Source organism: Chelonus insularis, unplaced genomic scaffold, assembly GCF_013357705.1.
Source record: "Chelonus insularis isolate UGA/USDA-ARS -01 unplaced genomic scaffold, ASM1335770v1 contig_422_pilon, whole genome shotgun sequence".
NCBI classification, from domain to species: Eukaryota; Metazoa; Arthropoda; class Insecta; order Hymenoptera; family Braconidae; genus Chelonus; species Chelonus insularis.
Window position 1 is genome coordinate 65243 of NW_023276573.1, and position 68430 is coordinate 133672.

Sequence of the window (68430 nt, forward strand, 5' to 3'; positions counted from 1 at the left end):
AGAATGATTAACTCAAATGAATTTCATCGTGTATAACAAAAAATTCCTTCAATTTACATGAAAACATTGCACGTACAATTATGCGTGCATTACTGAAGTATTCATTAACTTTTTTAATTTTTCAAAAAAATTTAAAGAAAGAGTAATTATAACATGGAACATGTTACTGTGTTGTCTGTGATCACTTGTAAAGTTAAAGTTAAAATTGAAGTGATATCATTTTTTGATGACTCCAAAAGAGAAAATAAATCGTTTCCTCTATTATTTACAATTTAGTCCATCAATTCATAACTAAAAGTACTTGGAGTTATTCTTCAGACGTTGAGGGAAGTATTATTGAAGTGGTTTATAGAAACGTTTTGTTGCTAGCGGCGAATTTTAGGAAAAAGTTGATGGTTCTCGACGCCCAACATATAAGTAAAATATATAAATTGAGTTAAGATATCATGGCATTACAAAAAAACTATAAACTGGAGGAAACAATTACTGCGGTCAGTTAGATATCGCCTCTAGAAACTCTACCATTGTTGAAAGGAAAAGAAATGAAAACTTCTACCGACTCTTTTATTCTGAATTGAAGCTGTTGGCCACTTGCATTCCACTCGTTGAATTCCTATAATCATTCTCTATGATTTCTAAAATTACTTCAATCAATTATTTTCAAACGATCGACTATCTTTATTTTTTCACCGCAAAACACAAAATTTCTCAAGATCGCTATTAATCCAACATTTTTCTTTGAATACCAAAGCCGGCGGCGAAGTAATGTTCTTCTTCAGTTCTATGATTGATTTTCCAATAAAATGGAAAAAATTTCTCTCAAAACAGTCAGAAGAATCAAATTAGAGAGGTTTAGAATAATTTATTCCACACGAGAAGTGTATTTCAGGTGTGCTAAAAGTAAAAATAAAAGAATTACGGCAACTATGATTACTAGGGAGCGTTAGCGTGATTTAAAAGAGTCGGTGAGGAAGTAAGTAACAACAGCAGTAGCCGTACACATTTATATAATCACTAGTACTTATAGCTCTACTTCATAGATATGGCGAAATATCTTCTAAGATCATGACTGTAGTAAATGTTTCACAGTTTTAATTCTTTCAAGAGCTCATCATTTTTCAAGATATCTGTTATTATTGATCGGTTCCATTAAAATTTATCTCAGCAATTCATGTTCTACTCTGAGATAAAAACAAATCTGGAAATTTTATAAAATAATTAGCAAATGTTTGAAATAAAAGCTAAAAGAGAACTGGTAATGGAGCAACGTTGACATCAAATGATTGCTGGATGACCAAAGTAGATAATAAAGATGCTCCAAGACATTCAGATGATCCAAATCTAAAAGCTAAAAATAATATTTTATTAATATTGGTAGAAGGTTTTTTCGTTGTTATCAACTCACCAAAGTGTTTTCTATTTCCAAGATCTCCAACATCAACCAAGACTGCAGCGGTATAGGATTTTCAATATGAACGTTAAAGCGGCATGTATTGGAGATAATTCACCCATCGTCTTGCTTGATCATATTACGTATTCAATGGTCAGCGCCATTTTGCCTCTACCATTTTTGCCGATCAAATCTTAATTGTTGGCTGGCGGCTGTCTAAGTAGGCGTGGTCACCAACTCTACTCACGTTTAGCCACGCGATGTACGAACGCAATGAATTTTTCTTCTTTTACTACACTCTACCACCGTAGTTGAATCGACTGTCAGGTCTTAAACCTTCTTTTGCAGATCTCCGTAATGCTTGAATCACCCCTTACCTCTCATTGAACTACTAGTCCTTGTCACGAGTCTCACGCTGCAATTGTGCAAGAGTGTGTATGGTAATTGTAAATACCAGAGAGAAAGATAATTTGATGAGGTAAGGTCTCGGCTTATACATTCTTTACATAAAAAATTTTTATAAAAGAAAAATGCGGCATCTGGATGCATATGTGTTTTCCTTCCTTATATGCGAATTAATACATATGGCTACCACTTTTGATAACAGATGCTTTTAAAATCGAAACTTTACAACGTTATAAATTCAATTGAATTCAAAGAGTAAATGCATGCATGAAATATGATAGACATTTGGCAAATTTTAATAAACGAATTTTTATATCCTGAGAGTATTAAAATACAACAATTACTTTTTTGGAGTAAAACTGATGCATCTCTTTAATTTAAAAAATCCTAGCCAACTTCGGAGTAAAAATGACGCCAAAAGGATCCAATTTAATTTTCCTAACAAATAAAATTATCTGTCCCGAGGATAAGTTCTTCTCTGGTGCTAGGAAATTTTTTTTACTGCTCAGACTCACCTTTCAAATTTACTCCAAAACGTGGAATGCTTTAATTGTCAGGATTAAAACGTCAATTTAATCATTTTAGAAAGACTGTTGTCTTTTAGATGTCGTATTGAATGAAAATTGTAAATTGTTACACTATTCATTCAGTATTTAATACTAGTTCTTTCTCCAATTTTTATGACTATCTGAACTGTTCCTGGAAATGAAATAATTAAATTTATTAATATTTTGTAATATAACATAAAAATCATTTATCTTTAAATTATTTTTTAATAAACTTTTCTAATTATGTATGATTGTATTGAATGCATTGAAAAGTAAAAAATGATTTTGTAAAAAAAAAGAATGACATTTTTTTTCTTTCAGCGAACACGAACAAATAGATTTTATGAGAATTCTACGTAAACTTATAAGAGAAATTAACCTACTTCCACGAAGTGTTAAAGTCTCCCCCGATCCTTTAGAAAGCAGTCATCAAATGTAGTTGATTGCGACGACTTCACAGAAACCATAAACACGCACTATCCATGTTAGAAATCAAATGATTACAATCATTCACTTAGAAGTTGGTGCATAATTCTACTTAGCATTGGATCAGTCTCTCCCAGTTCAACTATAAGCACTATAAACATCCAAATGATATCTGAATCTTCATGTAATTATCAACTAAACTTTATCACACGTTCATATGAATAATACAAATCAATAATGCTAATCATAATCATTTTGTATCTGTTGAAGCATATTTGTATTCTTAATTTTATTCAACATGGTGAATTCTCCGAATCTACCCATTATTATCCAATTCCAATTTCACCATCATGTATGGGAATAAATTTTATAATTCGAGGGATAGTATTAAAATTGCTGAGGAATGAAATAAAAAAATTATAATCTCAAGACGCACCCTGCGTTTAAAGTAAATAATGTTCTCTTACAAATATAAAGAGCAAATATAATAAAAGTTGATAATTATTAATCATATCTATTTATCATATTGTGCTAGAATAAATTCATCATTGACTGGTGAAGAAAATTTTGAAGCAAAAATTCAAAGCAATAAATGGTGAATATTTCATAACGAAATCATAATGATTAAACATTATAAGTTATTTGGAGATATAGGGTAGAATGATGTGCCAACTTTTAACCACGTTTGCCAAATTATTTTAAAGTTAGCAATTGTGCAAAAGCATGGTCCGTGGATTCTGAGGTTGCCTATCGGCCCCCTAATGACGCGTGAGTCGTCTTTGTAGCGTGTGATTATTTCAATTATTTTATTACATACCGTACCAATCTTAGCGTACATAAAACATATAATCATGTGCCTATTCTACTGTGAAGAAAGTTCCTCTCATGTATTATACTCAATATTAACTCGCTCGTTTTAACGATATTGTAATTTGGTGACCGCAAACTCTCTGACGTCTTTTAGTGTATGTATTTTGTGCATGAGCATCTTGCCAGCATGAACCGCGCCTGAAAATAAAATGATTTGGTTATGTCAATAATATTAATTATTTTTATTGAAGAGAATATCATTCAAGAACTGTACACACTTTTTCTAATCCGATATTGAATTAATTGAATTATCACAACTGTTTATTACAACCTAGAGAAAAAAAAACATGATTATAATAATATAGCTTACATATTATGATGGATTTATAAAAAGTTGATATCATTGATAAACACCAATATCATAATATTAACTTTCGAATTAAATGTTACATGTAATTTTATATAAGCAATAAGTACTGCTCATTTTATATCAATGTTATAAATGTATATTATTCACAGTGATTGCTAGGTAATCAAAATAACTCATGTATTCAAGCTATGGCGAAAACTGGATTTATGGATATGAAAGAAATGGTAGCCCCTATCATCACATCTTGCCTTTTCGATTTATTATAAAAACCACTTACATTAAAAGAAACTCTCAGACTAAAATATCAAATAATAATATTTTTAATATTATTGATTTATAATTATTGTATCAACTGGAATTATTTGTTCCAGTATTTTTTAACAAATTGAAAGACTTTTAAACACTTTTTTCATTAACAGTCTTTTTTTCAGGATCTTTTTTTGTAATATCAAGACAATGTTTTTATTTTAATATTTATGCAACAATTAAATTAACCAACAAGAATATTTTGGTATTTTAATGTTTTTTCTGCATCAATGTCTGTTGGTAAGACAGCACTCTTCTCTCATGAGCGCATATGGTTTGAGAATATCCTTATTCGATCGTGCGGTGTATATTTTTAAGTTATTCGATGCCTCGTGTGTGATATTTCATCTCTTATATTTGTAAACATCAATATTGATTTAACATAGCCAGGTAATTTCCATTATATTATTAATAATCTTATTTCTTATTATTATTTACTTTTTATAATTACTCCAAAATTATATACGTACTTTACTAAAGTAAAACACATGATTCCGAGCATGAATAAAAATAAAAGGAATATTAAGATATATTTCTCAATATCATACACCATAAATGATAACAATAAAATATACTACTGAAGTAAATTATTGTATAATTGTTGAATATTGAAATAATAAAAATATTCTATCTATAAAATTTATAAGGTCTATATTAGGTTAGGTTGTGAGCAAACAGTTAGTTCGATGTAGTTACACAGTTGTCCACTACGTGGCATACCAGTAGATAATACGCACGAGTTTGAAACAAGTAATTTATACCGACATGTCAATAAAATAAAATTGTAGCACTTTTTCGTAATAAATATATTAAATCTACTAAACAACACAAATAAAAAATAGAAATAAATAATAAATAATAATAAATTGATAGTTATTAAGATAAAAAAAATACTGCTGGTAATATTAAACAGTACAATAACCATTGAAAGCATTAAGATGCATCAAGAGTAGTTTTAACGAATAAATATAATGTTGTATGATTATTTTAATTCGCAAATTTCCTTAGGATCGCGGAAAAACAAAGAACAGTGCGGTGAAATGTTGAAGCGTATAAATCGGGAGATAAAATTGAAGGAGAATGCGAGGTGAAGGGGGAAGGGTGAATCACAAGTGACGGTGGCGGATTGGCGGCCTAAGGCGTAGTTGCGGATTCTCGGCATGATGCCGGTGATTCGTGGTCTTAGTGCCCAGTAATCGGGCCCCTGGCCGCCATATTCCTCCCTCGTTTTCGTCCCTCTTCGACCTCTCTTCAGTGGCCAACTTCATCCTCTTGTTCATCGTGCGCCAGTGCCTGCGGCCGCAGTCTCTTTTCCTACACAGGTTTATCGTTTGATACAAGATGCGCGCTGTCCGGGTACCAAGAGCAATCTTGTGGTAAACACTGCAATCGCTCGATGCTGTCTGCATTAATATAATTAGTCACCGCGAGCACTCAAGCGTATTCAGTCGACTGAAGCTGCCGGAGGCATTTCACATATACTTAGAAAACACTGTCGGCTGAAGCTTAAGAATTATGGGTAGGAGGATTCGGGGCGTGCCGGAGACTGAAACCATTTTCATTTTCATCGGTGCAAACCAGGAGCGTGAATGCGAATATAGATACATGGTGTGTCTTTTAAGAAGGGCATAAAGATAAAAATACACTAAAAATGTTAAAACAAAACTGCCGCTTAAACCTATCATTCGAATACAAATTTACTTCATAATTGCCACTTCAAAACTTCCTTGATCATTTTTCGACTTCTGCTCAATAATACTCATTTGTTAACATAAATTATTCACCAGATATTTTTTTATTAAATAAACAGGTTGAGATTTACAAAAAGTAAGAAATTACTCTGAAAAATATTCAATATTTTTTTATAATAAAATAAAAATGTTTTCAATTTATTTTAAAAATCTGTCATTCCTGGAGAGATCGAAAATGTTTGTAATTACCTAAAAGTAAAGATCCACTCCAACTTCAGTACTTGACAATTAAAATAATGATAAAGTTTAACATGTCTGACTATAAAAATTTATACTACTTTTTTTCTCATCAAGTTATTTTAATTTATTTTCTTTGTTTTTATATTCTTCATCATTCTAGATATTTATCTAAAGAATCGAATGAGGAAATAGTCCGCGAGGCAATAAATTTAAATTTAAATCACCACGGAAACGATTTTATTAATTGCTAGTAATCAAAAAGTGATGTATCAGATCCTTTGATTTACTTAAACACAATAAAATAATATCATTCTGGTGATCAGTTAGATTCCCTTACTCGTTCTGCATTGCTACACTTATAATTATTTACTGTCGAATTCAGTATTTTCTCTTTCCTGACTTTGTCTGGATGAATAATATGTTACACATATGATTCGGGATATGCTACTTTTAGATTTGGTTTATTTATCTTAGTTTCATTCTTTCCGTTTTTCTATAAAATTCTATCGCCACCACCGACACGTTATTTTGTACTCTATAATATTCAACTCATCACCATAATTCACCTTCATTTCCACAGCATGCCTCCTAAGAAGGTTGAAGAACCTGAACGGAAGCCACTCATTGGCCGAGTGGGTACGAATCTGAAGATTGGTATCGTTGGAATACCCAACGTTGGTAAATCTACATTTTTCAACGTCCTGACAAAGAGTCAAGCTGCTGCTGAGAACTTCCCTTTCTGCACTATTGATCCAAATGAAAATAAGTATTCATATTTTTTCTATTTAATTTCACAAAAAAAAAAATCATTCTATTTCTATATCTATTGTTAACAATTCAAATATTATAACAAATAATCATAAACTTTTTATCTTATGTATAATTTTTGTTTAAGCACGTCGTGTACCAGTCCCAGACGTCAGGTTCGACTACTTGTGCGAATACTTCAAACCAGTGAGGTATGAGAGAAACAATCCATCATTATCAAACTTTGATCAATAAAAGTCAAATACATTGAAGGAATATTTTATATTATTATCAATATCAGTAACTATATATATATACATATATACACAACGAGCCCTCGAAGAGGAAACGATTCGGAATAACTGTCGACATTTCCATACGTCTTCGCCTTTATCGTACACAGCAAAAGGGAACTCAGAATGAGTGAGATGAGAGTCACGTTTCTAGAAACGTGATCTGCAATGCAGATTATTCCAAATTCTCCTCTAAAATATACTGACACACCAAACATCAACTTTGTAAATTGTGCAACCGACAATATAGTCTCCCTATTGATGATTGCTTTGCAGAACAGACTGCGACAAATCTCCCAAGACTGTTAATAGTTAGTACTTTGCTGTTTTTAACTATTATTCAATTATTAGAATATAATTTAAAAAAATATTTTTAATAGTTAAAATAAATGCTATTATTTTTACATTGATTCTTCATCAACTAAACTGATTCTTTTACTTAAAAAAAATTTTATTCAACTCTATACAATAGTTGATCAGCAAATAAAGATTTTCAACAACCTTGCATGTGAGTTTCTATTGATATAAGAAACTGTGAAGGGTAAGTGGAATCGGTAGAAGATCAAAGATTCAAACTGAAAACGTAGTAGTTGTTTTGCAGTTTATTTTCAACGCCAGACCGCGTTATTTTAGTTTACGGCACGTGTTGTAGAATCCAACGGGCCGTAATAAAAGCTAACTAATCGGTACTCCCTCCTATCACTTCCACTGACATCTCTTCAAAGGCTAATTGTTTAATGAGGTCGGCATTAGCATTTAAATGCATTGTCACAGTGGATTCTGTCTCTCATTTAACACCCCTAATCTAGTCCACACGTGAACTTTGTCCTTTGATCCACAATTCAACATAATGCATATGTATATTGATGTATATACATATATATGTATATATATTTTTTAAGTTCATAATTAAAAATTTCAATGAATAACATCAAAACTTAAACTAAAAAATACATTTGTTTAAAAACTCTTGGTCAATATAATCTAATTAAAGGTACTTCGAGAAATTCTTTGCCAATAAACAGCAAATATAATTTAATATCAATGTAAATTATGTATTATATTTATCACAAGTATAATAATACTTTTTTTTTTATTTCAGTAAAGTACCAGCTTTTTTGAATGTAGTTGATATTGCGGGACTCGTAAAAGGTGCTGCTGAAGGACAAGGTTTAGGAAATGCATTTCTTTCTCACATAAATGCTTGCGACGCAATCTATCATTTGACCAGTAAGTTCAAGTTTCACTATTTTTTCTCCTAATGTTTAATATTCTTTATTATTTCTGTACTATATTTTCAATAATTCATTATATACAAGAGTAACACAAAATAATTCCTGAACTATCATTTGATCACCTTGGTGTATAATTAAAAAACAATAGCAACTCCAGAGATGCCAATAGTAATCTATAAATGATTTCACAAGCAGCAAAATTAATCTCTTTATAACTTTCATACCATATGTAATTTTACTACGCAGTCAATTGTATGTCAAAGGTCGTGGCCGAGACTCACCCTTTATTTTGCAGCGTACAAATACGTAGCACTCATATCACAGAATATATGTTAGATGAAATAAGAGAGAGTATGTTTGCTTATTGAAGTAACGGACCATTAATATTTTCTTGTAGAATTACTGCTGGAAAAAATGACAGCGGGAAACGTGTCTAGTAATTGAATTAGAGAACCGATAACGGTTGCGTGTCACTTCATCGTTTGATAATTATGGTTATGAGTCTTTTATGCGTGTTATTTTGTACTATTCCGTTATCCTTATTTATTTGTCAATTTTATATAATTAGTCATTAACTCATGAAACCATAAACTTTTAAAAATACACAGATTCTCAAGTTAACATTTGAAAATTTTCTTAATTAACAAATTACTTTGAAGATCATTTTTACTTTAATTTAATTGAATTATATTGGTATAGCTGTAATTTATGATTTTTTTTTTTTTAATTTTTTTCTAAATGTTCTTATCAAGGAATTCAGTCACAAAAGTACTTTCTACAAATATTTTTTATTCAATAACTACACCAATTACCTGCACACAAGTTAACAAACTGGTATATTAACAATGACGATTGTTATCCTACTCTAAAAGGCCTATTATAAAGTCTATAGTTAGCTCAAAATTTTCTGCTACATTTAGAAATTGAAGTCACTTGCATTATTTATTTTCATGTTTAACAACTATTACACTTAGTTTCATAGTTGGCTACTTAGTAGAAAAATTCAACAACATTTGTAACGGTTAGTACACTCTATTTTAAGTTTAGAGAACAATGAAATTGGTATAATTTTATTCAATTAAGTTATAAGAAAAAATTGCTTAGATTATATCAAAACCGGTCCAGTAGTTGAACCCACGCTGATCATATAGACAGATGCAAGAGGAGAATTTATATTATAAAATCTATTCATGAGGAAACACTTTTTGATAAATAAATTCTTTTTTTGATTAAAGGAGCTTTTGAGGACGATGATGTAACTCACATTGAAGGAGATGTCAATCCAGTAAGAGATTTGGAGATTATTAGTGAAGAATTACGATTAAAAGATGTCGAAATGTTGAATGCACATCTTGAGAAATTAGAAAAATTAGTCGTTAGAGGTAATGACAAGAAGCTGAAACCTGAATATGTGAGTAAAAATAAATAAATCTTCCACAAATAAAAGAATTTTTTTTTTTTAACAAAAATTTCATTTCAAGTGGAATATTATTATAAATTTCATCAACAATTTCACCACTTGGAACTAAAAACCATATCTTCTGTTAACCACAACTAATTTAATTTTTAATTAATTTTCCAACTAAATCGCTTGATTATTATACCAAAGTGCAATAAGAGTTAGAAATTATAACGATTTAAACATTTGGCTTTCTAAAGCTTTAAAGACTTGATAAATACATTCAATATATTACAAATCGTGATAATATATTATTCCTTCAAAATTACCGTCAATGTATTTTGTACTTTTTTTATATAATCACAAACTCTTCAATAGATCTTAAATATCACAAGGTGTATAAAATTACCGTAAAGATTGAGCCTTCACATATATTTATGGTTCCTGGAACGAACCAATTGAAGGACTGAACCTCTTTATTAATCAACTAACAATAATGGTCCACCTTTTTTGTAATTTGCGTAAACTTTTGAGTAGACAAACATTTGCTGTTTGTAAGATAGTTAGCACTGCTTTATTTGCCCCACCTTAGTTTGGCACGCTCACTTAAATCAGTACTTTGAAGTCCATAATGACGTCTACTCAACCACACTGAATTGCATGCGGACAATAAGCTTCAATACATTTGAGCTTATTATTGTAATACCCTTAAATCAGAAATTGGTATAAATAACAATCAAAGTTTTCTTATTTATTTCATAAATTAGATTTATTTAACTAAACTAAATTTCTTATTGCTTTCAGGATACTCTCCTTAAGGTAAAAACAGTTTTAGTAGAAGAAAAGAATCAAATTAGATTTGCTGATTGGTCTGCAGCTGATGTATGTATATTTTATAAATAATTATTTATTACAATAACTTATTAATTATTGAAAATAATTAATTAGTCATGATATAAATTTTTTTTTTTTTTTTATGATTTCAGATTGATGTTCTCAACAAATATTTATTCCTCACAGCGAAGCCAGTAATTTACTTGGTAAATCTCTCTGAAAAGGACTATATTCGTAAAAAAAATAAATGGTAAATATCCTATTCTTTGTAGTCTAGTTGTAAATAACGTTGAAAATGCATCTCTTTGAAACTGATACGTCACGTATGATGTTTATTTAACGTTTTTATTACGTTGTCGTAAAAGCTTTTGAAGTTAAAACTATATACGTAGATATATATTGATAATATATTCACAAAACTAGTTTAAATCGAACGCATTTTACATAGAATACATAGTTATTGGTTTTCACTGAAATAGAAATGTCGTGCGTTGTCAAATGCATTCGTTCGCACCTTTATTATGATCCTTGCAAGTGTGTTGTATATGCCAATAGAGTAGTTTTACATTTTTTATTTAATTTTTTAAAATATAGTATCAATAATATTTTGTTCTATAGGTTGATAAAAATAAAAGAATGGGTTGACAAAAATGATCCTGGAGCTCAATTGATCCCGTTCAGTGGAATATTCGAAAATAAAGTAATCGATATGACTGAAGATGAACGAAAGAAGTACTTTGAGGAACATAAAGTTACAAGGTAAGAAAAAAAAAAAAGATATAATAAAATAATTGAAAGTATTTATATCGTCATAAAACCGCGAATACTTTCTTTCATGTCTCACAATTCCCACGAAATTTTCGTCTTAGACTAAGCACTATAACGGCTGTAAATAATGGAAGGGTTCTCTTGATGTCTAGACTTATCCTTTCCGTTGAGAATCTATAAAGCAGTCATCACTCGCCACAAAACATTATATTTTTACAAACTGTTATTCAAATTCTTGCCAAATTGCATAAAAACCTTTTTATTTCGTGATGGAGGGTATAATAATGTTTGAATACCCGAGTGAATCAGCCAGTAGGTCATCTATAGCTAGAGGGTGGTAGTGCATACGATGTATTTTATTAAATGGTCTTAAATCCTTTTATATTAGTAATTTGTTTCGCTCAATAATTACAGATTAAACTTAAACTGTATCAAATAAAAATCTATATTCTTTGTAGATCAAAGATAATGTTGAGAACATTTAAATTTTAATATTAGTTTAATGGTCTTTTCATCTTTCAATTATTTCCTGCTTTTGATCTATTAACAAAAAAAGTTTTAAGTAATTTTAAACTCTTGTTAAGGCAAAGAGTCTACTATTAACAAAGTTCAATAGCATTCAATAAATTTATATTGCAAATGTACTAGTTTTCAACAACTTTGTTCTGTAATTGGTCACTTATGTATGTAAAAAAGTGCATAAAATGGGCATATATTTAGCACACATTTTTTACTTGAAATATTATTTTTCGATATGATATTAGTGATTTTATTACGTGAAATTATAAAATAAGTTTATGACTTTTCCAACAAAAAAAAAATAAATATTTTAGACTTTACATAGCTTTACATTTAGTTTTCTTTTATTTCCTGTAAATATGTATTTTATTACCTTTTAAAATTCATTTTCAAAGTTGTTAAAAATTTTTAAAGAGTTCATTTGCAACTAATTAAAATACCCATAATTTTTATCTTAGAAACTATCAAGTATTTTATACAATGTAAAAATAATTTTTTATGTGAAAATGGTTACAATGCTTTTTAATTTGAGTTAAAATTAAAATTTGGATAATGTATTAAATCTGCTATATGTAAACTGATTCAAAGAAATAATTGGACAAATTAAAAACCTAAATTCCAATTGATGGATCCAATTATTTTTTTGTAGTCAATAATACGGAAATTACTTCCGATAGATTTCAACATTGATTGTTAACCTGAGAATCGAAATATAAATTCCAATGATGTCTACTGGTCATCTGAAATGATTCTATGACGAACCACCTAGCAATCAAGAGACTGGTATGATTTTATTTTGAGACCACAAGATCACTGGGCCCTCGAAGTAGGACCCTCAGTCAGAATGATAAAATTGCAGTATTAAGTCGTTCGTTTTATGTGTATTCTCTGAAGTCCCGAAGTCTCACCGTCCATGTCGGATGGCTCTTGACGTATACCCTGTCATTAGACGATATTTAGTCCAAGACAATCATTCTTCACGGTCACAAAACTCTTTTCAAGACAATTGCTCGATTTCATAATGAACCTAAGCCTTGAAAAATTTTTCGCCGTTATATTTTGCAATGACTTCTAAATTCTTATAAAAATCTTCAATGAGTACCATTAATTGTAAAAAAAATGATTCCAATATTAATTTTGTTACAGCGCATTGGAGAAAATCATAGTTCAAGGATACAAAGCACTGCAGTTGCAATACTTTTTTACTGCTGGACCTGATGAAGTAAAAGCTTGGTCTATTCAGGTAATTGATAGTAAAAAAAAAAAATTTCAAACCTACGATTTTTTTTACTAATATATATAAAAAATTAATAAAATTAATGAATGATAAAAATGATATATTTAATATTTATAAAGATTATAAATTAAATCAAGTTTATAATAACAGTTATTAAATAATAAGCAATCATTAATTGCAAGTAATTTATAACGATTGATGACAAAAATTAATTTACAGAAAGGAACAAAAGCTCCTCAAGCCGCAGGACGGATCCATACTGATTTTGAAAAAGGCTTTATCATGGCAGAAGTAATGAAGTTCGAAGACTTCAAAAATGAAGGCTCTGAAGCAGCAGTTAAGGTATTATAAATATTGTAGTAAATTATATTGAACATAATTTGATACCATTGATGGAATCTAATAAATATAAATGATGGTTTGTCGTTACAGGCAGCTGGAAAGTACAGACAACAAGGTCGACATTATGTAGTTGAGGATGGCGATATTATATTGTTCAAGTTTAATGCTGGTGCAGGATTGAAAGAGGGAAAGAAAAAGTGATAACACGCCCATTTGATTTTACTGCTTATGAGTCTGTATATCGACATAATTTAATTTTTGCAGTATAAAGTATAATGAGTGCATTACTTAAATGATTCCTAAAAATTCATTTTTAATATATAAAATATTGTCATCATCATCATGTTTTATAAAAATTACCATGCTTTCTCAGAGATTTGTTTAAATCTTTAATATCCACAAAAAATGCCATTATTTTCACAGAATTTTTTTTATTGAATAGATGTCAATAAAAATTTTTAAATGGTCATCAATATAAGAATTTATTATCTTTTAATTTGTTCTAAAACAATTGAAATTCACTTAAATTACGATTGAATAATTAAAGACAGATTTAATTAAAATCACATAAAAGTAAACTAATATTTTTAATTTTTTCAAAAATCATAAAATTTCAATTCTTAAATAACTAGCGTTATCTTACGGACATAACATTAAGTATTTAGGTATTCACACAATTATCATTCATCATCATACTATGGTCATAAAACTGTTCTGATAGCAATTTACCTTCATTGCTTTTCTGAAACATACATTATCAACTGTAAAATAAAAAGTCTACACGTAATGCATTACGCACATGTTCAGTCTGCTGACAACACACGTAGTAAGATTTTTAAATACTCCTATTATATGAAGTACATATGTATGACAAAGATTACAATTGTTATATTTCTTATTTCTAAAATATGAATTATCAAGTACGATGGATATTTATCGCAGCATTTCTTGTAAGTTACTACTGTTATATTAATATTTGTATCAGATAAAATAATTCTTATTTGCAATTATAATAAATTTATTGCAGGACTTATTCGCTGTTAGCCTAATATTACCATCTCTGTCAGCACATTTGAAAACTTTACAAGCATCATACTTGATGATCGGAATGATGACTTCTATCTATGCTGCGACACAATTATTAAGTGGACCAATAATTGTGAGCCTATTTACTATCTAAAAAGTAATTAAACTTGCAACAGTATCTCATTAATAATATTTTTATTCTTCAGGGAAGTTGGAGTGATAAGATTGGACGTCAAAAAATATTTATAATAAGCTATTTCATTGTTGGATGTTGTTATCCTATTATAGGAATATTGAAATCATTATATCTTATTTTATTCCTTCGTGCAATAATGGGTATTACAAAATGCTTCATTCAATTCAATTATTTAAATTAAACTACGTAATCAGATGAATTTTAATTGCATCTAAATTATTGTTATTTCAAAGGAATATTCAAACATGGTCAAGTTTTATTACGCACAATGATTACTGATCAAACACCAATTAAACAACAACCATTATTATTTGGTCGATTAAAATCAGTAGCAGGAATCAGTTTTACAATAGGTCCTGCAATTGGAGGTCATATAGCTGAACTTGATAGAGGATTCTTTTACATATCATGCTGTACAGGAGCTTTATTAGTGATTAATAGTGGTTAGTGAAATATTATTCATTCTCAAGTAGTATAAAATTCATTTAATAACTATTTTTGTTATTATTTTCAGTGATTGGATACATATATTTTAGAGATTTACCACGCATTAATTCAATCGATCAATCAGAAACAAAATCAGATTCTGTAGGAATCATTGATGCAATTAAAAATTTAATGAATATTAAATGGTTAATGTTTGGTGAAATTTTTCTTTTAAAATTTATGTTAGATATGTCAACAGGCATTTATCATTCGAATTACAATCTTAAAATTCAAGAAAAATTTGATTTATCTCCTAAACTCTCCGGATATACAATAGCATTCCAGAGTCTTGTTGGAGTATTGACAGGCATTTTTGTAGAAGATATAAATAACAAATTATATAAAAATGATGAAAATTATTGTAAACGTAATTTACATGGATTTTTATTTATGTCAATTGCATACCTGGGAATATATTTTGCAAGTCATTTAAGTGTTTTTTTGTTTTGGACTGTAATATTAAAAACAAGTCACATGTTCCTTCGAATTATATTAACTGATATGTTAATGAGAAAGTGCCCTACGAATCATACAGGATCGGTGACAGGTACAGCTAACAGTGTTTCTAATTTAGCAAGGCTTGTAACACCTTTGTTAGCTGGATTAGTTGAAGATATGTGGGAAAAGAATAGTACAAATTTTCTGGCAGCTGTAATTTCTACTATTGGAGTTGGTATTTCTTTTTCGATTAAATCCACAGATTTGAGAAAAAATCAATAGAAAAATTATGACATTTCTATAAGATAAATTATTAATAATATAAAAAATTTAACTTGGTGAGATAAATTTTTTTAATCATGAATTGTTTATTATAGAAGTATTAAAAATAAAGAAAAATTTACATTAAACAATAATATATATTTCTATGTGGAATACATATTCTAAAAACAAAAAACATAAATTTAATCACACATTTGAAAAAGATATACTCATTTGACGCTAGTATTTTCATTTTTTTGTAATCCAAGCTTTCTGGGAAGTTTTCCACTATTGAAATCATCAATGATTTTATTAAATTCTTCTCGAAATTGCTCATTATCATTTCCTAATCTTTCAGGAAACATTTGACAATATTTCTCAGAATTTCCTGGTAAATTGAACCAATAAAATAAACCTACTGGAAAAGCAAGGTACATTCCCATTCTTGCAACTTCTAATTGCCAATTTCCCATAGCGACGTTTACTGTGAATACAAATACGTTTAATTAATGAAAAATTTAATAATATATCAGTTTACTAATTAAAATAACGAAAAGAAAATTATTTTTGTATGTTGTAATATATTAAAATCCACAGTTGCATAAACTTACATCACTTTTATTGTGACAATTGTAACTAGTGGAACACAATAATTTATTACCAATTAGATAAAGTAAATAAGTTGTCTATATATTTAACAATAACATTAGAATATTTTAATACTATTATTGACTAATAGATTGTTTTTCAATACATCATTTTACTACAAAAAAAATATTTGTTGTGATTCTTACTCTTTTTATTTACCAACAGAAAACTTTATTCCATGATGATTAACTGATAAGAGGGCAGCATATGTAAAGGATTCTATACATAGTACAATACAAAATATGGTTGTGTTGGTAATTACATAAGAAAATAAAAAGAAATTGAGCACCACTTTCTGTACATATTTCTCTCACTAGAAAATGTGTAGTTTGAGCACCTTTTTATCATACACCATGTATTATAAAATTTATGTAACTTCATTTCAATGAGAAATATTTTTTAATAATAACTTTATAAATAAAAAGGTACACGATATTATTTTTCAATCACCAAGACATTAAGATTGATAATATATAATCATAAATACATATTTTTCTAGATGAAAAAATAGTGTACCTTCACGAATTAAAGAGCATTACTTGTGTTTCTTTGTCTTTTTTAATTAGTAATTAATCCGTTTTTGACATCTAGATACGAGTATGGGTTCTGGTCAAAGTGCTAGAAAGTTGACGATTAACAATGAAGAAGGAGTTATTCAAATTTCCAAGGATCTTGTGCAAAGACTGACTCAAAATAGTCAACAGGCAGCTAGTTCAAGAACTGATCCGTCACCTACTGGTGAAACTCAAGAAAAAGTATCAACTAAACCAATAGAACCTCATCAAAAACCATTACCACAGCCCGCAATATCACCTCAAGTTAGTTCTGCTGGTTTAGGACACCCTGGTTATTCAGTTCCAGAATATACCATTACTGCTTATAAATTACTACAACAACAAGAAAAAGAACTTCAAAATCAAGAACAATATTGGCAGCAACGTCTTGCTAAACTACAAATGGATAATGAGAGAATAAATAAAATCTTCCAGGATGAGTACAACAGAGCTGTTAATGATATTATGACTGCCCCTGGTACTTACACATTTCTTTATGATTAATAGTTTGATTTTAAATATTTATTTATTTTTTTTATTATTTTCATATTTAGGTCAAAAGAATATCAATATTGACACAGCAGTTCCACCATGTATTACAGAAAGGGAAAAAATTATTAAATGTTACCAAACGAATCCAAAAGAAATATTAAAGTGTGCAAATGTAGTCCAAGAGTTCAGCAATTGTGTGGATCAACATCGAACACAAATAATTTCTACTCAGTGCTAATACATGAGAGTAATGACTCATAATACTGTCAAAACTGGCTGTTTTCTGATAAAAATAATAACTAGTTTCCAATAATGTATAATGTGTTTAATAGAGAATATTTAACAAATGGAATAACAATTTTAAAAATTAAATTATTTGCAACGTTATTTTAAATTCATTGATACATTTGAAGAAAGAAGAAAAATAAAATTTTTGCTTGTCAAAACTCATAGTTAAAATTGTAATTTTGTTTATTAGTTATTGAATATAATTTATTAAAATTAAATCTGTGAGTTTTGTGTACCAATGAATATTAAAACAATTAAACTCTGTTCAAGTTCTAAGTTTTTATAGATAAGACTTCAAAAAATGAATCATTTATTTTATCTTTATTTATTCAATTACAAAATGCCATATTTTTTTATTTTTAAATCTGATGTGCCTTTTTAATAGAATAGAAAAATCATTAATTAGTTTTACAGTATAAATGATATTATTAATAAATCTTAGTTAAATCTAATAAATTTTCCCAAATGCTCTTTTTGAGAATCTCAAATAACTATTTTACATTATAAAAGATAATATATTTATAATTTTAGTTAAGTTATTTAAAATTGAATCATGTAACTCTTAATTCCTATAGAAATATTAAAAAGTACGGCTAAATAAATTAACAGCATTTAACAGATTATGAGATGAATCCAACATTATATCAACATAATAAATATAGAATATATTTGGAATAAAAAAATGAAATAATAAAATGGTAAAACAATGTGAGAAATAATGATCAACATTGAACTTAATCACTTTTTTTGTTGGTGTCAGCAACTTTCGTCAATTTCCCATGCTCTTCCATAAGCCTATCATATTCTCTAGCAAGAGAATCAGCTTGAGATTTCAAAGCTTCCTTATCTTTCTTTTCTTTCTTAAGTTCACTTTCAAGCTCTGAATTTGTTTTTGTTAAATCAACTATCTGAGTTTTTAACTCTGTGACAACTTTATCATGAGCTTCATTAGAATCATTTTGAGCTGTTTCTCCTTTTTGAGATAATAAACTTCTAGCAGTGGTAGTTGCTGATTGTGCTTGACGCATTGCTGCTTCACTTTGTGCTAAAAGAACTGCTTGAGTTGAGATAAGAATTATAAGACGTCTGATAACTAGACTGAGAAACAAAGCGAAGCCAGAAATGTAAAAGTTCCTTTGAGCACGAAATAGTCTCATATTACCTAAAATAATAATATTAGCAATTATATGTCTAATATACCAATTCTTTCAAAAGTGTAAATAAATATTACAAAATATTTTACCTTGCATCTCAGCATCTAAATGACCATGTTCATTATACTCTGCTCTTGAATACTTATTCATTTCTCTAATGGCATCTAATAAGAACAAAACTAAGATGGCTAATAAAATGAAGAAATAAAACGAAGCTTGGCTGCTTAAAGTTTGAAGGAATCGTGATTTGAAAAGTTTTTGCCATCTTGTAGGTGATGCCACTGGCAATACTAGCAAAAGTACAATAAATATTTCAAAATAAAGAAATGATGCAATCAATGTCCACTGTAAACTCATGATAATTTTGTTTTTCAACAGTATTATCAATGACAATCTGAAACAACAAAAAAATGGCAATTATTAAATTAACTATTATTATAGATCTTAAATTTGAAAGCGATAAATTTATGCATGACATATAAAATGCAATGATTATTATTACAAAATTACTGTTATTTATACTGCAGAACTTACAATAAGTAAGTTGTTGGTAATACCTTAGATAATATAACTTTAGAATAACTGATTTAATAATTGTCGAAGATTTCAATAATTAATTGAAATAACTGCGAATTAAACTGAATTTGTTAATAACTTTTACAACCGTTATAAATTTTTAACCAAAAAAAGCGTGATGATGTGGATGTGTATCATTCGAAGAACGTCTTAATATTACCGGTGCAAAGTGCGAATACGCTTAATTTATTAATAATCTGTATGCAATGACGTCACATATAAAAAGATCAGCTAAAATTTGTCTTATAATACAATTAACAATTTAATAAAGAAATTTTTTTAGTTTATTAAGGTGATCACAAATATTCTAAATAAAAAAAATCAATCATCTTTTTTGACTTAACGCCCTAAAATACACCATTTAATTATTTTCTTGAGCTTAAAATAGTTGCCTATTTGAAATAAGAAAAGTCAAAAAACTCACCTGTATACATATAATAGAAGCAACCAAACAGTAAATTTCGGATTATATATATTTACTCGAAGATTCTCGGAGAGAAATTGATAATACACGATAATACCCGAACCAAAGAATATATAAATACAATCTGAGTCGGTTAGGTTAGTCTAGAAAAACTATCGTAGCGCCATGCATAGTCGATTGATGTACTAAATACATTGTATGACGCTAAATTTTCAGATCTGGGCTTCTATTTGACGTAATATTCTTAGATTTTGTTTCAAGTGTAAAATTAATTATTATTTTCATAAACAAAAACAAAACTCTTAATATGATGGGAGCTAAATTCCCTCCCTGTTCAACGATAACAGGAAAAGTAACTTGTTGCGTACCAAACTGTGATAGTCGAACAGATAAAAATTTAGAATTAAGATTTCACAAGTTTCCACCAGAAAATAAGTATTTTGTAAAATTCAAAAATGATTTAGGTATTTTTGAAAAAACTGATGCGTTTGATGCATGGAAAAAAGTATTAAAAATGGAAAATGTAATTCCTAGTATGAAAGTTTGCTCACTTCATTTTCAAATGGACGATTATTTATTACCACGTAAGTGTATCACATACAAAAGATATATTAAATTTTTATTTTTGTAATAATATGTTTATACTATAGGCTTTCCTTATACTGAAACTAGAAGAAGAGTTTTGAAGAGAACAGCAGTACCATCTTGTAACTTACCAATAATTTCACAGTCGGAAGAAGCTGAATTACGAAAAAATAAAAAAGATTCAACAAAACAAGAAATAAAAGTTGACGAAGACGAAATTATTTATGAAGAATTCTTGGAGGATGAAGAATACTTGATTGATCATGGAGAAATAGGTGATATACGACCCGAATCATCTACTAAACATTTGATGCACGATGCTCAGGTTCAAGTAGATTTAGGTTTTACAAAAAATAATTTTTCTAATTTTATCACCTCTAACGATGAGCTTAAAATTTCCACTGGAATTGAATCTTTTGAAGTTTTACAAACTATTGTGCACATTGTTGAAATAAAATATGGTGATAAACTAAAGCCTCGTGATGTGGAGATGAGTATCTGCGATAGAATAATAATGACATATGTTAAATTGAAACAGAATTTATCTTATAGTTTTCTAGCTGTTTTATTTAAGTGCCAGTCAGAGAAAGACTGCCAACGAATCTTCTCGGAAATGATAAAAATATTGCGTAAATGTTTAAACGTAGTTATAAAATGGCCTTCTAAAGAATCAATTTCTAAAAATTTGCCTAAATGTTTTGAAAAGTATAGAGATGTTCGAGTTCTTCTTGACTGTATAGAAATTCATATTCAGCAGCCTGATAATGCATTTAATCAGATGATTACTCATTCTACTCCTGAAGAATCGAGAAACTGTAAATTTATGATCGGAGTAACACCAGCAGAAAATATTTGCTATATTAGTAGAGCTTATGAAGGATGTACAAGTGATGAGACCATATTTGCAAACAGTGATATAATGACTTTGTTGGAACGAGGTGATGCTATTATAGGCAAGAGCGATTTTAACATTGATAATATTTGTGAATTAAATGGTTGGAAGTGTTATCGACCAACGCTTTCAGAAAAAGCTCCAAAATTTAATGGTTCATCAACGTGTGATATTAATAAAGCAAGAGTTCATGTTGAACGATCAATTCAACGAATAAAAGACTTTAAAATCGTAGAAAAGGCAATATCAAGTTATCTTATTCCACTTATAAAAGATATGTTTATGGTTATTTGTGCAACAGTTAATTTAAATTCTCCATATATTAAAAAAGATGAATTTATGGAAACTACAGAAGTATAATTTATAATGCTAAGTGTAATTATTATTTAATTATTTTAATTAATGTATGTGGTGTTATAATAATTGAATAAATTTTCTATTTTTTAATAATTTAATAGCTTATTAATAACAATGACATGTAACATAAATTTCATAAATACTTTTCAAATGTTGATGCTATTAGTACTGGTGGATCCAGTCTGTTATAAAATATACAGCACAAACAATCGCCTGCCTCCGTTTGTACTTACATTAACTATTTTATATATATATTATAATTTAAAAATACATTTAAACTATTTTGATTAATATGATATTTAATTTTTCTGTATATTGATTTAATTTATTATTTAAAATTATTAGGTTTCATAAAAATCATGTGATCAAAAGCCAATCAAATTATCAATATGGTTGCTATTATAGATAGATGTCACCTCTTACTTCCGGAAAGCGGTCGCTTCCCCAACCGAACGCTAACCAGCGTTCATTTTCTTTGGTACCATGTTGAGGTTTAGATGGGCATATCAATGTTACGGTGCATTTCTTTTTAGTAAGTATATTTTCTTCTATAATTCCATTCAATAATTTTACTTGAAACAAATTAAAAATAATGTATTCATTTAATATAACTTATAATTATATGGTAAAAATTATTTCAACTTTATGTACTGCATTTTTATACATTTTCTCAACTAGCCACGTGTTGCTAAAATGATGATACCTTTTTCAGACTAGAGTTTCTGAATCTTCTAAAACTTCCATGATTGTTAATTTGCTCTGAAATAATTACTACACATAATAAATTTATGGAATAAAATTATCATTTTTGTTTAAAGAGATATAAATTTTACAGAAATGGACGATCCATGAGCATCGGATAAGTAGTTCATGAAAAAAGGACATCATGGGTTGAAATTCTATAACTGTAAGTTTATTTAAAAATTATAACTAATACGAAAAAATTTCATATCAAAAATAAATATGATGATACTTGAATATTTTTGAAAAGCTCTTAAGAAATAGAGTTTGATGTTGTCTAGCCAAAAGGATACTGAAATTAAATAAATTCTAAAATTATTATTATTTGAAAATAAAGGTATATATTAATAATAAATTATGTAAATTTAATTTTTTAGATAATAGAACGATGACTAATGCGACTATCCAGATGAATATTTGAGTTCACAAGTTCATATGAATACACGATGTAGCTTAAATATTAAGGTGAAGTATTGTTTTATTTACTAAATTTACTAAGGCACGTTCGTTAGATCCGTCTCGGTTTTCTTAAGAGACGCTTGAGTCATTGGCGTGCAATAATATGCAATACCTTCTTATCAGTTTCCATTCTTAACGTTTTCACTCCTTTTGAGAATATATTTATCAGAGTGCATATAAAGCGTTAAGAAAACTGACGAGTGGACATTACATTCATTATTATAATACTTAAATGATATCTTTTCTAATCTGAATACAATTAAATATTTCAGATGATCGAGTAGCAGCCATCTTCCTGTTCCTGGTCAAAATTCAGCGAGGAATTCATGACATAAATAGAAATTTTTTTTTTCCAACTGTAATGAAAGAATAAAAAATTTTTGTAAAAATGAATAAAATTCACATTTAATTTTAAATCTTTTTTCGTATTTATTGAAAAGACGTTTCATTCACATAAACAAATTTGTACCTAAACTTTCTTAATAATAAAATAACTCAAGATTAATTGAGGGTATTGATGAGAATAGAACTATTTTTCATAAATAATCTCGTATGTAATTAAGAATATTCATAATTTATTATGATTTATACATATTCGTTAATAAAATAAAATTTTGGAGTGAAGATTTCTCCATTTAAATTATCGCGCGTTTTTAGTATTAACAGAGTACTCAAACGCCACTTTCATTTTTGCTTGTAATTCAAGGGAACCATAACCTTTTAATCTACCTTTGTCGTGTGTATTTCTTTTTTCATCACTTTGAATATAATTTTATTAAACAATTTAAAATGCCAGACCATCTAGGAGACGATATGAGAAAAGTGAAGGAGGATGAGAAAGAAGAAAAAGTAATAAAATGTAAGTAGAACATGGTATATTTTTAATTCTTCATGTATCAATATTTTTATGACTTTATTTGACGTAACTTGATTTCTAGCTCTCGATGAAGGAGATATTCAATTATTGAAAACATACGTAAGTTTAAATGAATTATTAAGTAGTTAAAATATATTATCAATGGTTTATGCCTAAATTTTATTGTTACAACCTTCAGGGCCAAGGACAATATACTAAAAGTATCAAAGCAGTTGAAGAAGACATTCAAACAATAATAAAAAGAGTTAATGAATTAACTGGTATAAAAGAATCTGATACTGGATTAGCTCCTCCAGCACTCTGGGATTTAGCTGCTGATAAAATTACTCTTCAAAATGAACAGCCTTTACAAGTGGCTCGATGTACCAAAATCATCAATGCTGACTCTGATGATCCTAAATATATCATTAATGTCAAACAGTTTGCTAAGTTTGTGGTTGACCTAGCCGATTCTGTAGCTCCTACTGATATTGAAGAAGGAATGAGAGTTGGTGTAGATAGAAATAAATATCAAATTCATATTCCTTTACCACCTAAAATTGATTCAACTGTAACAATGATGCAAGTTGAAGAGAAACCAGATGTTACGTACAGTGATGTTGGTGGATGCAAAGATCAAATTGAGAAGCTCAGAGAAGTTGTTGAAACACCATTATTACATGTAATTATTTCTATTAAAATATTTACTTTTCATCATCAATTGCATTTTAACTATGAAATAATTGATGTACTCATATGTAAATTTTTTACAGCCTGAAAAATTTGTCTCTTTGGGAATTGAACCACCTAAAGGAGTATTATTATTTGGGCCTCCAGGAACTGGAAAAACGCTGTGTGCTCGTGCTGTTGCTAATAGAACTGATGCTTGCTTTATCCGTGTCATTGGCTCTGAATTAGTTCAAAAATATGTTGGAGAGGTAAGATAAAATAAATATATAAAGCTTTAATGAATAATCATTATAAAATTTGAATTAATATCCGAATTATTTTTAATCTAGGGAGCTAGAATGGTGAGAGAATTATTTGAGATGGCAAGAAGTAAAAAAGCATGTTTGATATTTTTCGATGAAATTGATGCGATTGGAGGTGCGAGATTTGATGACGGAGCTGGTGGTGATAATGAAGTGCAACGTACCATGTTGGAACTTATTAATCAACTTGATGGGTAAAAAATATTTCTATTTTTTGATAATCTTACTGACACTTACTATATTATTATAAAATGAATATATATTCTTATACAATTTTAGATTTGATCCTCGAGGAAATATTAAAGTATTAATGGCTACGAATAGACCAGACACATTGGATCCAGCTTTGATGCGTCCTGGACGTCTCGACAGAAAAGTTGAATTTGGTTTACCGGATTTAGAAGGAAGAACTCACATATTTAAAATCCACGCTCGCTCTATGAGTGTTGAACGAGACATTAGATTTGAATTATTAGCTCGCTTATGTCCAAACAGTACTGGAGCAGAAATACGTTCTGTTTGTACTGAAGCTGGCATGTACGCAATTCGTGCGAGACGTAAGGTTGCTACTGAAAAAGACTTCCTTGATGCTGTAACTAAAGTCATCAAATCTTATGCTAAATTCTCTGCTACCCCCAAGTATATGACCTACAATTGAAGCTTTCTTATCAGAATATATTCATACACAAAAATAACATCATTCATTTATGCAATATGAGTAATATCCTTTTTCTATATTTGAATTAAACACTGATTATAAATTACTTTAGAATAATAACTGAATCAATAAACTAATTTAAAAAAAAAGAAGAATCATTTTATCAAATAGTTTCACTCAGTTGGGTTACAGTAATTTTGTTACCTGTCCCAAATTACCTGCTTGACCGTGAAAGAACCTTTTCAGTAGTTGTACGCTTCAACTCCCTTCCATTACCATACACTTTGATGAGTAGGGGAAAAATAACTGCATAATCAAGAATAAAATGTACAACAGAGACTTCCAACAAGTTTATAAATCAATAAATACTAAACAGTTAAGTTTACTCGTTCTCGCTCTCATTAAAACATTGTTGTCCTTATTTGTTTTTTTATCGTTCAACATGCGGTTGTTCAGTCGTTCTTGCCAAAGTGAAGAACGTTTAGTAGGAAAAACCGTTGTGATAACTGGTGCAAATACCGGAATTGGAAAAGAGACTGCAAGAGATCTTTATAGACGAGGTAATAAATTAGTAAAATAAATAATTATTTTCATAAAATTTAAAACTAATAGATTACTTTTATATATTTTATTTTTTTATGATGATCTATAATCAATATCTTATTATTCAGCAAAGTATCTAATAGCACATTCGTATAAAAAAAGTGTAAATGTATTGAGTACGTGATAGAAATTTCATTCAAAGATATCGTAAGGAACTATACAATGTCATGATAAAACTTTAAAAATAAAATAATAAACTTGATGTTAGTCATCAATGCTCTTACATTAAATATATTCAAATTTTAAATCTATGTCATCGCTCTTTTTGAAGCATCTATTTCTATTATTGTATTCAAGGTTTACAATTAAGGAAAATTAAATGAGTTAATTAGTTCAATTCCTTTGATTCATAGATTATGATTGCTCCATTTCCCGCTGTAATAAATTACTCAATTTATGCTTTGTTCTTATTATTGAAATTAATTTTTAACTACGTCAATATAAGTATTGCAATATTAAAAGCTTCGTATTTCAATAAAAAGTATCACAGTACCACACTTACACAAATAACATTAACTAAGTAGTAATGATTTGTCACATACACATTATCAACAATGTAATGTTGGAAAAATACTTCTACGTTATTTAAAAAAAAAAAAATTGAGTGTTTTTTTCACACCTTACGTAAAGAATAATAAGTTTTTATAAGCTTTAAGTAATTTAATATTATACATAGTTGATACATTAAAGTCAACTAATAATTAAAATTAAATTGTGAATAAAAAAAAACTACTAGTAGATTTAAATCGATTTTTTTGATGTCAAGTGATAAATAAATATTATCAAATAGATTTTATGTACATAATAAAAAAGAAAAATAATTTATTTTATGATAAATTTATCATTTTTTTTGTGTCTATTAATTGGAAGAAAACAAATATCAAAAGTCAGTATGAAAAAAGGAATACAATGTACAAGTTCTTGCCACTTTTTATCATTAACTACAAGTAAATAATATAAATGCAAGGTAATTTTATTTATTAACTAAGTTATTTTTTTTTTAACACTAATTATGAATGATCAAGTATATATTCACGTTCATTTTTAGCTTTAATAAAAAATAAGTCAATGAAAAGTTCTATTATCATTCAAGGTCATGTTAAGTCAGTTATATCTACTCATTTTCTCGTGAAATTCCTGGGATTGTCATAATACTTTTTTAGTATATAATAATCATAATAAAGGTTAAAAATTCTTGAATAATTTACATAACTAAATAAGTATCAATGCTCAAAACTCTCCTTGATGAAGTATTTTATTGCAGACTGCATTTAATTTTTTTATTTCATAATTACGAAAGGATTCACTATTTTTTCTTGGTTTAATAATAAGTGAATGTTTGTGCTAGGAGCCAGAGTGATTCTTGCATGCAGAAATGTTGCCAAAGCTGAAGAAGCAGTAGAAGAGATCAAAACTACTCCGCCTACGAAGTATCTTAAAAATTATTTATTTATTTTATTTAAAAAAAAAAAAAAAAATTATATTGTAATTTTACCTGTTTTATTAAAAATGGAATTAAATAATAATTCAAGTATTGAAATTGTGCAGCATTAGCATATTCAAATATGTATTATTTTTTTTCCAGACCTAACAGAGCACAGTTTAATGGAGACCCTGGTGAATTGGCTGTTTGCCATCTGGATCTATGTAACCTTGCTAGCGTCAGAAAATGTGCACAGATCCTTAATGATACTGAAGCCAATATTCATATTCTTATCAACAATGCCGGCGTCATGATGTGTCCATACGCTAAAACAGATGATGGATATGAAACTCAATTTCAATCTAATCATCTTGGTCATTTCTTGTTTACTCTTCTATTGCTTCCAAAAATCATTAAATCAACACCTGCAAGAATAATCAATGTCTCTTCTTTAGCGCATGTTTGTAAATATTCCAATAACAGTATTCAACTTATTATTTATTAAATAACACCTTATTATTTAATATTTATAAATTATTTATGTAATGGCATTTCAGTTGGTGATATTAATTTTGATGATATTAATTCGGAACGATCGTATTCTGCAAGAACAGCTTATGCACAAAGTAAACTTGCTAATGTATTATTCACGAAAGAATTAGCACGTCGATTGGAAGGTAGACAACATCTTCATCTAAGTGACGTTGCTTCATAACTTGAAAATGCTCAAAGTATTTGTTATATTTATTTTAGAAGTTAAAATCGAAGGAATTACTACATACTCTCTACACCCTGGAGTAATAGCCACTGATTTAGGTCGACATTTCAGCAAAACTATGTTTCCTGGAGCTCGATTTGGCTTTGAAAATCTTCTGGCTCCATTTATAAAAACTCCAGAACTTGGAGCACAAACTACAATTCATTGTGCTACGGATAAAAAAGCAGGAACTGAGACAGGATTATATTACAAGTATTTTAAACGTTAATTAATTATATCGCCTATCCTATGTATATATTAATTTAATTGTCTTCAATTTAGGGAATGTGGTATAACTTCATCTTCATCTGCATCAAACAACATTGAAAAAGCTCGTCGGCTTTGGGACGTAAGTGTTAAACTGATTGGCGCAGAGCCTAAGAATGACCTGAATGAGCTTCTGGCTTCACTTGTTCCTACAAAATAATTAATATTTCTATTTATTCCTAAGTTAATATATAATATGTACACGATTAAAGTTTAATAATCACAATGTCATAGTTGTTGATGCTATAAAACATTCTATATTCATTATACCATACTAATACATTAACATTTTATAATAAATCTTCAAATAGATGCAATGAAATAAGCTTAAATTAATTGAGTGATGTAAATTTTATATTTATCGGTGAATCCGGTTTATTGATTAACAGTGAAACATTGTCAATTTCTTTGCCTTTCCAAATAAAATTGTATTTTCTGCAAATCTGTTATAAATAGAGAAAATAATTTTATTTAAACTGCCTTGTGTTATTAATTGATACTTTTTTCTATGATACTCACCCTCAGTAACAACATTTGAATGTTTTGTTCTGCTAGTCTTCTTGCAATGCAAGATCTTGGTCCATGTCCAAAAGGTAAAACCAAGTAAGGATGTGTTCCTTGACTGGGCTTCTCTATATTACCTCTCAGCCATCTCTCTGGTATAAATGCATTTGGATTAAAAAAATATTCTGTTAGGCGACATATCACTTGGTTTTGTGTCACTACGACTGTCTAAAAAAATATTTTAACATTATCTGCTCAACAGGAGAATTAATATTAAATGCAATGAAACGTAACGTCATCTTACTCCAGCAGGTATATGATATCCATTTAACACAAGGTCATCCTTCAAAATTCTTCCGACTCCCACCGATATTGGATTCAATCTAAAAGTTTCTTTAATCACAGCTTTCACATAAGTAGCATGTCGTAGTGTTGCTGATGTAATTGGATCATTCTGATCTGGTAGAAGTGTGGCTGCTTCCGTCTGTAGTTTTTTTTGAGACTCAATATTTCTTGCTAGATGATACAATGCGTAAGCAATACTGTATGTTGTCTAAAAATAAAATTTAACCAGTCAACAAAGGATTTAGTACATTGTATATAATTATGGAAATTTACTATTAGAATTTTAAATCATGTACCGTGTCTATTCCTGCCAATAGCATATCACAAGCCATTCCAACAACGTCTTTCGTATCTACATCTCCGTTTTGGAGGTAAAGTTCTAATAAAGATGCATTATCTTTGTTAGATCGTTCTTTCATTTGTTTTACTTTAAGATTCACCATTTCCACAGCAAATCTGAAACATACGTGATTATTTAAAGCTTCGAATTTAAAGCAAAATATCAAATAATATTTAATTGATTACTTTTCCATATACTGTTGACTAGAAGATAGTTTTTTATACATTGGAGTTTCAAAAAATCTCCACAGTTGTGGTCCGTTGTCTAATTTAAGTATAACACTATTGCTCGTCAATGCCGCATCAATCAATCTTGAACTCCTTGAATTTTCTTGCATTTCTTCGGGTGAAAAGCTATCTATTGTAGCATCAAAAGCAACCAAACAAGTAACTAATGGTGAAATAAATTTTTAAATATTATTAATTAAGACAATACAGAAAATTTTTTTATTAAATAAATCATAGTTACTTTCAAGAAATAAACGAGATAATAATGGCAATAAATCTTCATGCTCTTTTTCTCCACAGACTTTAATAAATTGTTTGATCACACTATCAATCTTCTCAATGTAGTTTGTAATATTCTGCGGTTTACTGAGCGCTTTTTGGAATTCTTTCCGTAGTTTGTACCATTGTGGTCCATTTCTACAAGGTATTTAAATACAAATCGGATCATATAAGTAATCGAAAGGATCATTTGTTATTAAAACGCTATAATAGGTAAAAGATTACGTTGGTAAAAGTCCACCAGTGTTATAAACATGACTTCGATCTTTCCTATATTTTAGCAGTGCTAAATGGCTTCTTCTTTCTGGATATTTGCCGATTTCAGCTTTAAATATCTCTGCTATATCTTCGGGACGGAAAACCCAGACAGTGTTCACCCCAGGAACTATCTCTTCTCTAACTAATGGCCCATATTGAGATAGCTTCTTGGCGCCAGTTTTGTGTAATTTATTAAAATCGTATTCACCTAAAACATTGATAAAAAATGTGCTAAAAATTTTTGAGTAATTTTTTGCAAAATATTTTTTTTAGAAAATTAATTTTATAATAATATTATTTATAATAATAAATGCACAAATTTTTATTTACCTATGAAAGGCAAATATTTGTAGAGAGTGCCAATCAATGGTAAAGATTTTGGTCCCGGGATCTCTTTGAACGGTCGAGGTTTTGATGTAAAACCGGTTGTTGAATATCTACAGGTCGTTGTTCTGATCACATACATGTGGTAAGAGAACATTTTTCGTAACAAAATTAAAACTTGTAATTTTTTATAATCACTTATATTGCACAAATAGTCATTGAATTATCGAATATTAACTAATCAATGTTATTTAGATACACATACTATGATGACCACATTAAAACTGTGACTCCTATTTTGGTGAAGCCTATGGTTAAAAAGTTTAGGTATAGTACACAAGTAAAAATCCAACGTTGGTCAAGAAATGAACGCCAGGTATACAGTTCAGATTCTTGTTTTGATATTCTATTGTCTCTTTAAGTCTAGCTGACATGGAAATCATCGAATTCTCAAGTACCAGCATGAATATGAGATTTATTTCACCATTTTTATTTATCAATGTAGTGTTATAACTCTTTTTTTAAACATATTCAATTATTGAATCATTGTTTTTTTTTCATTTGTCTTCAATTTTTACTAATAAATTACTTGTTTTGTAAATATCAAGATGCGCAGATATTATGCAAGAATTATTTCAATAAACAGTTGGCACAGAGGCTACTTGATGGCTTTATGTTCTCCCACTTTTAAATTCTGCATTGCACATGCATGAAAGAATATCCGTAAGCATTGCAATGATACTTCCTGTGATAGCAAAACAATCTTTTCCTTTTTTTCAGGTAATAAAATTTTTTATTTAATTTGTTAAGACAGATGATGTTTCTGCTGTATAATTAATTCATTATGTACACCTGAATTCAGTCTAATTAACATTAATTAAGAGAACAGGATTTACTATTTTTAAAGTCATACGAAAGAAAGTCTAAAATCAATTTATCAAACGAACTTCATTTATTTTCATTTATGGTAATTTTATACTTAACTTCCAGTGATAATTACATCGCTTATCCAAACAGTAGCATACTAATCGCCAAAAATCACTTTATATTCATTGTTTAGTGACTAATTGTTACTAGTTCATTTTTAAAGAGAAATTAGTCGTACATCATTTGGATATTTAAACAAACAAATGAATAAATGACGACCAAACAACTTTCTAAACTATGTGAGTTATTTTCCTAGAAAAAATCTCACCAATAACCTTTTTTATCTGTCTCTTCAAGAATAAATTTTCTAAAATAATCATCCTTTGAAACTAAAAATTATTGTTTATAAAACAATAGTTTTGATCATTGATTACATTTAAATCAATTTTCCATTAAATTATTTACATCCAAAGCAAGAAGAAGAACCTGTAGCATCATGACATAACCAAAATGAAGGTTAAACACAGTTCTCGAACTCTATTGTATTTGACACAAGCATTAAAGTGGGTCACTAATAAAACTTTGTGAAGTTGCGGTCTGCTGCAAAGAAAGTTGCTCATCACTGATTTAAACCACAGAAATAAGGACGATTAACTTACTTATTTATTTTTGCCCCACTCCTGTATCTTCTTTGTCAGTCCCTCCCTCTTTCTCTCTCTCTCTCCTAACACTACTATACAATACTTTATAAATAAAGGAGTAGAGCTGCTGCAGTGTGTTGGCTATCTCACTACCTACCTCCTACTCAGAAATTTTAATAACGGTACTCTAAAACTTCCAATGTATCCACAGAAGAAATGTTCAAGCCTAGAATACTAACGGCTCTGTAAATCATACTTTTGAAAGTTATGTGTATTGCGATAACGCTACAAAAAATATTATCGTTTTAAATACTTTTTTTGTATTCATATCATGTGGCTATTTAGTCGTTCTTGTCAGAGTAAAGCACGTCTTGCTGGTAAGACTGTTGTTATTACCGGTGCTAACACTGGAATCGGAAAGGAAACTGCGAAGGATCTTTACAGACGAGGTAATATTGGTGGGAAAACACTTTTTCTTCTTATCATTAATCAAAAGAATTGTCAGACCCTGTATATCAATATTAGAAAATATTTCCTACGAAATATTATGTGTACGGTCATTTATAATATTTCATTTCTTAATCATTTTTAAGATTATATCTGTCTTAACCAAAATTTGACAAGTCATTAAAAGGTTTCAACTTTTGATCTCTATTGTTAATTAATACTAGTCAACAGTAGGATTTGTACATCAATTGTAAACATTCTAATAGCTGTAGGTTACCTTTCAGCTATTATGTATTGTTATCAAGTAAAATTAACTATTTTTGTAGTCATAAATTATGTAACTACACTCTTCATATTTAAAATAATAAATAACAAAAATAAATAAAATAATTGATAAAAATTATTGATTAAATGATGATCGGTTTTTTATTTAAACTTGGAATCAATCTTTCAATAGTGATAAAATAAAATATTTATGGTAATAAAGTATTATGATAATAATATTATTTATTAACAAATGTTTTCATTAATGTATCAGGTGCACGAGTGGTTCTTGCATGCAGGGATGTTGAAAAAGCAAAGCAAGCTATTGAAGAATTACAAACTACTCTACCGTCTAAGTATATATCACTTTCCATGTTTTATCTTATTTTGTATTTCTCCTTCATTTATTGTAAAATATAAGTAAATAGATTAACGGCAACTGTTGTTGAAATAAAATATTTCAACTTTAAAAATAGTTTTTGAGAAAGATGCTATTGATTTTTTTTTTTCAGACCAGAAAGAGAACAATTTAGTGGAGAACCAGGTGAATTGAGTATTTGCCATTTAGATCTGTGTAGTTTTGCCAGTGTCAGAAAATGTGCACAAACTTTAAACAGCACTGAACCGAATATCCATATTCTTATCAATAATGCAGGAGTCATGATGTGTCCATTTGCTAAAACAGAAGATGGATATGAAATTCAGCTTCAAGCAAATCATCTTGGTCATTTTTTGCTTACTCTATTATTGCTACCGAAATTGATGAAATCAACTCCTGCAAGGATAATTAATGTTTCATCAATAGCTCATATGTGTACGTGTTTTGATTATTTTAAAATTGCTTTATTTATTTATTTGATGATAATTCAATTTTAGATGCTGACATTGACTTTGATGATATTAATTTGGAACAGTCATATTCTTCGATGAAGGCTTATAATCGAAGTAAACTGGCTAATATATTATTTACTAAAGAATTAGCTCGTCAGTTGGAAGGTAGGATTACACATAATAATGTTGACAAGATTAATTGATTAATACTGTTATGATTAATTACAGAAGCCAAAATTGACGGGATCACTACATACTCTCTTCATCCAGGACTGATTGCTACTGAATTAGGCCGACATTTAAATGAGACTGTTTTTCCTGGAGCTCGATTTATTGCAAGAATTGTTTCTGTACCGTTCAGAAAAACTCCAGAACTTGGAGCACAAACGACTATTCACTGTGCCACAGATGAGAAGGCTGAATCTGAAACAGGCTTATATTACAAGTAAATAATATTTTTTGTAAAAAACAATTAAACAAACAATAGAACATGATATTCATTGATACATAAATTTTTCTTCTGTTTTTTTAGAGAATGCAGTGTTGCTGCACCATCAACCAAATCAAAGGATCCTGAGCTAGCTCGTAAACTTTGGAATGAAAGCATCAAGATGGTTGGCTTGGAACCAAAAAATAACTTAAATGAGCTTTTGACTCAAATATCTCAAATTCTTTCATCCATGTAGCGGGAATTTTTGACTTTTTTCAATAAATGAATACAATAAAATGTATGGAATCAATGAGAGAGCTTATTAACATATAAGATTTACTATTATATATATTTTTTATTATACATATATGTAAATGATTAAACGACTTGCGTAATAAATGGATACACAGAACTTCTGAGTTGTCAGTAATAACAAAAATGATTTATAACATTAATCAATGATACTTTGTGGGAGGTCTTCAACAGACTTTTGAAGCGTGGTAATGCACCAACATTCTTTACTTCATTGAATAACACGTTTGTATCAAAAGATTCAGTGGTTTCATGATCTACAGTTAGCAATCATCTTCAACAGGTGTCAGCAAGATCGCCCTTTGGAAATTAATATCAGTTTAATGAGGAGTTTAGATAAATAATATGTTTAGAAAGCATTAGATGCATCACAGATTAGACGATCATTTGTCAATACTCTAAGAATGAGTAATTAATATTTAATTAGGATTTTATATAACTCTATATATGGTATAAAAATTCTTACGCATTAGTGCTTGACAAGCAAATAGATAAAATAAAGAAATATCTACAGGAAAAAATTTGTGTAACAATGAGATAAGGACGATCGGTTGAAGAATAAGAAAAATATTCAATTAATGGATTATTAATAGTAATCATTTCAATGTGCTGCAAAGCTCCTGAATTATCAATAGTTTCAGGATTATTGGAGTTAGTTACATTTTATATAAATTTTTTGGTTTATAACGGAAATGTGTAATTCTAGAATTCATGGTGACATTCATTATTGATATATGTATACATTACGATATTTATTGTTTGGTTCAAGTCCAGCATAATTTAACGACCAGCTAAATAAACTGGTTATTTGCCAACTGCATCTTAAGACAGGGATTATACAATAAAAAATATTGCAGTGAAACATTAAAAAAATTATTTATACAATGACTTTGACATTTGATCAATTAATAATTTAATTAACAGTATTATCACACGGAGAAATTATCACTTTCACGTCGGGTGAATGCTCACTACTAATACAATTATACTTATAAGTATAATTGTAGTAGCTCATGGATACTTCGAAAGAAGCTGAATGACTTGAATTGATAAGATTTCTTTGATGGATTGTATGCAGTAAACATACTGAAGAGGAACTTTTTTTGAATCTTGCTGAGTATTTGCTGAAATAGAGACAAATTTTATTACAATAAATGAATAATCTATTTCCAAATTAATTTCACAGTTATGTTATAAAATTAACATGCAACTAATCACCATCTGACAATCCTAATCTACCTTGTAATTTATACTACGAAAGTATAAAAATGATAGTGTTTCATCGGCAAAAGAGCATGAAGTTTCTTCATTTATCTTTAGATAAGTAAAGGGATACAGTTTAACGAATTATTTTACAAAATTAACGGGATTCGTAAAATCCAAGGTATGCAGTTAATTAATTATTTTTTATTTTTCAAACAATTAATTCATTTGTGTTATATATTTGATGCTTTTATATGGTGTTCGTTAACACAAGTGATTTATTATATTTTCCCAAGATTTGTCGTGCCAGGTTATGAAAGAGATAAATGTTCTTCAACATGATAATACACCAACATTCCTGGCTGTAGACACCCAAATCAGAAGACAGATCACGCAAAGTTCCAGTGGTCTGATGATCTTCTTTCACAGACGTCAGCAAGATCCTTATAGATAATAACCAGGCATTAACGAGTGGATAAAATAACCATCGTCTTAAAAGGTAAGGTGCTTCATGTTGTCAAAACAATCTTGGTAACACTTTTTGATAAAGTCATGACCTTATATATGTACTTTACCTTAATATTCAAATAACGCTATGGGAATCTTGAACTTACCCTCATAAATTTCAAAAAAATATCAGCAACTTTTTGAATTAACCTACTTTTCTTCAAAACCGTTACTTTTTTATTCTTGTTTACTGCAACGCTTCTAAAAATTCATTTCACGAGTTAAAGTTCAACGGACTAAATTTCGCGAAGGCGATTTTTTTTGTTGGACTCAATGGAATATTACTATGATGATTAGTCATTGCCATATTTTGAATGATGATATATAATTGGGACCATTTCCTGCTTACCATTTATGTCATACTTTCAATGAAGGACCTAAAAAAAAAGCAGAAGGAAACATCTATAGAGTAAATAATATTGTAAATATTCGCTAGATGAATAATATTTGTTTAATACATTTTTCGACGATCGATCGTGTCGAAAGTACTCTGGGCGCTTTCTCTTACTGATAGTCGTTGAAAGTGATATGGTTTCGACTCAACTGAGAAAGACGATCACCTTGGCTTCGATATATTTATGTGAGTACGTTTCCTTGTTGATCCTTCGTAGGATAAAAATCGTATGCACATAAATTAACGTGGTCGAAAAACTATTTTGACATGATAATTAGTATTATTTTAATATTTTTTACTTTGAGCTTGATAAAAAAATTAATTAACTTTAAAAGAAAAATTAAATTACAAGAATTGAATGAGTCTTTATCTGATGCAATATCGTCCTCATTATTTTGACGCAACATACGAGGAGTTGGAAGGTGCGTTTTGTAAAATAAAACATTGAGGATAGTCGTTGTTTTTTTTTTATCCTTTTATTTTGTACCGCAGCACTTTGAATATATGATTTTAAATTATAATTATTATTGCTCTATACATTTGTTAGATGATATACATTATTCTCGTAATACTTTCAACACATCCTTCTTAATACATTGTTACAACCACTTGAAATCATTGAAAATATTAAATTCAAGTACATAAAATAAATGTACAGCTATATGTATATGTACTTTGATAATTTCTCAAATTATTTATTAATATATAAGAATGAATTATTAAAAAGCATTGTTTACTTTTAGTGAATTTTAAAAATTTCCGATTCTATTATTACTGTATAAACAAAACATTTCATTAATATTTCATGAATGTATCATCGAAATCTATATAATATCGATGTCAAGTGTATCGAGGATTTCATAATCTAATAGAATGGATTAATAAGCATTTGAATGACATTGAATTGAAAATTTTTATTATAGTATATCTTACGCCTCATCGAAAATTAATGAGGGAAATACTTTGATTAACAGTACGTAATCATCATAGAGATGTGAATAATGTTACAGTTATTCAGTACACTATAAATCTCAATGCAAAACAGAGTTTGACATTAATATTTTTTTTTTCGTAGTATTATTGGACAAAATTATTAATTAATTATATAATTGATCATATTTAAGATGAAATTACAAATTATATGTATAACTGAAAATTTTTTATGCCAATCACTGTTGCAAAGTTAGTTTAAACTTATTATACTTGATAGGTCAAATTAATTTTTTTATTTCCTTTTAATTTTGTTTTAAGTGTCGACTTGAGTCGAAAATTACTTCATAGCTGATAAATCACGTGATAGATTTTTTTTCATTAAATAAAGTTATATTATCTTTTCGTATCGAAATTAAGACGTCCTCATGAGTCAACTGTCAATGTACAATGCCAAAAAAGAGACATCCCTGAAATGTATTTTTCACTAAAACTAAAAAGGAGATTTGCGAAGGCGTGAGGCCAGTTGGGCCCTCCTGCTAACTCTACATATGCTGCCTCCGTAAAGAATCAGCTTTATAGTCCAGCTTTTTAATAACACTAGTTTGTTCAGTGCTTCAGAAACGATTTATACACCAGTTGACAAGCTCACATTTTTTCATGACCAGTACTTGAGTTATTCCGACTCAGGTGGTGCAAAAATATCTAACGAATTATGACAAAACTAGAAGACTAAATAATTTATTAATATTAGACACTTGAAAATAAATTAAATTTTTTTTTTTTATGTGTTGTGTTTGAAATTTAATCATCAGAATGTATTCATATGTTGCTATTTCGTTGTTGGTAAGTAAATGACTGAACTATTTTCAAATAGATTCTAATGACAACTTTCATGAATAAGTAATTGAAATTTTTTCTTTTCGGAATGAGAAACAATAATAATTTATAAGAAATTTCCGTCGATATAAATAAATGGTACATTGAAAGAAGTAATTTGTTCTCACGTCCTTGCGCAAAAGCTAAGGAAGAACATGTTCCTTGTTACTCTACACAATGTTGTAGTAATAAACCCAATCAACGGATGTTACTAATGCCAAGCCTTTTATTATTACGATCATGTAGACTCAAGAATTTCATAGCAAATTATAATATATTTATCAATAATAAATCAGCATTGAGTGTCATTATTTTATTATATTGAATTTATTCATCGCTATTAAAAAAAATATTTATGGATATTGTACAATCTCAGAGGATGTAATCTGTTTTTTTCTGAATGAATAACAACTACCATGTCATTTTTAACTCGTGGAAAATAAATGGAAAAAAAGTATAAAGTATAAAGTAGTGAATGAGGTTTATTTATTTCTGTTTTGGTGTCGACTTGTAAATTAACAATTTAACTCATTTTCGTTTAGGTTTGTGCTCTCTTATTAAAATAAGAACAGAGTATTGAAAGAACATGATATGAATTTAATTACTTGGTAGTTAATCGATTTGAAAGAATTGAAGTGTCAAAATGTAACACGTATAGTTTTTGGTATGTGATTGTCAGTGATTCAAATAAGGTTAAAAGTTTATGTCAGTAGAGTACAGATTTCATTAAGCAGAATTTAAATGTCAAAGCAATTATGAAACAACGATTTTTTTTAAATAAGATGAGACATTAAATTTAATCATATTGATTAAATTTTTTATATTACTTATTCTAGTCTAAAAATCTAATAAAAATTCAGCATTAATACAAATTTAAAAAACTAAAATTTTTAGAAAAAGTTTTTTGAAAATCACAAAAAATATTAAACTGGTAATATTTGTTAAATTTGATATTGAAACATTTTTTATAATGATTTAATAAGAATAATTTTTCTATTTTTTATAAAAAATATTATTTTGTAAGTGATTAAAATACGGTCAATGTATGAATGAAAGAAAAGCATTAAAAGGTATTGATTAGAGTAAAATATCCTGTTACTTGTGACGGAATATCGAGAGAAAGGTTCTGTGAGAATAAACAGTGTTTAATAATAGCTATGACCAGTATGTTTGATTATAGTGAAATGAACTTCACCGATTAGGATAACTTAATAAATATTTTGCTTGTTTCAGAAAGTACCTATCATGTTGTTACTCTTATTTTTATTTTCACGTGATGTAATAATTGTTCACCAAATAAAACACAACAGAGCTATTATTAAACATAGAAGTGCATTTACTTACACATTTTACTCAATTTTTTTTTTGAATAAATAATTCAAAAATTCATTAACTAAATGAAATATTAAATTAATTTAGCTAAGCTTGATCAAATCTTTACTTTTATATATTTAGGATCAGTTTTCGTCCAATAGAAAGCTTTGATCGATTAAATCAAAGCTAGAACAATAACCACATCAAATTCGAAGATAATTATGATATTATCGGTGTGAAAATTTTTATCTTATTTTCTTGAAAATCAATTTATCACTGAAATTAAAAATTAATGACAATTATAAACAATTTATGATACAACCAGAGATGAATAATATTAATTACAACAGAAATGATAAAACTTACTGTTTGGATTTATCGTAATTTTCCTGTCATAAATTATTTCCCTTATTGCTTAGCTCTGAAGTTAAATGAGTAATTATACATTAATTAACAACAATCGACACGGTGGCCTAATAGGTACAGCGTCAGCCTTGACGCGACAAAATCATTTATATGGTTTTTCTCGGGCCACCGTAAGCGGGAGGAGATCTGTTCGGAGAGCCGATTGTATCGATACAGGTTTTCTGCAGTTTCCCTGTATGTTCGTGCAAATGCGATACAATGGTTTAGGGCGTAAGTCGGCTGCAGACACAACCCGATAGACTATTTATGTGTGTAATAGTTTATTGGGTAGGTAGGAAGTGGTGAGCCTGTAGAGGGAGGATATACAATTAAAATAAATAATCAATATATACATTAATTAACAACAACAAGAATAATAATACTAATAGAAAATATTAAAGGATATTTTATTCTCACAATTAGTTTCATCATCTGAGAATAATTTTTCATTTATATCGATAAATAGATTTATCAGTATAAATATGTAATTATGAGATAAAATAATCATTACATGGATTTCAATAGTCTGAGGATAATGATCAGATAGAATAAAAGAATCCGAAAACTACTAATTATTCTTAAACAACAAACATTAACAATCTAATACGATTAATTAGTTGATTTAAAAATAAAATTTAATATGTAGAATAATAAATCATGTAAGAATGGAGATTTTAAAAAGTTTCTGTTTTAATCTATTTATCATTTTAATTTTTATTTGGAGAGTTTTTTAAAAAATTCCTAAATAAAAGGTCTAGCGTCTGACCACGTTACTTTCTCTACTTAAATTCAATAATCTTTTTAATAGTAAATAAAAAAGAAAAAAATGGATACTTTGAAACGAATAACGTAGGTGAATGTTAAGCATTTCTTGATTAACTTGATCCCCGGAGGGTGTAGTGTCGCAGTAAAATCAAAGCTTCGAAACCGCAATCTTCTCTCAAAGTCAACCCCACTATATCTCAATGTAATACCTGGATCCGGCGCCTCTCGTTATTCTCAGCATCAGGCTGCCGCTCATAAAAGTGAAAGCAATTTAGTGTAAGTGTATAGCAAACGAAGGTGAAAATACTTGCACAGAATAAACCAGACGCACATGCGTTTAAATTTTTCATGAAAATGAGTAAAAGTAAATGATTAAAAATAATAATAAATTAATAAAATATTACCTTCTGTTGTTTTTCTTATTATTCATGATGTCCTTTTTAAATAGTTGAATTGTAAAATAAGTATTGATGTTTACATATGTATCCCAGAAAACGACTTGCTAGGGATTTTATGATCTGACATCGTACGTGTACAATTACCTATATACAAGTCAACTCGTGGGTTTTCGCTTACAGCGTCGTAGCCTTTGTTTTAAGAACAAAATAAAATGCAACGAGAATCGAGCACACTCCCACGCGTCTTGCAAATCTAGCGGATAACATCGCAAATCCCTTTTTCCTGTATAATCTTTAAGATTTCCCGTAAACTTCCGCTTTTGTTCTATGAATGATTAAAACTCTTTTGAAACATTTAATCCTCTACTCTACGCACTTTCATCACTCAATTGGTTTGATTAATTACTTTTTAATCAGCAAAATATACTCTATAAATACATTGGATATTTAAAAATGATCCTTATTAATTTGTACAAGTTTTAATTAATTTAGTTGATGAATTAAAATAGTAAGAAATATTTCTTACTCTTATTTTTGATGACATGATTTAATTTTAAATTAACTTTGTTAATTACTCACAATTAGTCATAGTTTGAATAAGAGAACATCAATGGGTTTCCCCGGAAACTTGTAGAGAAATTTTATTTCTTAGAATTTGTTTCTTCTAAAGGTTTTCTAGATCATTGTGTAAGATTCATTGCATTTTATCGACGATAATGATTCCATTTGTTGCTCTAATTGTTTACGTTTAATTACTTTTTAAGTACATTTCAATCTCATCAATATTTATTCCTAGAAACATTTTTATATAAAAAAAATCTATTTGAATTAAAATAAATATAATCAAAGCTTTAAATTATTATTATTGAGAAATTATTTTTTTTAATAAAACATTTGCATGCAAAGAACGCAATTAAAAAACAGTTGTTCAATAAAATAGAGAAGAATCCTTGTAATTCTTTGATGCATCATGCATAGATTAGTCCAATGAATTACCTTGTAAGAATTTCAAAGTATCTCACGTATCTAATTTATTCCACAAAGTATGTTAGATCATTAGTAATTTTTGACATCGTCATCACATATTAATTTGACATAATTTATGCTAGTAGTCGGTAAACACCTCATTAAGAAGATAATCTGAAATAAGATTAAAATGGATGAGGAAAAATAATGTTGTATGAAATACATAAAATACAATAAACATACAGATACTAACTAGATCAACATTAGATCAAGTCAGACAAGATATTGCACATCAGCTGTTGAGCTGTCTATATTGAGTGACTTACTTTCTACTGTTTACTCATTGATTCTTCGAATACTTTCTGAACTAGATCTGTAAATTAGAAATAAAAATGATGTTATGAATGAATGTTTTGTCTATAAAAGAAGGGAATAAAAAAGAATAAAAAATAAACGTGATGTAAATTGCTAATACAATTATTGGAATTTATGACATGGGAAGAAGGACGTTTTCACTTATCCACACCCTTTTAATACAATGTAAAGAGTAAAATATTCAAATGAATCTCAGTGATGCTTATTATTCGGTGCTTGGTTATAGAATGATGCTCTTTCAAAAGCCCCTTACCTGTAATTATGAACATCACGTGCAAATTATGGTGACGTCATGAAAAAATTTATACTAAATTGTCCATCAGTAGATATGCAAGAAATGAAAGAGGAGAGGCTTTAATTCAATCATAAGCATAATAATAATGGAGTCAAATTATTGATTGTATAGTTTATTTAAATGCAATCAATAACAACAAACGAATACTTTTGTCATGTAAGAGTTTGCTAATTTACAAATTACTTTAAGGAATAAAAATAATTGTCCTTTATTATCAACCTTTACAATTTGATTTTTTAATCAATTTAATCAATAATGAAAAAATCATTTTTAGCATCAATTTTCACCAACAAAAACAAATAATTCATGACGAAATAAATTATAAATACAATACGAGCTGATGGTTATGGTACAAATAGTCACCTTGAACTCCCACTGATGGCCAAAGACACGCTTCATCAGCGAGGACAACGAACATCATGACTTCTTCGTCTTCTTGAGTGGCGTCATTGCACCTTCCTCTTAACTTCTTAGTTGTTTATAAGCACAGTGTGGGTTGATAGTTGAGGACACCAAGCTTTGGGCTGCCCCTCTGCTCGCAGAAAAGCGGATCGAGCACGCCTGTTATGCTCGCGTGAAGGTGGAGGCAACCGAGCCAAGTGATAGCAAGGAAACGTTGTCGTACCTCAGTCTCTCTCGGTATCGCATCCTCTCCTCGTGCTACTAGTGATTTTACTCTCTCGCCCATCTCTTTTTTCTCACGTGTTAGACTTCCTCGTGACCCTCGTATACAAAAGAGAAATTCACATCAAAATCAAATAGAACGAGTTTGCGACATAAAAAAGAAAGCAATCACATTGCTTAGTGAAAATGCGATTAATTTATTAGAAAAAAAAAAAATTTTCTTATCTGTGTAAGTCTCGACATGTTGACTGTGTGGATACCTATTATTGTCATTTATTTAATTAGGGTAAGAAATTTTTTTGAAAATTAATAATTTTGTTTGGTGATTATATTTTGTACTATTTTTGACTTAATTACTGCACCAGCATAGAAATGGAAAGGATTCACGAAAAAAGAAAATTTATTTTTAATTCAATGTTAGGCTATTTTTTTTTTAATCAAAAAAAGTGATAATAAGGTTATTCTTTATTTATTTAAAATTATAACTTATTTGTTAAATAAATTAATCAAATTGCAATTATAAAACTTATCAGAGTAGTAAAAAGTTATTTTAAAAATTTTTTCTTTCACTACATTATTTTTTATATGTTTTTAATTTTTTAATTTCACTTTTTTATTGTTATTTTACATGTTAGCTTGATGAATAAGTTTAACTTTTTTAAGTGTAAAATATTAAAATAAATATAAAAAAATATTATACTCAATTCCAGAAAGTAAAATTATCTTTTGTCTTCTTACTATTGAGATAGTTATTGTAACGAGACATTGTCTTTTATAATTAGTCACGCCACACTTCTACTCTCTTATACATCACACCAACGCTTGTGTTGTGCTCGCGTTGAAAAGTCAAAGTCAATGAATTTTCATACATACAAATTATAATCATGTAATTAATAACAACAATCATGGCTTTAGTATATAAATAACAACGAACTATATATTATTTTAATTCAAAAACAATAATACCTTTGAATGCCTGTTAACTTTTTTAATGAACCGTAAAGATAATAATTGGTCGAGAACATAGTATGATAATGATTATAGGAATTATATTGAGTTCAAACTTCACGGATATATGCACACGTACGCGAACGTTCTTTGAAGGGATCAAATACCATTGTCACGCTGATCTCACCTCTCGGACCGTTTAGGTACGCTGGGAATTCAACAGATGTTGATTTGCATCAAATATCGAAAAAAAAATGCAAATCCTAAAAAGCAAATAATCATTCAAGGCAGAGGGATATTATTAAAATAATGAATTCTCACTACAATGAGAAAACAATTGACTGTAAAGAAGTAATATTTATTTTCGACTAATAAAATCAAAATTTTTAATTGACATACATGGATAAAATTTTTTTAGTAAAAAACTTAAAAAAGACCTCATAAGTCATATTTTGAGGAAAACAAAAAAAAAAGAAAATTTATTCATATATCCTATCATAGATTTGTTGTAATCTCAATCAATATTTAAATAAATAAATAAATAAAAATAAATTCAATGAAATATTTTCTTGCAAATATTTCAAATTCTTTTCATTAATTAAATAAACTTTTTTTTTTATAGCAAAAATTTTCTCCTTAGCGTACATTGACTTTTTTTTGAATACAATATTAATAGTTAAAAAATCATCATTACTGTCAATTTAAATTTAATGAAATTTTCAAGCCGCATATCTGAGCCCATTCTCCAAGTTCTTTATTGATAAATATTTGATCTTCTGTGACAATGGATTTAACTGTAAAAAATATCTATTAGGATTTGTCTGTACACAAAAGGACAGTAACTGAGCTAGTGGATTAAAGATTACAACAAAAAAAATTAACAGTAATATATTGTTAAAAATTCCACTTGATGATTCCTCAGATTGTTTATTCATTTATCTTCCCTTCAAAAACCAGTCATTCAATTTGTAAGTTTTTTAATATTTTTTCTGTATTGGACAGAATCATATAATATATTGTATTTCTATAATTATATTCTACAAGAATGCTGTAGTAATGAAAAAATGCTAAAAATTTGCACACTTATTGTGTAAAATTTTTTAAATTAATAAATAATGAAACTTTTATAAATAATTAGTGAAATAAATAAATCTATCCATAATTTATTTATAAATTTAATCATACAGCTTTTTAATAATAAAGAAATATTATAGAAATTTTTTGTGACATAATATTATACCAATTCAAAAGAATAATTTGATAATGAAATTCATTAATTAGTTTTGAGTACTTTAAATTTATCATGTCATTAATAATGACTATTCGTAATTCATTATTAAATTTTTTCTTGTTTACATAATTAAAGTCAGTGTTTTGATTCATTAAGTAAAAGAAAGTGAGTTTTCAACATTTTCACAGTCTATTAGGAAATAATAAAAATTAAATAACTAACATTTGTCGAAATAAAAAAATAAATTTCAAAAAATAGTAAATAATAATTGAACAGAGTTCAAATTGCAAGGTCTAGTTGCCTTCAATTTTCTAGATTGACAGATTTATTTTTATGACGTCTTAAATCTAGTGAACCACAAAATTACAAGAGTCTCATTGCCAAGTAAACGTGTGGCTCATAAATGAGTTTCGAGCTTGAGCAAAACGAATCTTGGATCGTTACTATCTTTAAGAACCCTTAACACAAGATGACTGGTTGTAACTCCAGCATGACAGTTTATACTGGTGTTTTATAACACTACTCTTTTGGTAGACCATTATTGTTTCCTCTCAACACGTAAAAACTATTGCTTTATTTGAAAACCCAATAGTCATGTTAAAATAAGTCTTTTTTTATTGGTCAGAAGATAAGTATTATGCAGAATAATTTTAAAAAGATATTAAATTACACCGATTACAAGACTGCTTTTAATAAAAATATTTTTTTTGATGTAATTTTAATAAAAATAATTTCCTAATGTAAAATTAATTATCATAAATTTTCAAATAACATTATTTTAAATCACTTTGTAATGCTCTAACATAACTAGACTATTTAAGTACTTGACTGAAAGTGTTGTTGAACAAAAAAAAACATGCCTCTATAACTATTGAAGCAATTGAATTTTTTTGTTGTGTATGCTATTCAAGTTATGGAGGTGGTTCAACTTGGCAATCGGTCGAATCTATCCAACTTTCCCCAGTAATAAAAGCAAGCATACAGTACAAGTCAGAATTGAGTATATGAACTAGACCTTGACATTAAGTTTATCTGTAATTTTTCTCTATATTATTCCAAGGTCTTAGAAGCTTACCTCTGACCAGGAATGTGAATTAAATGCAAACATATCAAGCAATTCTTGACTGACCAGTAACTGACCTCGACAATGAATTTTATTCTCTCGTTCGTCGTCGCGTGCCTCCCCGAAGGGGCTTGTTTCTTTTTCAAGTTCTTTCTGTTATGAATCTGCGGCGTGACGATTCGGGATCGTAAATCACGCTCGTGAATCTGAGCACGGGGTAAAATGTTGAGTGCATACTTATGTTTAGAGGTCGACGATGTTATAATGCTGCAACATCAAGAGGACCAATCGCAAATGTACTATAACATACAGACTATACATTCAACACACATTAGCACATATGTAAAACGACTCGCTCACTTCCAATTACGGTTAGACCATTGCAATCGAGAGTGGGTTTTAAATGTATATATGTCCACTTATTGCATGCTGAGTCAGAGTTACTCAGTATCAATTCAATCTACTAAAAATCGGTCCCTTTAGTTTTTTTCACTCTCCAAAGAGTTTAACAAAAAAAAAAACTCCCTTCAAAGGGGCTAAATTTTCTTATACCTTCGATTATATTCAAAATAAAAAATCGTGTGTGCTTTTAGCGCAGTATAAGAGATGGTAATTACAATTGACAATGATGCTTTATGCTTGATACACTCAATGACTTTACATATTTAATTACAAGCAAATTACACTTTTAAATAATCACTTAATTTTATCAAACTTTACAGTTGAAAAAAAAATATTCACTTAGTTACTCTTCTTTTTCTGTGCATTTTTAAAAGTCTCAAAAAATATTAATTACATTCTTAAAATAATTATATGAATGATCTACAATCACAAAAATCGACTTTATTCTTGTCATCATTAACTATTTTTATGTTAAAATGTAGTCTATAATTGTTAAACAATTAACAAGAGCTACCTAACATTAAACACAATCCAGTAAGAATTAATGTATGATATAACAAGCTGTAATAGTGAGATAATGACGTAAATGATAAAACCATAGAAAGCTGATTAGTTTATGATGAAAATTTTGATTGAAATAAGAATATTAACCAGCAATTACATTGCGTATGTAGTTATTATCATTGATATAATATTAGATACCTATACGTATAAGAAATGTGTGAAAGAAATAAGTGATTAGATATTGCATTGCTACTAGATAAATAATAAATAATTATTGAGTTTGTAAATGACGATGAGAATAGAACAAAATGATGAGAAGACGATATTGTCGTTGAGAAGTGAAGAAGTTAAATTGGTATTCCACCTCGGCATTCACCTTAACCTGGTAATTGTTTTACCTCTGACAGCAATTTCACTAGAAACGTAATAAGTAGTTGAAGCTTTTTTGTGTACATCTGGTAATGGTTTTTCGTAGATGCAAGAAAAATCACACGTTGTTGTAGGGGCGGATTACAAGCTAACTTACTAACTCTTCTTGGTAAGCCTTCTAGCCACTGTTGTGTACAATATTATTCTTCACAGAAGCATGCTGAAAATTGTTCATTTACTCTTCTAATCTTTTAAACCATTACTAGAGATGTTGGAACACTGAAAAAAAAATTTTAATAAGACACAAGGAAGAGATTTTAATAAAAATTAAGTCATTAATCTGAATAATTGACTAAAAATTCGTGTTATAATGCTAATTATTACAACTGATGTGCATAAATTGGATGTAAGAATAAAATTCACCATGAACAAGGTCATAATAGATAAATTGTATTCCATCAAGTGTATTGATGTGAATATCAAGTATGACAACAATTGATGGTTAAAAAACAATTTATTGGTTGATCGATCTTCTCGCACTCTATTGAATACAAAATCAACAAATGGCCTTGAGCCAATCTCGAGCACTTCGTCATATATACTCGACTTACATGCAAACATTTTTCATGCTTGTACATAAAGTAAACTAATTAATCATATGAGCATGGCAGACAATGTAAAACTCATTGGTGGATCTATACTATGAAAAATTGAAAGTTTAAAGAATATAAATTACTTTCTTCCTTTCGCTCTCACTCTAAACAAGAATTAACTCATGCAAGCTAAAATTATTTTCTGATGCTGAAATTCATATTAATCTATAGATTCTGTCAAACATTCCGACGTCATTTATATTCTGATTCAAAAAATTTGCATAACCAGAAGCTAAATGACTTTCCGGCGCCTATTCATTCATAAACATAATCGAAGATAAATTGGTTACTACTTTTTTTTTTTTTAATTATATAGGAAGAAAGTAGATACTTAAAAATGTCTCATAACATATTAATCAACGTAGAACTAAAGGTTAGCAGAATATTTTTAGATTCAGTTGGATATTCTACAATTATTTCTTCACGTGTTATGTAAAGTTCAATGCAATAATTAATTTAACGTCAATAAAAGTGACGTCAAAATTAACAGTACAAAGTTATTCAAGATGACAGATTGTTATTAATTTGAAATAATCTTCATTTTTAAAAACATCTCCAAGTCTATCAATAATTTCATTCTCCCTTAACTTTATTTTCAATTTTTATGAAAATCTTCGAGCCTTTTAACCAATTCATAATCACATTCTTCTTTAGAAATGACATTACTCTCTTTGTCTAGAAAGATACTCCAATAAATCAAAATGCTAATTCTGATGACATTTGCAGCAAAACTTGATATTATACTGATACAATCAGCCAATATTTATTAATATTTAGTTGATATTTTTTGATTTATTGCTTGAGAGTAGGAGTAAGAAATTAAGTGTACAAATATACCTACATTAAATAAAATGATGACAGAAAATTAAATGAAAGCGTGTCTATGATCTTGATATTTTTCAGTTGTCCATCTCGACCGACTTTTAGCGTCTTATTAGCAACACTCACTTAGAGAAGATTCTTCAAGTGAAGTGTTTGATATTTTTTTGTGAAAGTAATGTTTATAAGTGTCCTGGAAGTAGCATTATCTGAACCGCAATAACTTCTTTAGCAGAGCCTGGAAAAGGCTTCCAGGCCTGGAGAATGACTGTGGGAAGTGTTCAAGATATTTGTACACCCACGCTGGCGTCAATACGCTGAAAAATTAATTTTTTGTCTCACTAAATGACATCTTGAAAGGATAAAATAATGATGAGATGAAGGCTAATGACCAGGAAATATATTCTTGGTTCTTAATCTGTACAAAAAAAATTTATTTATATGTGTAAAAGTATTATTAAATTTTTCACTCTTTATATGAAAATTCGTTCATTTCGATTACCTAAAAAACTTTAAGTATCGAAAATACTAAACAATGTATATTATTACAAGCATTTGCTTAAATAGAAAGCTTGCATGATTAGTAATCTCTAAAAATAACTCTGGAAAATCAATTCATTTATTTTAATTACATAATAGTAAAATACATACTATCAATTCAAAATTAACTTAAATTTTTTTCAAATTTAATTCACTTTGATTATCTTTCATATTTTGTTGACGATTTAAAATAATGCAAGCCACTATAAACAAAGTACTTAACCTACAATAAGACATTTAATTAATATATAAAGTATTCTCAATAATGCCTTATTTTTACATAAAACAATAAAATACCTTTTTAATCTGAAGCATAAAAAATTATCTATTTCTACTGCTTCCGTCATTCAAATAGTATTTTAATGATTGTACGTAGGAAGGACAAATTTACTATATGCATATATACAGCGTCGTAGTGACTCTATGGAGAAGTAAGAAACGGTATCCTTAGTCACATAAAAATAAAGACACAAGAAATTGTGATCTTAACTAGACAAAAATATCTCCGTACTTCCTTGTATTCCTTGAAATTATTTGCAGCGATAAAGATCAATAATATAGTGTTTATTTGATGAAATACATGAACAAAAGATTAAGGGTCAGAGAGCGCGAATAAAGAGTCTGCAGTGTTGCTAATATATTATTGTGCCTTTGAGAGTCAACAAGCGTGATATGAGATCTCTTAATATGGACCGGAGAGGCCAAAGGAACTTTCCCAATCCCACGCATGCCGCTCGCGTAAATAAGGAGCTAGAGATCAGTAACGTGTGTTCGTCTCTTACTCAATGTTATTGCTGTTGTCGTGTTGGCACTAACGAAGAAAAAAATATTTAACCACTTCTTACTTTATTTGTATATTTTTTATTACTCATGAATCAGCCAAAATCTTTCATCATTACGATAAAAGATGTTACGTGAAATAAATGGAGAAAAATAATTACTATGACCAATATATGGAGAGAAATCATCTAGATTTTATTCTGCATCAACTTAACCTATTAACGCCTACGAGAAATTCAACATTAATTGATTTTTTTCAAACTGTGACGACGTTATAGGGGTAGAAAAAATATTCAAATGTTTAAAAAAAATTGTTATTAATGCTGAAATGAAATCAGTAAACATAAAATAAATTTACTACAAGAAAACACCACACAATTTCCTACTGGCTTTTAATTAAAATAAAATAAAAAATTGTTTAATTTCATGACAATCTTGCCATTTTGATGACTACAACATCACTTTAATGGGACATTAACATAATTTCAGACCAATTTCTATTCATAATTATTCTTCGTGAAATCATAATCGAGAAAAAGGTTGTTTGTTTAATTAATGAGTACATAAGCACCTCTTATTATAAAATCTTCAAACATTACATTACATTATCTAACTAAGCCTTCACGACAGGTAAAGGACGTAACGATTTAACATGACCGTCCTCAAGGTGAATGCATCTAGTTTCGAGGTATTTTACGCCTACTGAGATTCGAATAATCATCACACACCTACAAACTGTCGTCGTTTTACTTATACTTAATCATTTCTCTTAGCATCATATCATCAAATGTACTTGATCTCAATGAAAATATTTATTGAAAAACTTTATTGATATCAATAGACATATTTTATGATTATTAAATAAAGATGTCATGCATCATAAAATCCAGCATATGTCATTTTTGCATCTGATTGATTAGCAATGGCTCTAACATTGAATTTAATAAAAATGATATATCAAATAAAAGTTCTGAGACTTTTTTTTCATGATATGTCCATGATCTGTCTTATTTGCATAATCATGTATTTTTTAATTTAAAACCGTTTTTATTATTCATGAATAAAACTTGTGTAACCAATGTAGATTTTTATACTTGTGGTGTTATAATTAAATGTAATTGATTTTAGATTTCGGTATTCGGTCTAACGCCAGATGAGATCGAAGCACAAAGAAGTGGGTGGAATGTTGACCCTAACACCCAATATCATATCCAAACTGATGAAGGTCCAGAGAGATATTTTCGATTTCAAACACTTAATGGCCAATTTCGAAAGGAAAAAAGACTTGAAGATGGTACTGTTATAGGAACTGAAGGATGGCTTGATCCTCTAGGGTATTTAAGAATTAAAGATTACATTGCAGATCGTGAAGGCTTCAGAATACTTAAGTAAGTATATCTGCTTTTTGTCCAAAGTTTCATTTTATGATCGGTTATTAAGATCATGACAAGAGTGACCACGTTTACCACAAACTTGTATTATAATGACAGTAATATGATAGAACAATTGTGAAATAATCTATGTTTACGTCCGTAGGAAGACTACAATCTTTGATTATTATTTATTATTAGTCTCTTAAATTATCCATAACTGTGATGAACAAAGGCCCATAGTCATACTAATTTTGTTCATTAAGTATAATTTTTTATTTTCACGTTTTTTCTATTACAGGTCCAAAATGATCTTTGTTGGCAAAGACAGACCTATTGAGGATGCAGTTGCTGCAAGCAAACGAGTACCACCAACAAGTGGAATTTTAACAACTCCCAGGCGACCTCCAAATCCATTTAGGTTTACTATTATAACTATCCACTTTATTATTCAGTTGTTACCATTAGAAATTGATAGAAATTAAACTTATTAATTTTCTATATTTTCTCATGGTTAATCTAATTACCGATTTTCAGACAATCTTCCTTACCTGAAATATCAAGCAATAGTATTGAGTCCAACACAATAAAACCTCTGCAAGAATTTTCACCATTAGATTCTACGAAAAGATATAGTTCATCATCAACAACACCATATCCAAAACCGAGTTATTTTTCAACAACTATAGCACCTATTGCTATCACCAACGGAATACCAAAACCAATTGCTGGATATATTAAACCAAATTATCCTCGACGATCAGGCTTTAGACGTCCTTATTACCGGAAGCCTTATCCATTTGCTTCACCAGTTCAATCAACGATTGCAGCAAGTCAATTTAATCAACCTGAATCTATAAAAGTGACTCCAGAATCTTCTTACGGTGTTTATAGGCATGATAGTAGACGATATAGAGCAGCTCTTGCTTCAGAAAAATTTAACAATACTAGACAAATCAGGTCGCGGCGACCTAATCTTCCAAATGAAAGGTCAGATAGTCAGACAAGTGGAAATAATCCTGTTTTCTTTGTGAACAGTCCGAATAGTCGAAAAGCTCGTATTGCACAAGGTTCCAGAGATTATGATTTTCCACCCTATGATGGAACTCATACGACATCTGATGGGTTTCAATATTATTTAAAAACCCATTATCATGAAGAAGAGCAGCAACCTGATAAAAGTATTGGCTCATTTGGTTATATTGATCCTTTTGGGATCAGGCGAGTGGTTTATTACAAAGCTGATGGACAAGATGGATTTTTTCATAAAAAGAATAATCGATACGTAGGATTTGATGCTACTCCTTATGATCCAGTGCCACCTAAGACGAATTGAAAATATATCACAGGAAGCCATTTACGTGAATTTCAGTCAAAAGCTTCCTTTCCGTCCTAAATGCCTTATAAAATAATAATAAGTTCATTCGACGTGCCAGTCGATGGTTTTACGTGTACGTAAGACAATCGTATGAATGCATAGCTTGTAAGACCTTTTTTTAGCTTCAAGTTCACATAATCATTATTTATCTTTATAACAATTTCATCAATCTCATAATTGTCTAATTTTTTTTTAACTATATTTTGTCATATATGCTTTACAATGCAATGTTGAAGGTTAACAGATAAGGTGCTTGAAATTGTCTTGATGTTATTTCTTAAAACTGACAGACCCAAAGATAGAATTGACGTAAAGCTGAGTGTAACGGTAAAATAAGTGGATCAAGATTATGACATATTTAATAACGTGGGAAGTCGACAGTTTACAACCGGATTTAACAAACTACCTACACTTACTTCATATTAATAGTTATCTTTTTTACATTTCATTTTACATCATTCAATGTTGGATTAAAGATGCTGATACTTAAAAAAGATATACGTGTCAAGTAAATGTTTAAAAATTGTTTAAATTTGTCTCCAAGTAAGATTATCGTCATAGTTTTATCCATATTTGATTATTTATTGCGTATGATTATTTTTTCCTATGCAAAAAGCATACAAAAATGCTGTACAATATTCATTGTAAAATATTTAGCAACGTACAAATAAGAAAAATAATTGTGTTGATTATATTCCAACCACGTACATAAAAGGATGATTTATTTTACACGTGCATCCACTTGAATAAAAATGTGTTATTGAATTTATAACGCAAAAAGTTCTGATAAAAAATATATTATTAATTTATCTATTTGTATAGAACGGTTCTAAAAAGTGTTTTTGAATTTTTCTTTTCATTATTTCAAACTTTATGTGCAAATGAATGAATGAAAGTGTGATAATATTAATTAACTTTGTGACAATGAACTATGGAACATTATTTAAAAATTAATAATTAGCTGTTATTAATTTTTTTATTAATATTAATTAATGATTATTAATTATTTAATAAAATGGTGCTGTTATTGCTCTGATGATCACAGTTCATTCAAGTTTTGGTGAATTTATTGGAATTTTTTCCATTTACATGGTTATGGCTAATAAACAATAATTTTATAAGTTATTAATACTTTTAAGATAACATTTTAATGCACTTTGGCCTCAGAGCAACACAATTAAGTACCTGTAATTAAACTAGATGGTTTTAATAATAACCATCCACTTTTTTGAGATAAAAAATTATTTCTTTGATAAAAAGACTTACATTCAGGGTATGTTTAATTATTTTTTTGATAATGAGTGTATACTTTTTGTAATGAACGATCGAATTTCTTTTTAATTATTCATTTCAGAATAATTATTGAAATTGAATTGAAAAATTTATAATTATTATCTTTTGCTTCTGAATTAAATCTACTACCTCTTTTTCTCCACATGCATCCTTAAACTTTATAATCAAAAAATCATATTTACATATAATAATATGTTTTTTCTGACCTACTATAAATAATCGCGATCTCATGATATGAGATAATTAATATAGTTATCGTGAAGAAATAAAGTTAGGATCTCGAAAAATAATTCCATTGAATGTGTTCACGCTTTTGTGCGTATTCTACTATTATCAGAATAAAAGTGAAGATTTCTTTACGCTCGTGCGCGATTTTATGTATAATTAATAAAATTACTTGAAGTATATTAACTTTATATTGAGACATAAAGTGAATAAACGCTTTTATAAACTGACATCGATGTCTAATTCTTTTATTATAAATTTAAAAAATGTTTTATTTATTATTCTACCCATAAAAAAGTAGAGATAGAGTAAGAGACTGTAAATGGAAATAATTCATACAGTTTTCTATTTTTAATTAAATGTTTATATTATTAAAAGAAAAACTTTATGTTTTATAAAGATGCAAAACATGTTTTTCCTACTGGTAAGTATCTGTATAAACTTAAAAATACAAAATTTTAATGTTTTTTATTTCAAATTCAATCAATTGGCACTCTATGTAATGGATATTGAATGAATTAAAGATGCATATTTTTTTAATGTGTAAATACTACTAAAAGAGTAATACATGACAAAATATAATAAATGTTTATATTGACATTGATACATCCGATTATAGAGTATTATTCAGTACTATCGATCACCATGGTCGATAAAAAACAAACATGATGAAAAATAACAAGATTTAGAAATTATAAAAATACATATGATAAAATGTTGTATACAATAATATACTTGATAGTCATTACTCTTCGTAATATATAATATTATGAATAAATTACGGAGATTTTGACTTGACAAATGAACGATTTACAAGCGGAATTTTCTATCATCTTGCCTATCGATTTGTTGGTTCAGTGGTTGTTGAGACTTGAGAGCTGTTTCACGGGCTGCAGCTTCCTGTTATAAAATTATTTATATTTTAAAATATTTTATAAATTATTAATTATTATTCTAAAACTTATAATAATAATTAATTTTATAAAAAACTAAAATTAATTGCATTGATAAAGATTTTACCAATCTTTTTCAACACTATAACAAAATCTTTAAAGCTATTAATAGAATATTTGTTTGATATAAAAAGAAAAAGTAATGATAATTTACCTCTTGCTTTCTAATTCCAGCATAAATAAGATCAAGTCCTTTTTGGATTTCTTCACTGACAGGTGGAGGAGTAGGAATGTGATCACCTTGTGCATGGAAGCCAGTTTCATCAGCAGTATAGTGAACAGTGATAATCTGTCCCTCGGGGCTGGTATAAGAGTAGCTACCCTGTTGAACAAGCCCTTCAACTTTGTCTTCACCTTCTCCGAAAGTCTTGATGTATCCGCTCTCTTCAGCGATTATGTTATTGCCAGTCTCGTAGCTGAAAGAGAAACAGTATGATTCTGCTTGACATGGATACAAGACAGCAATAAAAGCAAAGAGCAACCACTAGGGGAAATATCTCGTGATATATACTTGGGAGTGTCGGCTATAGTTCAAGGATGTTTTTATGGGGAATGGCAAAATTATTAAGCACACCCATTTTATTCTTACGATGTTCTATATGTTCCATCATGCTCTTGTTCCTTATTCCATTGGAGTATGGGAATGAAGGTGGTGGTAGAGAATTGTCTGTCGTTACCCTGCGGCCTACGCTCTTCCTCCTGGTATTGTTGTTGATTCTGTCGTCCCTGGAATTGGTTTTGTGCTACTGCAACTCCCACAATTGTTAACAATACCTAAAAAGAAAAATATCATATTTTTTTGTAATTGAAGTTAGTTAATTAATTAATTAATTTATTATTTCATTTTTATCCTGATCTAAAAATTATTCTTCATCTTGATAACTGTAAAATTGACAGTAAATTTGTTTGTACGACACCTGTTTGGGGAAGTTAGTTGGCGTCCAATCACGTCAGTTAGAGCGTGACTGTTATTATAGGAAAATATATCTTGTGTTCCTTTTTTTCTTTAGTAAACTTTTTTATGTTTAATTACATTTATAGTTCTATATTATTATTTAAAATATAAATTATAATTTATTTAACAATAACAGATGACATAATTTGATATTTTAATGATACATCTCCATTCAATTACAAAATCGAAAGTGGAAAAATTTTTTTAATAATGAAAAAAAGTCGATCGTAAATAAAAAGAGAAAGTGAGATGATTATGTTTCAAGGTAAAGTGATGAACAACCATTTAATTCAAATGATAACGACTTGAACGATTGAATGTTTGATAATAATTTCATTCCCGGCAATAAAAGGAACTGCTGTTGACATAAGAAAGTCCTTCTAGCCTTCTTACCTTATGCAATCCTGATATGGCATTCAGAATACCCCAAGATGACTCTACTCCTACCAACTTCCTGGTAGAGTTTGACTAGTGTATTTACCTAGGGTACACCGGAGATGAGTGAAAGTGAAAACTAAATGCCAGCATAGGTCATTTAACTCATGACCTGCTAACCTGTCGGTTCATAGTTGTAACAGTATGCCGGCAGAGCAGCCCAACCCATCTCCGATTTATTGGGTCTTATATGCATACTACAGAATTCCTTAACTATGTACATATTTTATCAACTGACAAGTATTATGTTGGCACTCTTTCGCCTACACAATTTAAGATCATCCTGCTAAAGAATTGAAAGCTCATCACACATTACTATCCCGTGTATAATATACTACTTATCATAATCTTACATATTTTCTTGTCACTATCGTTATGAGATACATCATCTTACATCTTGTAACTCTCACTTTCTTCAGCTACTGTTATTATTCTTGGTTATCCATCATCATTAGATCAACATCGTGATCTCGTTTGCATAATATTTAATCGTTTGGTTAAAAAATGATTAGTACAAAATTTTTAACCATCCCAACATCTAGTTAATTATCATTGAATCATCATAAAGAAACTTATAAATCATCAACTGCTTGAAATTATTATCAACTATAATGAAGGGGTGGTAATAATTGTAATACTATTAAGATAAAAAATATTTAATGAAAAATAGTACTTACAAAGAGTCTCATGGTGTATCCTTAGACTTGTTCTTTCACAAATTGAATAAGTGACCGGTTGGAAAAACGTATGAAGATGCTTAAGCAAACAGTGAAGAAGCACACTGAACTGTGTTCTAGCGAGAGGAAAGAAATCAGCTTTTATACGAACTCTCACTTTATCCCTACTCGAGGGATTCATAAATTATGAAGGTAAGTATATATGGATTACACAGGTCGACGCCTATGTGTGCTCTTCTTTGAATGCAACCAACTTACAGATGAGTAAACGCCTCTGTATCATCTTTGACACATAATTGTAATGTTCAGCATTGCTAAGAAACTAAACAATGAAATAAATGATGCCTTAGAGGTGTTTCGATTACTGAAGAGTCTGACACTTTGTTAGGTTGATGATGATACTTTGATACCAAATAGGATTAGGTTGATTAAAAGTCACAGTCTAATAAAAGAAAAAATGTATTCAAAGACTCGGAAGTCATTTAGATGGATCCACTTTCGATAAACTTTCTTATTATGATTCTAAAAGGTTAGATGATTATATGAAAAATTTTAGCCATTACTTATGGTAGAAATGAATTAATTAGCTTTTAACTGATGAGAAAAAAGTAATTCATTGGAGCCATTAATTTCTGTCAAAGTTATAATGAATACTCCAGTGATGTTGATGAAAGCAATAGAAATGTAAACAAACTGTAGACAAATTAAGGGATATATATTTTTTTTTTTATGAGAAATGTAAGTAAATTGTTCGAAAGATGTACAGATTTTCTGTTATTGAATAAAAACATACATTGCGAAGTCACCAAGATTCATGATGAAGATTAACATTTGTGTTCTACGTAGTTGAGCAATTACTTTATCAAATATCTTATCTTCCGGCACAATTTCATGTAATTGCCAATCAGTTTTGTTAATTTTTCTACCATTTTCTTCAAATTGAAGTATAAAATAGTCTGCATATGATATATGAAAATTTATGTTTCAATCAATTATTGATTATTTAAAATTTAACATACAGACAAATAATATATTTTACTATAATTATAATAATTAAAGATAATGGAGATCAATTAACTATGAAAAAAATTGAAATTTTATTAATAAAAGCATTTTGACACATAAATTAACTTGAATACCAGTTTTTTTCGGAGTACTTTGGCAAAGAAAAAGCTGAAAAATTAATTCAATCCTTTTTTGATAAGTTTGCACTAAAAAAAGTCTTACAAGTATGTTGAATAAAAAATTTCTGCAGTAATAATAAAGAAAAGTATATTAATATTCAGGAGACCTTTGTCATAATAATTATGATTATTATCATTATCATTTGAAAGTTGTTGTATTTAAAAGTATTTTAAATCTCATACAATAAGAAAAATTATTATAGATATCTATTAGTTATAAAATATGTCGCAATTGAATTTAAAAAAATATAAATGTTATGCTTTTTCATTAGACCATGCTTATTTTTTTATTGAGTTGATGATGAAATATGTAATAAGGTAAATTTTACTTGGTTACTTTCGTTAGAAATCAAATTTTTCTTAATTTATGTCATAAATTGTATTTTTTATGTCCTAACCTCCAATATAATGATTACATCTTTTCGTCACTATTTTTCAATATTTGGAAACATAACCAATAAGTATAACAATGTATCATTCAATTTACCTCTTTAATAGATTTTTTATTATCAAATTTAAAGATTAAAATTTAAGAAAATACTTTGCACTGTAAAATTTCTGATTAGATGCTTTAAAGAGCATTGAACGACTTAGTGAAAATTGAAGTAATCATTTCTAGAATGATTAATGAAGTGACTCCTTTTCCTTTTCGTAAATGAAGAGATAAAGTTTCATTTAATGAATTGATTATCGATGATACCAGAAAAAATAAAGTATAATTATAAAATTAATATAATGTCCAGATCGATTATAAATTATAACCACCTTTCCGCAAAAGTTTGTTACATTCGTCGGTGAGTCTGTAATATGTAATGTAATGTGATATTTCGTAACGGTGTGCCTCGAGGTAAGTGTGAGGAAGCAACCGTTACTTTCACATGGCCTTCGCAAATGTGGATCTAAGGAATCCCAGAAGCTGGAATAAATGAGTGATCCATCGATTCCAATATGTTCTGAAGGTTTGATCCTACACCAGCGATTATTCGATAATAACATTACCAAAAGATGCTTCAAGATAAAGTAGAGATCGTTGATGTCAAGAATTGTTTTTTCATTCTTCCTTTTGATTGCACAAGCTCAGAGTGTACTAGCTATTCACATCTTCAACTTCGCTTTCTCACAAAATCCATTAAAAAATCAATTTTTTTTTTTGTTTTATATATAAATCATCCTTCACCCTCAAAGAAATTCTTCATTCAACAATAATATATTCGACATGGATTCATATGTATAACAGTGATTTTAATAATTGATATTAAAACATGACAATATTTCAGTATTTTTTTTTTTTTGATTATAAAAAACATGTCATGTTTATTTGTTTTTGATGGTTACAGTAATCAAATAAATTACTCCAAAAATGGAGATAAAATAACTAGTTATAAAAAAAAAAAAAAATAATAAATTCTAAAAAGTTATCAGATGAGAAAGAAAATTTGACATTACGACGGACAATCTGGAAACAAATAATATTATTATATGTACTGGCACATAATTGCATAGTGGATACTTTGATTTGTCTGAGAAAATACTCACGAGTACAACACAGTTTGCTCATAGATGACAACGAATGTGAAGAAGGTGTACACGTAGCTGTAATTATTTCAATAATCAGATAATTTTCGAAAGATCAAATTTAACATAAAATTCTTACCTTGACACATGTTTGACAATGGAGGATGGGATTTGTCGCATGATACAGGCTCAAGAGTACCAGGTGGTATGTAACTGAAAGTTCAGTTGAATAAATTTAATGTATTATCTTCTTTAATCCAACTATTTTACCATTCATCATACGATTACATCATTACGACAATAAATTATTTCTAAGGAAAAAAAAAAACCTCTGATTGTATATGGTGTTATCCTCCATAGGAATAAAAGGTGGGTGATACCCTGAACCAGTGGCCCACGGTTTTCCTTGAGGTATGACAGCCTCTACAGGTTGATAACTCAGTTGCATCGTTGTTTCTCCATTGAAAGGAACATCAGGAGGCTGGTACACGCGTGACATTGGAGGTTTAAAAGACTTGTTTTTTATCAAGTCTTTGAAATCATTCGGAAAGTACGATAATTTATGAGTTGTAGAAGCTAAAAGAAACATTTAAACAATACACTAAAGGAAGATAATCAATGATTATTTAATGATATATTATAAATTATTGTTTATTGGAGAAATGTTAAAACATAAGGTTCTTGTACATCAATTTATCATTAAAATCGTTGAAATAAAAGTACAATGATAACTAGAATAGATATAAAAGAACGAGTGAAAGTAATTTTATATTTGATAGATACTCATTATGATAGATTGAGAATTTTAATTTTTTATTGGTAGTTAGATTGATATTTATTAACAACAACTTTAAGTTTGTTAATATTATTATATCAATTAAAACAAGAATAAGATTCTTATGTCCTACAGTGAAAGAACCTCTTTCTAATCCTTTATAAGTCATAGCAAATTTAAATGATAAAAAAAAAAACGTACATTCAAGAGGAGAAGATGAAAAGCCGAAATTGTCTTTGGGTTTGGAAACAGCAGATTCGACTTCTTGGAATTTCCAAGTGAAATCTTGTTGTTGGGTAGTTACACTTTGTATTGGTCCTCGTCCAAACCATCGATTTTTGCAAGAACTCGGAATGTAAGGTTTTTCTGATTTAACATTCCAATTTCCTAAGTAACTTAACTAAATTTGCGTAACGAAATGCATCATCATTACAAAAATAATTAATTGTTGAAGCAATAAATAAAAGCTTGAGTAAACAAATAAAAACAGTTAAATTTACTCGGTTGATTGTATCATCCGACAAAGGACACGAAAAAAAGGCCATTGGTTGAACTACTGGTTTTATTGGTCTTCTTTGAGTGTTTTCTCCACAGCTGAAGTAACTTAAATTGTACGTAGTGTTATCGTCAAAATTGTCACTCACATTCAGTATATTTTCTGTTTGCTTAAGAACGTGATTAATTGGCTTTCGGACAGGTTCATTATTCGGCCAGTAACTTAAGTTATATGTTGTATAATCTTCAATAGAAGTTGATGGTACCTGATACTCGATTTTTTGATTCCATGGAATTATTTCCTGGAGAAAAAAAAATTAATATAAAAAAAACAATTAAGAACTGTCAGTCTTAATTTTTAATAGTTATCTTGACTTAATTTCTCCGACTATAAAATACAATTTACTTGTATTAAGATAAATTTATTTTTAATATTGGAGCAATGTGATAGTTATTTTCTCACTTGAGAATAAAATCCAATTATTATTGAATTTAAAATGATTGAGAATAACTTTGTTAGGTGGAGAAACCAGAACTTTTACCGATCAAATAAAAATAATTTGATAAAATATAAAAAAAAATTAATGAAAATTTTTTCAAATAAATATGTACTTAATATGTTTTCAAATAAATACATATTCTTGCAAGGATAAAATTTTGTAGTAAATTTGTATTATAAATATTAATATTTACTGTAAATAAATAACTAAAAATTATTATAAAATTTTATCCGTGTATTGATACCTTTGATGGTATTTCGTAAGGCCAGTAACTAAGTTTATAAGTAGTGCATTCTTCCATTGGAACGTCATTCTTGCTGTATACATTTTGGGGCTTAAAAGATTGTGGCACTGGCATGTGACCGATTGAATCAATATAACTTAACTTGTAAGTAGTATCATCTATAATTGAATTAAGAAATGTAGAATCATTAAACCAACATGAGGAAAATATCAAAGTTGAATTAAATATTAGCCATGTTGCTACAAGTTTTTTTTTATATCAAATTTTTTTATTGATTTTTAGCTTGATCAACTACCAGTCAGTGGAGCACGAGAACAGTAGATGTTGTTGGATCTTTTAGAAGGCTTTGATCGAGATATATATTTCCATGTATAAGCATCGTTATTAGTGGTAACATCCTGCATTGGCCCTCTCCCTAACCACTGTCTAGCTTTCCTTTTTATTTTTGGAATTTCCTTAATTACATTCCAATTTCCGAAGAAACTTAACTGATAATAAAATTCAAAATAAAAAATATAAATTATAATGTAACAGAAATTAAATATTTAGAAATTAATTTTGAGATAATAAATGTTGGATGTAATTGATAAATTGATTTTCTTTGAATCAGACACTAAGTTACAGGGAAATTAATTAAATCTAGTTAACTCTAATGCAATAATTAATGTAGACAATTAAATCCAGTATGATTCATTGCAATATTACAAGATAACTGTTTAAATTTAATTAAATCAGATAAAATTAAGTGTTATGTCATGAGGATCTGATGCAAAATAGTCTGAGATTACTAATTTTCATAAGATGTAATTGAATCCGATTCGATTCAATGTTTGATAGCTCTGTAATGAATCTAGAGCTAATGTTACTCAATTAGATTTGATAATTACTTCTAGAAAAGTCATAAGAGCAATATATTTGTCTCCAAGAATGCTAAAAATATTAATATCTATTCAAGATTATTAGAAAGAAATTGGCTAATTTATAAATCTTTTTTTATTGAGTAAACTACTTTATGATAGTTTATATTTAGCTATTAATACTTACTTTGTAGATAGTATCGTCATTAATTTCACCATCACCAACTGTTAAGGAGTCATCTTTCTTAATTGATTTTATTTTGGTGAGAAATCTCGAACCTTCCCAATAAGACAACTTGTAAGTTGTATTTGTGTCCATGGAAACATTATTTTTGCGATAACTCTACATTTTTATATCAAATAAATATCTTACTAATATATCAAGATTAAAAGTTTTATCAGTATATAAATATGAAATTTTTACACGTATTGGTTTAAATGATTTTGGAACTTCTGGTTGCACATATTTCTGGAAAAAAAAATTCATTTAAATATAATCAATTAACTGAGCTATAAAAAAAGAAATAATTGATCTTTTTTTACGTACGAAACATGCCGGTTGTGAATTAGAACAACAACAACAATTACATGATTTCTTATGACCTAGCTACAATAATAAGTATAAAAAGAGAATTTTAAATTTTATTATCATTATTAATTATTTTAACTCGATTTACTTACACATATTGTATTCTTTATTGTAATAATTGGAGATGAAACAATTGTTCTTTGTATTCTAGAAATAAATATGATTTTACTAAATTACGTCAATCTTATTGAATATTCAAAATAATAATAATAATAATAATAATAATAATAATAATGAGCTCTCTAAAAAAAATTCATATATATCAAGTTACGAAAACTAATGACTTCTTACTGAGAAGGTGAAATGATTTCCATAATAAAAAAAATTTTTGTTAAAGGAGAAAAAATATTCACAAACTTCTCTAACCCTAAAGAAAATTTAGATCTATAACTTCATGTTCATATGTATGAAGTTAAGCCTAATTTAATGTACTTTCCGATTTTTTTTAGACAAAAGTAAGTTATATGAACATATAAGGCATTTTCAGCATGAATAAACAATTCAAATAATTTAACTTTTACTATTGATTTATATCTAACTACATACTTTCAATTCTTTCAATAATAATGTGATATCTAATCATTATTTAATTTATAGAAAAGTTATTTTAAGAAATGGAAAATTATATAAAAGGCTCTTAATGTAAAATAATAATTACATCAATGAAAAATGAAAGTTCAAGTCGCTTCTTATTAAACATAAAAAGATAAAATTCTAATAAAAAGACAAAATCTTTAAAAAACTATTTTCAATTGATTTATTAACAATTCATATTAGATATTAAATATTACTTCTATTCAATTATATAATAATATTCATTAAAGATATTTATATTACATAAATATGTTTATGAAATCACTATATGTACCATTATTAATTTATCGATTTTATATTCTATAACTATATATTATAAACTCAAACATATCAATATATTTATCAAACATAAATTTTTTTATTTAATAAATCGATCATAAAAATTTATATTATCTATCACACATTTTAGTTAAATACATAATTAATTAGCTTTCATACTCAAATTATAATGTCATGAGTCCATAGCCAATAATTATTACTAGCCTTCACTACAAAAATATATCCTCACAGCGACAATAGTTTAAACAATTAATATTACTTACAACGGACATTTACACATTTCAATTACATTGTGCTTAAGTAAGTGTGAAACCAAATCGTTGAGCTATTTGTGGCGAGTGAGTAGTAGCAACAGCAAGTAGAAGTGGTATGTCAGCGGCATCAAGATCCAACGTACTTGTTAAATTAGCTAAGCTCATCTCACAGACGTCGACAGACATTAACATTTTCGCTAGTGTCTCACTTCTGAGCCATATCTCTCTCAATTTGGTTTCCAAGATGTTGAGGCACTATAAATAATAATTGAATAATAAATTAAACAGAGATATTTTAATAAAGAAATAATCAATTATTTGTTAATAATCAACTTACATGAACAGGAGATCTGTATTTTGTCCACAAATAAACGAATGCTTCTAACATATCAGAAACTAATCGAGACATTCCAACAGGAAGTAACTGACTTTGTAGAGGCATATTATTTGAAATAATTCCAACTTGCCAGTTATCTACATCTGCTAGTATACAAACTGACTCTGAAACCGTATGATCAACGATTGGATACCGAGCATTTATACTAACTTCTTCTCTCAACTCTTTGATTAAATTATTCTTTTCTTCATCATTATTTCCACTATCGTATTTTTCTTCATTAATTTTTATATCTTTTCCTTTATTATTCTTCTTTTTTAAACCCTGAATAACTAGACCTGTCGTATACCCTGAATCATAGAACAAATGATTTCCATCTGCTGTTTCAGTAACTGTTTTTCGTATAAGAGTATCAGTAAAACCTGATACTTGATTCAGATTCACTGATGGGTCAGTTGAATTTTTTGATCGTGGCATCGGCAATTCAATGACTTCATTTACTTCAAGTAATTCTTCTAGACTATCAATACATCGTGGTCGAGCACCTCGAGTAGTCATTGAACTTCCGCAAGTTCTTAAAACTTCTGTAGCATTGGTGGGTGTTTCTAACAATAATTTACTACCTTCGTAATTACCATTACCATTGCATTTTGGACATAGGCCAAAAGGTCGTTCTTTACTGAAAGAAGATGATGGTGGCCTTTGTATACTTTTCGATGATTCCGGAAAATTTCTTTGAAGAATTTTTCTTAACACTCCTTCAGGCAATTGAGCTGACGTACTCGGGACACGATTAAATGCAAATGAACATTGACAATTATTATCTTGAGGTAATCGATCCGCTACAGGTGGTTTTTCTTCTCCTCCTAAAGTGAAAAAAACTTGATTTCGTTTGTCGTCAGTATATTCCACTTGTGAAAAATAGACATCTGTTTCATCTAATGTACTTCCTCTGCGATCCTCTAAAATAGGAAGCTTCGGAGTTAATGATAATGATTGAGAGTCTCTCAATTCGTCTTTCAACTCTAAATCATCAAAGACTGATACTCGTGGAACATTTTTTTCACCTTCAAACTCCTGAGAAGCGATTTCACTGACTATAATTTTCACTGAACTTGATGTACTATTTTTTTCTAAACCATTTGAACATATTGAAAAATCACTCAAGTCATTTCGACGTGGTTGCAATTCTAAAGATAATTTTGATTCAGTTTTTTGTAAATTTGAAGGATGAGAATCAAGATTTGAATTTAAACTACTTATTTTTCTCAGTTTTGGAATGTTCAATGTAGCCTTTTCTTTTTTTTCACTCTGACCACTTGAATTCATTGACTTTACATCTGATAGATTTTTAGGCGATCTACTCAGTCCACTAGTAGATTCAATATTTAATCGACTACTAGACGACTCACAATGATCATTATTACGTGGAGTAAATCTAATATTTTTTAAAGTATTTGTAGTTGAACTGTGCTTTTTCTTAATCTGCTTTAAAATATTAATTGCTTCCTGTACTCCTGTCTCTGGGGAATCACGTTCTTCATAATGCTTTGTCACAATTGCACTTCGTATAAAATACGTTAAAAATGTTAATATTGTATTAATTAACGTCACTTTTTCTGAACTTCCGACAATAACTGTGTGAACGAATTTCGCTGGATTTCCTAATGCACCATACAAATCTCCTAATTGAGCCCAAAATGGATTATAAGAAAATTTTGTTTTGATGTTTTCTATCTGGTAATTAAAAAAAAAAAAAAGTGATTATTCCATCATTTAAATAATTAAATTTTTTATATGTATTTTGTAAAATTAAATTTACCCATGTTTTATCACGCGGAGACATTATTGTATTCACCCATCCAAGATGGTAAGTTAAAACAGCCGTAATTACCGTACTAATGAAGCTATACAAAAAAAACAGAAATTTAATAATTCACTGATTAAAAAACAAATTAATTTAAGTTAAAAAATAACTTACAAATTAGTGGACTTTGTATCGAAATTATTCAATAATTGACACATTTGCTGAAAGCTACAGTACAACATTTTTATTCGGGTATCTATGCAAATAGATGAGTTGAGTAAAACTTGGTGCCATATTGAAGGACTACCATTATTTCCTGAAGGCATAAATAATCGAAGTAGCCACATAGTGCAACGGTAAGCAATATAATGCAATCGAATTAGTAATCCTTTTTTATCTTCATCAGTTTTTTTTCCATTTCGTTCCATACATGTATAACACAAACGATTTAATATCGCTTCAAGATGCGCTACATGCTCCAACAATTGAGTCTCCATCTGTCTATAAAAAAATGGCATGAATTTCAATCATAAATAGAAGTTAAAGAAGTTCAAGTGATGTAAATGGATATTTCAAAAATAAAAATTT

The 68430-nt window shown here is 28.6% G+C and overlaps 13 protein-coding genes, 2 long non-coding RNA genes and 1 other non-coding gene across 22 annotated transcripts in view; 10 read left to right on the forward strand and 6 right to left on the reverse strand.

The window, feature by feature from the left end:
* The first annotated feature begins 4517 nt into the window (after positions 1 to 4517).
* LOC118069655 (obg-like ATPase 1) lies at positions 4518 to 13934 on the forward strand. The gene is made up of 11 exons (XM_035087916.1): positions 4518 to 4645; positions 6767 to 6948; positions 7085 to 7145; positions 8329 to 8456; positions 9697 to 9872; positions 10665 to 10742; positions 10847 to 10944; positions 11313 to 11453; positions 13128 to 13224; positions 13438 to 13560; positions 13651 to 13934. Exons 2-11 carry the CDS (start codon positions 6768 to 6770, stop codon positions 13759 to 13761), a joined length of 1194 nt encoding a protein of 397 aa, XP_034943807.1. The 5' UTR covers positions 4518 to 4645; position 6767; the 3' UTR covers positions 13762 to 13934.
* Positions 13935 to 14213: 279 nt separating this feature from the next.
* LOC118069661 (major facilitator superfamily domain-containing protein 9-like) lies at positions 14214 to 16059 on the forward strand. The gene is made up of 5 exons (XM_035087925.1): positions 14214 to 14510; positions 14588 to 14719; positions 14793 to 14922; positions 15016 to 15225; positions 15297 to 16059. The coding sequence occupies exons 1-5, from the start codon at positions 14469 to 14471 to the stop codon at positions 15986 to 15988; spliced, it is 1206 nt and encodes a 401-aa protein (XP_034943816.1). The 5' UTR covers positions 14214 to 14468; the 3' UTR covers positions 15989 to 16059.
* An 832-nt stretch (positions 16060 to 16891) lies between these two features.
* Positions 16892 to 18010, forward strand: Chchd3 (Coiled-coil-helix-coiled-coil-helix domain containing 3). The gene is made up of 3 exons (XM_035087930.1): positions 16892 to 17040; positions 17207 to 17647; positions 17724 to 18010. Exons 2-3 carry the CDS (start codon positions 17215 to 17217, stop codon positions 17897 to 17899), a joined length of 609 nt encoding a protein of 202 aa, XP_034943821.1. The 5' UTR covers positions 16892 to 17040; positions 17207 to 17214; the 3' UTR covers positions 17900 to 18010.
* Positions 18011 to 18292: 282 nt separating this feature from the next.
* On the reverse strand, positions 18293 to 20256 carry LOC118069662 (B-cell receptor-associated protein 31). Of its 3 annotated transcripts, none has more exons than XM_035087926.1 (3): positions 20104 to 20256; positions 19193 to 19497; positions 18293 to 19111 (listed from the first exon to the last, which is right to left on the reverse strand). In XM_035087926.1, the coding sequence occupies exons 2-3, from the start codon at positions 19458 to 19460 to the stop codon at positions 18684 to 18686; spliced, it is 696 nt and encodes a 231-aa protein (XP_034943817.1). In that variant the 5' UTR covers positions 19461 to 19497; positions 20104 to 20256; the 3' UTR covers positions 18293 to 18683. The 3 variants fall into 3 exon arrangements, with proteins under 3 accessions (XP_034943817.1, XP_034943820.1, XP_034943818.1); XM_035087929.1 differs by lacking the exon at positions 20104 to 20256 and adding an exon at positions 19661 to 19955; XM_035087927.1 differs by lacking the exon at positions 20104 to 20256 and adding an exon at positions 19638 to 19955.
* Positions 20257 to 20307: 51 nt separating this feature from the next.
* On the forward strand, positions 20308 to 21985 carry LOC118069660 (uncharacterized). Its single transcript, XM_035087924.1, has 2 exons — positions 20308 to 20687; positions 20754 to 21985. Exons 1-2 carry the CDS (start codon positions 20411 to 20413, stop codon positions 21938 to 21940), a joined length of 1464 nt encoding a protein of 487 aa, XP_034943815.1. The 5' UTR covers positions 20308 to 20410; the 3' UTR covers positions 21941 to 21985.
* Positions 21986 to 22372: 387 nt separating this feature from the next.
* Positions 22373 to 23553, forward strand: LOC118069673 (uncharacterized). The gene is made up of 4 exons (XR_004690671.1): positions 22373 to 22469; positions 22773 to 22844; positions 23056 to 23143; positions 23410 to 23553. It is a non-coding gene; the product is annotated as an uncharacterized lncRNA (long non-coding RNA).
* LOC118069685 (small nucleolar RNA SNORA53) lies at positions 23177 to 23346 on the forward strand. The gene has a single exon (XR_004690673.1). It is a non-coding gene; the product is annotated as a small nucleolar RNA SNORA53 (small nucleolar RNA).
* Positions 23554 to 23827: 274 nt separating the features above from the next.
* Positions 23828 to 26023, forward strand: Rpt1 (26S proteasome regulatory subunit Rpt1). The gene is made up of 6 exons (XM_035087919.1): positions 23828 to 23996; positions 24076 to 24113; positions 24193 to 24675; positions 24767 to 24931; positions 25013 to 25179; positions 25265 to 26023. The coding sequence occupies exons 1-6, from the start codon at positions 23927 to 23929 to the stop codon at positions 25641 to 25643; spliced, it is 1302 nt and encodes a 433-aa protein (XP_034943810.1). The 5' UTR covers positions 23828 to 23926; the 3' UTR covers positions 25644 to 26023.
* Positions 25932 to 29016, forward strand: LOC118069658 (retinol dehydrogenase 12-like). 2 transcript variants are annotated; one of them, XM_035087921.1, is made up of 6 exons: positions 25932 to 26203; positions 27595 to 27676; positions 27832 to 28133; positions 28227 to 28346; positions 28423 to 28639; positions 28709 to 29016. In XM_035087921.1, exons 1-6 carry the CDS (start codon positions 25969 to 25971, stop codon positions 28851 to 28853), a joined length of 1101 nt encoding a protein of 366 aa, XP_034943812.1. In that variant the 5' UTR covers positions 25932 to 25968; the 3' UTR covers positions 28854 to 29016. The 2 variants fall into 2 exon arrangements, with proteins under 2 accessions (XP_034943812.1, XP_034943813.1); XM_035087922.1 differs by lacking the exon at positions 25932 to 26203 and adding an exon at positions 27072 to 27213.
* Positions 28947 to 32690, reverse strand: dib (Cytochrome P450 302a1, mitochondrial). Of its 2 annotated transcripts, XM_035087918.1 has the most exons (9): positions 32497 to 32690; positions 30977 to 32437; positions 30614 to 30854; positions 30351 to 30526; positions 30068 to 30272; positions 29839 to 29998; positions 29502 to 29750; positions 29213 to 29425; positions 28947 to 29136 (listed from the first exon to the last, which is right to left on the reverse strand). In XM_035087918.1, the coding sequence occupies exons 2-9, from the start codon at positions 31125 to 31127 to the stop codon at positions 29026 to 29028; spliced, it is 1506 nt and encodes a 501-aa protein (XP_034943809.1). In that variant the 5' UTR covers positions 31128 to 32437; positions 32497 to 32690; the 3' UTR covers positions 28947 to 29025. The 2 variants fall into 2 exon arrangements, with proteins under 2 accessions (XP_034943809.1, XP_034943808.1); XM_035087917.1 differs by lacking the exon at positions 32497 to 32690 and having other exon boundaries at positions 30977 to 32446.
* Positions 32598 to 34862, forward strand: LOC118069659 (retinol dehydrogenase 11-like). Its single transcript, XM_035087923.1, has 6 exons — positions 32598 to 32927; positions 33464 to 33545; positions 33702 to 34003; positions 34066 to 34185; positions 34249 to 34465; positions 34553 to 34862. The coding sequence occupies exons 1-6, from the start codon at positions 32810 to 32812 to the stop codon at positions 34704 to 34706; spliced, it is 993 nt and encodes a 330-aa protein (XP_034943814.1). The 5' UTR covers positions 32598 to 32809; the 3' UTR covers positions 34707 to 34862.
* A 3691-nt stretch (positions 34863 to 38553) lies between these two features.
* LOC118069680 (uncharacterized) lies at positions 38554 to 55076 on the forward strand. 2 transcript variants are annotated; one of them, XM_035087955.1, is made up of 4 exons: positions 38554 to 38642; positions 52255 to 52514; positions 52798 to 52917; positions 53034 to 55076. In XM_035087955.1, exons 1-4 carry the CDS (start codon positions 38613 to 38615, stop codon positions 53830 to 53832), a joined length of 1209 nt encoding a protein of 402 aa, XP_034943846.1. In that variant the 5' UTR covers positions 38554 to 38612; the 3' UTR covers positions 53833 to 55076. The 2 variants fall into 2 exon arrangements, with proteins under 2 accessions (XP_034943846.1, XP_034943845.1); XM_035087954.1 differs by lacking the exon at positions 38554 to 38642 and adding an exon at positions 44001 to 44103.
* LOC118069684 (uncharacterized) lies at positions 41686 to 43994 on the reverse strand. The gene is made up of 5 exons (XR_004690672.1): positions 43557 to 43994; positions 42850 to 42896; positions 42554 to 42697; positions 42137 to 42349; positions 41686 to 41985 (listed from the first exon to the last, which is right to left on the reverse strand). It is a non-coding gene; the product is annotated as an uncharacterized lncRNA (long non-coding RNA).
* Positions 55077 to 55995: 919 nt separating the features above from the next.
* On the reverse strand, positions 55996 to 58562 carry LOC118069683 (endocuticle structural glycoprotein SgAbd-2-like). The gene is made up of 4 exons (XM_035087964.1): positions 58413 to 58562; positions 56935 to 57119; positions 56500 to 56761; positions 55996 to 56292 (listed from the first exon to the last, which is right to left on the reverse strand). Exons 1-4 carry the CDS (start codon positions 58422 to 58424, stop codon positions 56203 to 56205), a joined length of 549 nt encoding a protein of 182 aa, XP_034943855.1. The 5' UTR covers positions 58425 to 58562; the 3' UTR covers positions 55996 to 56202.
* Positions 58563 to 60930: 2368 nt separating this feature from the next.
* Positions 60931 to 65817, reverse strand: LOC118069679 (uncharacterized). 2 transcript variants are annotated; one of them, XM_035087953.1, is made up of 13 exons: positions 65708 to 65817; positions 64664 to 64718; positions 64530 to 64589; positions 64407 to 64451; positions 64170 to 64325; positions 63421 to 63613; positions 63126 to 63283; positions 62387 to 62683; positions 62088 to 62286; positions 61441 to 61687; positions 61251 to 61324; positions 61133 to 61189; positions 60931 to 61052 (listed from the first exon to the last, which is right to left on the reverse strand). In XM_035087953.1, the coding sequence occupies exons 1-13, from the start codon at positions 65722 to 65724 to the stop codon at positions 61039 to 61041; spliced, it is 1572 nt and encodes a 523-aa protein (XP_034943844.1). In that variant the 5' UTR covers positions 65725 to 65817; the 3' UTR covers positions 60931 to 61038. The 2 variants fall into 2 exon arrangements, with proteins under 2 accessions (XP_034943844.1, XP_034943843.1); XM_035087952.1 differs by lacking the exon at positions 65708 to 65817 and adding an exon at positions 64863 to 64925.
* The window catches only part of LOC118069678 (folliculin-interacting protein 1), a 5053-nt gene continuing 2083 nt past the window's right edge, over positions 65461 to 68430 (reverse strand). The window contains exons 7-10 of the mRNA XM_035087951.1: positions 68017 to 68343; positions 67858 to 67942; positions 66036 to 67772; positions 65461 to 65953 (exon numbers count right to left, since the gene is read on the reverse strand). Of these exons, the coding sequence (XP_034943842.1) occupies positions 65741 to 65953; positions 66036 to 67772; positions 67858 to 67942; positions 68017 to 68343 (2362 nt within the window). The 3' untranslated portion in view covers positions 65461 to 65740. The remainder of the gene's footprint in view (positions 65954 to 66035; positions 67773 to 67857; positions 67943 to 68016; positions 68344 to 68430) is intronic.

Coding starts and splice junctions, on each gene's coding strand:
- LOC118069655 (XM_035087916.1), top strand. CDS start 6,768: ATGCCTCCTAAGAAGGTTGAAGAACCTGAACGGAAGCCACTCATTGGC. Junction 7,146..8,328: donor GAATACTTCAAACCAGTGAG/GTATGAGAGAAA, acceptor TTTTTATTTCAG/TAAAGTACCAGCTTTTTTGA. Junction 10,945..11,312: donor ATTCGTAAAAAAAATAAATG/GTAAATATCCTA, acceptor TTTGTTCTATAG/GTTGATAAAAATAAAAGAAT.
- LOC118069661 (XM_035087925.1), top strand. CDS start 14,469: ATGAATTATCAAGTACGATGGATATTTATCGCAGCATTTCTT. Junction 14,923..15,015: donor ATTCCTTCGTGCAATAATGG/GTATTACAAAAT, acceptor GTTATTTCAAAG/GAATATTCAAACATGGTCAA. Junction 15,226..15,296: donor TTTATTAGTGATTAATAGTG/GTTAGTGAAATA, acceptor TATTATTTTCAG/TGATTGGATACATATATTTT.
- Chchd3 (XM_035087930.1), top strand. CDS start 17,215: ATGGGTTCTGGTCAAAGTGCTAGAAAGTTGACGATTAACAATGAAGAA. Junction 17,648..17,723: donor TGATATTATGACTGCCCCTG/GTACTTACACAT, acceptor TTTCATATTTAG/GTCAAAAGAATATCAATATT.
- LOC118069662 (XM_035087926.1), bottom strand. CDS start 19,460: ATGAGTTTACAGTGGACATTGATTGCATCATTTCTTTATTTTGAAATA. Junction 19,112..19,192: donor TTTAGATGCTGAGATGCAAG/GTAAAATATTTT, acceptor TTATTATTTTAG/GTAATATGAGACTATTTCGT.
- LOC118069660 (XM_035087924.1), top strand. CDS start 20,411: ATGATGGGAGCTAAATTCCCTCCCTGTTCAACGATAACAGGAAAAGTA. Junction 20,688..20,753: donor GGACGATTATTTATTACCAC/GTAAGTGTATCA, acceptor TTTATACTATAG/GCTTTCCTTATACTGAAACT.
- Rpt1 (XM_035087919.1), top strand. CDS start 23,927: ATGCCAGACCATCTAGGAGACGATATGAGAAAAGTGAAGGAGGATGAG. Junction 24,114..24,192: donor TTCAATTATTGAAAACATAC/GTAAGTTTAAAT, acceptor TACAACCTTCAG/GGCCAAGGACAATATACTAA. Junction 24,932..25,012: donor TTCAAAAATATGTTGGAGAG/GTAAGATAAAAT, acceptor TTTTTAATCTAG/GGAGCTAGAATGGTGAGAGA.
- LOC118069658 (XM_035087921.1), top strand. CDS start 25,969: ATGTACAACAGAGACTTCCAACAAGTTTATAAATCAATAAATACTAAA. Junction 27,677..27,831: donor AAAACTACTCCGCCTACGAA/GTATCTTAAAAA, acceptor TTTTTTTTCCAG/ACCTAACAGAGCACAGTTTA. Junction 28,640..28,708: donor GAGACAGGATTATATTACAA/GTATTTTAAACG, acceptor TCTTCAATTTAG/GGAATGTGGTATAACTTCAT.
- dib (XM_035087918.1), bottom strand. CDS start 31,127: ATGTTCTCTTACCACATGTATGTGATCAGAACAACGACCTGTAGATAT. Junction 30,527..30,613: donor ACTGGTGGACTTTTACCAAC/GTAATCTTTTAC, acceptor AATACCTTGTAG/AAATGGACCACAATGGTACA. Junction 30,273..30,350: donor ATCTCGTTTATTTCTTGAAA/GTAACTATGATT, acceptor TTTCACCATTAG/TTACTTGTTTGGTTGCTTTT.
- LOC118069659 (XM_035087923.1), top strand. CDS start 32,810: ATGTGGCTATTTAGTCGTTCTTGTCAGAGTAAAGCACGTCTTGCTGGT. Junction 34,186..34,248: donor ATTAGCTCGTCAGTTGGAAG/GTAGGATTACAC, acceptor GATTAATTACAG/AAGCCAAAATTGACGGGATC. Junction 34,466..34,552: donor GAAACAGGCTTATATTACAA/GTAAATAATATT, acceptor CTGTTTTTTTAG/AGAATGCAGTGTTGCTGCAC.
- LOC118069680 (XM_035087954.1), top strand. CDS start 44,059: ATGTTGACTGTGTGGATACCTATTATTGTCATTTATTTAATTAGG. Junction 44,104..52,254: donor TTGTCATTTATTTAATTAGG/GTAAGAAATTTT, acceptor AATTGATTTTAG/ATTTCGGTATTCGGTCTAAC. Junction 52,918..53,033: donor CGACCTCCAAATCCATTTAG/GTTTACTATTAT, acceptor ACCGATTTTCAG/ACAATCTTCCTTACCTGAAA.
- LOC118069683 (XM_035087964.1), bottom strand. Junction 56,762..56,934: donor GATGGAACATATAGAACATC/GTAAGAATAAAA, acceptor TTTCTCTTTCAG/CTACGAGACTGGCAATAACA. Junction 56,293..56,499: donor CTGGAATTAGAAAGCAAGAG/GTAAATTATCAT, acceptor ATTTTATAACAG/GAAGCTGCAGCCCGTGAAAC.
- LOC118069679 (XM_035087952.1), bottom strand. CDS start 64,885: ATGGAAATCATTTCACCTTCTCA. Junction 64,326..64,406: donor AATCATTTAAACCAATACGT/GTAAAAATTTCA, acceptor ATAAAAATGTAG/AGTTATCGCAAAAATAATGT. Junction 62,287..62,386: donor CGGATGATACAATCAACCGA/GTAAATTTAACT, acceptor ACGCAAATTTAG/TTAAGTTACTTAGGAAATTG.